Source organism: Pyrus communis, chromosome 8 (assembly GCF_041283825.1).
Source record: "Pyrus communis isolate YQ-2024b chromosome 8, ASM4128382v1, whole genome shotgun sequence".
Taxonomy (NCBI): domain Eukaryota; kingdom Viridiplantae; phylum Streptophyta; class Magnoliopsida; order Rosales; family Rosaceae; genus Pyrus; species Pyrus communis.
The window spans coordinates 7006808-7078896 of record NC_142572.1 but is presented as its reverse complement, the minus strand read 5'-3'; the positions used below and the strand labels follow the sequence as shown (position 1 = coordinate 7078896).

At 36.5% G+C, this 72089-nt stretch overlaps 2 protein-coding genes and 2 pseudogenes across 4 annotated transcripts; 2 read left to right on the top strand and 2 right to left on the bottom strand.

The window, feature by feature from the left end:
- Nucleotides 1-20368: 20368 nt before the first annotated feature.
- LOC148694686 (uncharacterized) lies at nucleotides 20369-21821 on the top strand. Its single transcript, XM_088698289.1, has 4 exons — nucleotides 20369-20608; nucleotides 20798-21102; nucleotides 21418-21477; nucleotides 21768-21821. Exons 1-4 carry the CDS (start codon nucleotides 20440-20442, stop codon nucleotides 21819-21821), a joined length of 588 nt encoding a protein of 195 aa, XP_088554415.1. The 5' UTR covers nucleotides 20369-20439.
- A 5236-nt stretch (nucleotides 21822-27057) lies between these two features.
- Nucleotides 27058-27846, bottom strand: LOC137717113 (uncharacterized; annotated as a pseudogene).
- Nucleotides 27847-33469: 5623 nt separating this feature from the next.
- LOC137717114 (uncharacterized) lies at nucleotides 33470-36304 on the top strand (annotated as a pseudogene). The gene is made up of 4 exons (XR_015965095.1): nucleotides 33470-33509; nucleotides 33614-33947; nucleotides 34273-34801; nucleotides 35751-36304. The product of XR_015965095.1 is annotated as an uncharacterized LOC137717114 (transcript).
- A 5957-nt stretch (nucleotides 36305-42261) lies between these two features.
- LOC137716714 (uncharacterized) lies at nucleotides 42262-46292 on the bottom strand. Of its 2 annotated transcripts, none has more exons than XM_068456093.2 (2): nucleotides 44592-46211; nucleotides 42262-42808 (listed from the first exon to the last, which is right to left on the bottom strand). In XM_068456093.2, the coding sequence occupies exon 1, from the start codon at nucleotides 45992-45994 to the stop codon at nucleotides 44606-44608; it is 1389 nt and encodes a 462-aa protein (XP_068312194.2). In that variant the 5' UTR covers nucleotides 45995-46211; the 3' UTR covers nucleotides 42262-42808; nucleotides 44592-44605. The 2 variants fall into 2 exon arrangements, with proteins under 2 accessions (XP_068312194.2, XP_068312195.2); XM_068456094.2 differs by having other exon boundaries at nucleotides 42465-42808; nucleotides 44610-46292.
- Nucleotides 46293-72089: the final 25797 nt, after the last annotated feature.

Genomic DNA, 72089 nt, shown 5'->3' with positions numbered 1-72089 from the left:
GATGTAACTTATGAAGTGCATTAATATTGCACTTGTTGATTATTTTTGGTGTAGTTCGATTGTGAAATCTAATGTTGATTATTGCCGTTATTAGAGTATTTTTGGAAATGGATAAAAGGATGAATGGTGAACAACGAAAGGCTTGATCATGCTCAAGGGTACGTAGACAGTCTAACAAGGGTTAGATGCAGCCTTAAATAATCAAGAATTATATTTTGTTGGGAAGTTGATTTAAGAAAAGAAATTCGATGAATAAGATGAAATTAAGTCTTATGTTTTTGGTAAGTAAATTTTGGTTTTAGATTTTGTGAGTAATTAGGAAATTTAAATAAAGAATAGTGTTTAATGGTAGTAAAACAAACAAGAGCATTGAATTGGGCCTATTTCGGAATTATTTCTTGAAAATAAATATTGCGGGGCGGTACGTTACAAATGGTATCAGAGCAAATGATCCTACCTTACAATATGCGATATTATTAAGTTGTGGATGTAACTTATGAAGTGCATTAATATTGCATTATTCTATAAGTTCTATGAGTACGACGGAATTTATGTGGAATGCATATATTGTTAATCATCATGAATTGAATTAAATTGAATGGGAGTAGCAAAATTTTAAATTGTCATATTTCATGTTATAGCTTTGAAGATGAGCACTTGATTAAAGTCTCGGATTAATCTTGAATTGGGTTGATATTATGTTATTCATTATGAAAATTTTGAATGTTAAGATGATTGTGAAATTGTGACAAGTAGATGGAAAAGTTGTATTATCCCCGTGCAATTGAGAAATAATTGAATTGGGCAAAAAAAGAGGCCCGTGGATGTTGGTTTGGGCGAAAAGGCCCGTGGATGTTGATTTGGGTGTGATGTCCTATGGAATGGGAGGAATGTTTGATGGGGAAAAATGGCCCCGTGGATGTTGATTTGGGTGTAATGTCCTATGGAATGGGAGGAATGTTTGATTGGGCAAAGTGGCCCTGTGGATGTTGAATTGGGTGAAATGACCTGTGAAATGTGGAGAGATAATTGAATGGGCACAAAGACCCAATGTTTCCAGGGAGAAGCTCCATGTGTGGGTTGCGAGAATGAATTACTGAAGCGAGAAAAATGTGTGATGTGTATTGGCCAGGTATATTACAATATTTTCCAGTCTACTAGTCACTGATTTGGGTAAAAGAAAAAGGTGGTGAAATTGTTGTTTTGCCCATGATGGTGAGTAATTGTGATTTGAAATTCCAAGAATTTTGGCAGGAATTTTCGATATTTGATTTGCCATTTTTGATGGTTTGGCTTGAAATTATGATATTTATCTAGCCAATGAGGATTGTGGCTTGATGTTTGATATTTATTGTAACATCCCACGTTGCCCAGGGGAGTCGATCCTGTAAGCCTTATATGTATATTCTCATCTCTACCTAGCACGAGGCCTTTTAGGAGCTCACTGGCTTCAAGTTCCATCGGAACTTCGAAGTTAAGCGAGTTCGGGTGAGAGCATTCCCAGGATGGGTGACCTACTGGGAAGTTCTCGTGTGAGTTCCTAGAAACAAAATTGTGAGGGTGTGGTAGAGGCCCAAAACGGACAATATCGTGCTACGGTGGAGTCGAGTCCAAGATGTGGTGGGGGCCTGGGCCGGGATGTGACAATTATTTTGCCAATGTGTATGGCTAAAATTTCCGATATTTGTTCTGCCAATAATTATGGTTGGGAATTTGAGATATATGGGTGAGAACCACGATGATTTAATTGTTGATTTCTTTATTTTGAGCTTGGACAAACTCGTAGACTGAGGCTATGATTTCATTCACTATAAATGGAATGGTGGGAGTAATTCTAATCCCTTTTCGTTAATCGATGGTAGAAATCATTGTTTTGCCAATGATGATTATGGCTTGAAATTTTAAAATCTTATGGCCAATGATAATTATGGTTGGAAATTTTAATATTTATCAAAGTCACGATGATTTTACAAACGGGAATGAAATCATAAACCGAGGCTATGATTGGTCTAATATATAGGGTTGAAAGAATGAAGGAAATAACTGTGACCTAGCTATTGTGTCACTCTGCTAAAGATTGGCTAGTTGTGCGACACATATAATGTATTTCTTGGATTTTTTTTCTGTTTGAGGAAAAGGATTGATGGGGGAAAGCTTGTAATTACAAATTTGGTTGATTTGGTTGCCAAAGTCAAGAGTCGTCCTTGTTTGGATTCGATATTGTGGACATAACTAATGGCGCACCTGTATCTTATGGCTATATGATTACTATCGTTAGTGTGGTTCACTTGTTGATATGAATGAAATCATAGAATAAGATTTTGATTTCATTCAATATTGATGGTACTACGGATTGGTTTTAAATACCTTGTCCTTACTCAGTGATTGAAATCTCGGGGTCAAGATTTATTTTAATGGGGGTCGAATGTAATACCCTGAAAAAAAATTTAAGTATATGAATTTGATATTCATAATTATGAATTTGTGGAGAAAATCGAAAATAAATTGATTTATGGTTATGAAAATTTAATTGAGAAATTTTATAATTTTGTTACAAGAAATTATTATAATTCACGTCGTAAAATTTATCGATAAGTGAAAAAAAAATGAAAATACCCCCAGTTGGTTTAACGTAATTATACGAGGACGTATTTTATCCTTATATATTTGATCATATTTGACATATTTGGAGCTCGATCTCACGAATGCATAGGCGCAAACAGTTTGTGAAACAGAGTTATAACGAATGAGTTATTAACGAACAAAGTTAGGGGCAAAAATGGTAATTTAATTATTGATTTGGAAGGCTCCAGATTTGTTGGAGTGTGGATATTGCGCCATGTGTGTGTTTGAGATTAGGATAAGGGGTAGAGAAAGGAGAGGGGGTTGGCAATTGGGAAAGGGGAGGAGAGAAGGAAAGGCTAATGAGAAGGAGAAAAGAAGGGAAATGAGGGAAGAGAGAAGGAAGGGAACCCAGACCCCCCATTCAGCCCGTTTCCATTTTTCGACCCGACTTGGTCCTCTTCACCTTCTCCAACGGTTTTTCATCAATTTTTCCAGCGAACCAAGTCAACTAATCACAGGGAAAACATTCCTTATCGTTCCCTCTACCTATGACACCCCAAAATTTAAGATATTTGGTTTTGATTTGGTGATACCCACATTGGAAGGGGCGACGACACCATGGCTTCAAATCCACCATTTTTGAAATAATTTCCTTCGATCACCACCACCTATAGCATCCTCTTGAGCCTAGGAACAAATCCTAAACAAGGTTGGTGGTGGCGGAGCTGTTTTGGAGTCGAATCAAGAGCACCCAATTCAAAGATTCTCCGACGGATCAAGGGCGATTTGGGGTGTTTCCCGGCCGAATTGGACTTCAGCCCAGGTATAAAAGTTGTTCCTCTCATTGAACTCTACTTGCTTGTAGAATTTGGTAATTTTTGGAGTTTCTCGGAAAATTAGGTTTCCGTTCACCAGAAACCGCCACCCACGGCGTCGCGTGGCCTGTGGACTGACTGTGTCTTTTCATGCAGATTTTGATATTTTAAATCCGTAATTGGTACCCATTTGGTGTGGTTCAATTGTGAAATCTAATGTTGATTATTGCCGTTATTAGAGTATTTTCGGAAATAGATAAAAGGATCAATGGTGAACTACGAAAGGCTTGATCCCGCTCAAGGGTATATAGATAGTCTAACAGGGGTTAGATGCAACCTTAGATAATCGAGAATTATATTTTGTTGGGAAGTTGATTTAAGAAAAGAAATTCTATGAATAAGATGAAATTAAGTCTTATGTTTTTGGTAAGTAAATTTTGGTTGTAGATTTTGTGAGTAATTAGGAAATTTAAATAAAGAATAGTGTTTAATGGTAGTAAAACAAACAAGAGTATTGAATTGGGCCTATTTCGGAATTATTTCCCGAAAATAAATATTTCAGGGCGGGACGTTACACATTTGGTTATATTGATACGTTTGATTATATATGTACGTTTGGTTACTTATAAGATGATTTGATTTATGGTATATTTGAATTTTTGGTACTTTTGGCTTCTTGGTACATTTGAATTTTCGGTACATTTGGTTTCTTGGTACATTTGAATTTTTGGTACATTTGGCTTCTTGGGACACTTGAATTTTTGGTACAATTGGTTTCTTGTTACATTTAAATTTTTGGGTACATTTAGTTTTTGGTACATTTGAATTTTTGGTACATTTAAATTTTGGTACGTTTGTTTTCAAACCATAAGTTTTAGTACTCTTTTTTTTACTAATAACTAGCATATGGTCACACACAAAGTGTGTGAGAATTTTTTTTTTTTTTTTTTTTTTGAAATAGAAGGATAGAGGAAGAGAGTGATAGAGAATGTGGGAGTGGGAAGTTTATTTTTTATTTTTTTTTAAATTAGAGATATGTTAGGATTACATATAGGTGAGGCTTTGAAAAAAAAAAGAGCAAAATTTGGTTGTGTGAAATTATATTTCTGCCCCATATTTCTTATTCATGTTGTATTTTAATTAGAGGGTTAAACTGGTAATTTCATAAGATTTTGGTTAACAATGAGTGTTTTATTAATTAGTAGAGATGAGGAACTACTTCAATAGTTTAATAAATTATTTTTTTTATAGAAATAGTCATTAAAATGTAGGAGTTTAAATTACTTTAATTAATTGTTTTTTAATAGAAAGAGTCATTAAATTGTAGGAGTTTAAAAGGGAAAATTAAATTTCCTAGATTGTAGGCAATTAGTTATAAGGTGAAGTGAATGTTCCTTTAAACTAATTATATGTAATTTAAAAAATAGAAAAATGTGATGTGGCAATTGGTCGAAGCCTCTTAATTAAATCTTAGAAAAAAACTAATGTTAAATCCAAAAAGTATTGAGAAAATGCAGGGGATTCTAATTGCATTCAACACATGCAACCATATATAATTTGTAGGTATGGACCATGAGTTTATAGGGTTAGAAATATACTTGAAGGTGAAGGAAGTTAATTGAAGCTCTATGTAAAATTATTGGGAATATGCATGGGATAATATCTGATAGGAGCATATTTATGCAACTTTGTTATCTTATTTCTTTGCATTTATTTAGTTAATTTCTATTTATTGTAGTAATTTAAGTTATTTTCGTATTATTGTAGGTCCAGTTGGTAAAGATGACAATAAATAGTCAATTGAGCAATTTGGAGCAGTTTTGGACTTGGATTGGATAGCATGCGTGGAAAGCATATGGGCTGGATGTTTTTGGTGTTTAAATGATGCTAGATATGTGCTAAAATCTGGAGAAATTAAAGTTGACGCTTGGAAGGCAAGGAATTAGACAAACAAGAGGAATCCTAGTTGGAGAGGAACATTATCTTATCTTATCCAACCTTATCTTATCTTATCCAATTTTGTCTTATCTTATCTCCAGATGCAAGGAAGAATCCTAATCACATTCCAAGACTCTCTACCTATTTTTAGAGTCCTAAAATAATTCAAAATGTCAAAACCTTTTCCTCCTTGGATTCAGCCATTCCCCCTATATATATGAAATTCCTGCAGAGATTTAAAGTGTGCCATGCCTACCATTCATCCGTTGAAGTTGCTGGAATTTTCAGAGTTCTTTCTATCTTTGTTTTAAGTTTCAATGTTTGTTTTAGATTGTTTTTCAGTTATGATGAACATGTGTAACTAAGTTTCTTTTTAGCTAGAGGTGAATTTGAAGCCATGATCATATGTTTTATATAAATTGATTACATCCAGTTATTCTTTCATAAAACATGAACGCGGTTTATTTATCTGCTTTATAGAGAACTTATTCTTGTATGTTTATTAAGGGTGCACACTTAGTTTGCATGCAGGGATTTGATGTTAGAATATAAGGGAATTTCACCTAATCGTTATGAACTTATATTTGTAAGTGGTAAAAGTCACTAGTCATGATTGAGTTAAGTAAATTCTTGGTAGAAGTATCATGCATTTCATAGTTATGAATGCTTTGTCAATGCTTATGATTTTCACAGAACTTAATGATCTTTGAGATGTATCTCTATCTTGCTTTTCATAGTTAGGGAACTCGAGAAGAATAATTTGGTTGCGTCGCTGAGTCCAATTCAATGAACTTAGGAAAATCTGAGAGTTAATTTGTGCTGTTCACAGTTAATTTGGGGCATTGTCATTCATGGTTTATAGGAAGAATAACTGGAAATCAATTTGTATGCATATGTTTCATGTGTGGAGAAGAATCCTTTAGCTATCATTTCATCCATATTTCATTCACAACTTAATTTACTTGCTGCCCTTTACTTTTGTTTTAATTAAATTCGTCCAAAATCTCCCCCTCATTGTTTTCATGTTAGTTTAACTTGGGTTTCAGTTTTATAAGTTTAATTTGTGTTGATTTGCATCCCTTCTAATCCCTAGAATAGAACGATCCCTACTTACTCATACTACGATTGCATAATTTATATGGTTTACATTGGGAAAAATGTCACTACATGGTAAAACAAGGCATAGTTTTAGGTCATATAGTTTCAGAAAAGGGAATCGAAGTTGATAAATCGAAAATAGATCTTGTACGCTACTTACCCTCTCCCACTTCGACGAGAGAGGTTCGTTCTTTTCTTGGACATGCAGGATTCTGTAGATGGTTTATCAAAGATTTCAACACCCTTGTGTCGACTTCTACAAAAGGATGTGCTGTTTGTTTTTTATGAGGATTATGAGAAGGCATTCAATCATCTCAAAGAGATGTTAACTTCAGCCCCTATCATTGTCCCACCAAATTGGAGTCTTCCATTTGAGCTTATGTGTGATGCTTCATATTATGCTTTAGGAGCTGTGATGGGACAAAGAAAGGACAAGAAGCCACATGTCATCTACTACGCTCATCGGACCTTAAATGATGCTCAATTGAATTATTCCACTACTGAAAAAGAACTCCTTGCTGTTGTGTTTGCTTTAGATAAGTTTTGTTCTTATTTACTTGGAATTAAAGTTATAATTTACTCTGACCATGCAGCTTTGAAGTACTTACTTACGAAGAAAGAAGCCAAGCCAAGGCTTATTCGTTGGATGCTTCTTTTCCAAGAGTTTGACGTGGAAATCCTGGACAAAAAAGGAAGCGAGAATGTCGTAGCTGACCATACCTATTCCAGAGGCATTCCCAGATGAACTGCTGCTAACCATTAAGGTAAGTGAGCCATGGTATGCTGATATTTTGAATTATATTGTGTCTAAACAAGTTCCAAACACCATAAACAGGCACCAACGTGATACACTTAAAAAAGAAGCACATTTTTATGTGCAGGATGACCTTATTTGTGGAAATATTGCCCTGATCAAATTATTCGTAGGTGTGTGCATGATTCTGAATTCAATTCAATTTTAACTTTCTGTCACACTTATGCTTATGGAGGTCATTTTTGTACTCAAAGAACAGCACTTAAAGTTCTAGAATGTGGATTTTATTGACCTACTATATTTAAGGATGCTAGAATTTTTTGCATGACTTATGCTCATTGTCAAAGAACAGGCAATATGGGCTCAAGAGATCAAATGCCGCAAACTCTTATATTTTATGTGGAGATTTTTGATGTTTGGGGCATTAACTTCATGGGTCCTTTTCCTTCCTCTGATGGTTTCAATTATATTTTACTTGCTCTAGATTATGTTTCGAAATGGGTGGAAGCAAAAGTCACTCGTACTAATGATTCCAAAGTGGTTGCAGATTTTATCAAAACTAACATATTTACAAAGTTTGGAATGCCGCGAGTACTTATAAGTGATGTGGGTTCTCACTTTTGTAATCGGACCATAGAGGCATTACTCAAGAAGTATAATGTCACACATAAGGTTTCGACACCTTATCATCCCCAGCCAAGTGAACAAGCCGAAGTTTCTAACCGGGAAGTCAAGCAAATCTTGGGGAAGACAGTTGGACCAACTCTAAAGGATTGGAGCTTGCATTTGAATGATGCATTATGGGCATATCATATTGCCTACAAAACACCAATTGGAATGTCTCATTTTCGACTCATTTATGGGAAACCATGTCATCTTCGAGTTGAATTGGGCACCGTGCACATTGGGCAGTCAAGACTTTCAACATGAACATTGATGATGTTGGCCTTCATAGGAAGTTACAATTGAATAAGCTTGAGGAAATTCGGAATGAGGCTTACGAGAACGCTCATATTTACAAGGACAAAACAAAGGCTTTCCATGATAAGATGATCCGTAGTAAAACATTTTATGTTGGGCAGAAAGTGTTGTTTTTCAACTCCCACCTTAATTGTTTCCAGGTAAGTTACGTTCTAAATGGATTGGTCCTTTTGTTATTACTAATGTTTTTCCCTATGGTGGAATCCAAATTCAAAGTTTAAAGACGGGAAATGAATTCAAAGTGAATGGACACCGTTTGAAGCCTTACTATGAGTGTTTTGAGAAGCATGTCATGGAGGATGTACCCCTCCATGCCGTTGGTCCTAGTGAAGCTTAAATGGAGATATTGTCCGACTGGAAGACATTAAACCAAGCGCTTCTTAGGAGGCAATCTATGTATTCAAACAAAGAGACATTAGAATTTCCAGCTCCTACAACCAGATTTGCTCTCTTTTACCCTTCTCTTTATTGTTCTTTGCCATGATTCTCTTGTTTGCTAGTTATCTTTTATTGCTTTCTTGTTTAAGTTTATTTTTGAAACATTGAGGACAATGTTTGGTTTAACTGTGGGAGGCGAGGAGGGGGTAAACAAATTGTTTTTCATGATTTCTCTTCAAATTTCACCACCTATCACTATTAATGTTGTTATTCACTATTTTAAAGTGTTTTATTGCGTGTCATAAAATATATATATATATATATATATATATATAATTGAAAAATTTTGAGAAAAATACCAAAAAGAGTCGTTTTTGTTGCTTGTTTGTGTCTTAGGTTACCTTCCAACACAATGATAAGGATTTTGTTTTTAATTGCATGACTGTTAAAAAAAAGTTACAAACATGGGTGGAAGTTTGATATGCTCTTTGGTTAATACTTTGTAGTTGTCATTTACGAATTCACATGTAATCACAAAGAAAAAAAAAACAGTTTTTGTAACATGTTTGAAGGAAGAAACTCAAACTAACGATACAACCCGGTGAGACTTAAGCCTATTCTTTGTTTGGAGAGTTACTAATCCGTGATATTTTTGTTTTCAAAAGTCGTTGCATGATCTCATTATTTCTTTGCTTGGTTGCTACTTAGAATGCTTTTTCATCATTTTAGTTCCAAATACTAGAACTCATGCCTATTTCATTCAAAGCATAAAATTGATTGCATAACAAATACCAAGATGAAGGTGTTTAGTTACCCTCAGAGCCAAAAAAGCCTTATCCCTTGCATATGTATTGTAGATTTAATCCCTTTGAACCTTATTTACCCTATTTTTTTGTTAGCCTACATTATCCCTATCTAACCTAGCATAGGAATATCCATACCCTTGTTCTTAAAGAATAGTGAAGCATGACTTGTTGGGAATTCCCTTTGATTTACAATTTGCAAAAAAATAAGTGTGGGGGGATGGATTTGGTCTTTTGAATCTAGTGAAGTAGTTCTTATGTTTTATGTTTCAAAGAAAACAGAAAAGAAAAAAAAAAAAAAAAAAAAGGAAGAAAAACGTTGAAAAAGAAAAGGAGAAAAGAAAAAGAAGTTGAAAAGAAGTGAGAATGAATTCATAATTATTGGTTGTTGAAGAAGGGTCCAAAAATGTGAATCTAACCCTAAAGTTGTACGAATCTTCCCTTTGTGTTTATAGTTGGGTGATGCAATCAAAAGTTGAATTCTAAGTGTTGATTTCATTACTGTACTTACTATCACTTTAAGAACCTTTGTTTATCCTTAACTTTTCTTTGTTAGCCAATATCTTAGCCCCATTACAACCCTTAGACTTTTATCTTGATTGTTATGTTATTCAATATGTGGAGTTTGAAATTGGTATGAGCATATGGAATCCCTGGTTCTCGCTTCTAAGTAGTGACATTCTGTTCATGAGATCATATACATGTTTGTATTAATAATTCCAGAAAGTGTCTTCTTTGTTATAGCATATGTGAGTGCTAGTCTACATGTTTACATCAATCTTCTCTCATATACTTAGTTTAGAGAGTGTAGTCAGAAAATCTGTGTGAAAATAGAGAGTATATCCAATGAGGAATTGAGTGAATTCTCTAAGGCATGTTACTACTTTCAAATGTTGTTTTAATTGATTAAATACGAGCTAGTGAGTGGTTACTGTGGTGAAGTATAAGCTCAAGAGTAAGGATTGCTAAAATCTATGTAAGTAGTGATTTTTAACATGTCATGTTTCATTGGAAATCCCTGAGGCAATTGTTGGAAGGTTTATGTTTTGTTTTGCTCGGGGACTAGCAAAAGCTAAGTGTGGGGGAATTTGATAGGAGCATATTTATGCGACTTTGTTATCTTATTTCTTTGCATTTATTTAGTTAATTTCTATTTATTGTAGTAATTTAAGTTATTTTCGTATTATTGTAGGTCCAGTTGGTAAAGATGACAATAAATAGTCAAATTGAGCAATTTGGAGTAGTTTTGGACTTGGATTGGATAACATGCGTGAAGAGCATATGGGCTGGACGTTTTTGGTGTTTAAATGGTGCTAGATATGTGCTAAAATCTAGAGGCTTGGAAGGCAAGGAATTAGACAAGAAAGAGGAATCCTAGTTGAAGAGGAACATTATCTTATCGTATCCAACCTTATCTTATCTTATCTAATCTTATCTCCAGCTGCAAGAAGGAATCCTAATCACATTCCAAGACTCTACCTGATTTTTAGAGTCCTAAAATAATTCAAAATGCCAAAACCTTTTCCTCCTTGGATTCAGCCATTCCCCCTATATATATGAAAGTTCTGCAGAGATTTAGAGTGTGCCATGCCTACCATTCATCCATTGAAGTTGGTGGAATTTTTAGAGTTCTTTCTATCTTTGTTTTGAAGTTTCAATGTTTATTTTAGATTGTTTTTTAGTTATGATGAACATGTGTAACTAAGTTTCTTTTTAGCTAGAGGTGAATTTGAAGCCATGATCATATGTTTTATATAAATTGATTACATCCAGTTATTGTTTCATAAAACATGAACGCGATTTATTTATCTGCTTTATAGAGAACTTATTCTTGTATGTTTATTAAGGGTGCACACTTAGTTTGCATGCAGGGATTTGATGCTAGAATATAAGGGAATTTGACCTAATCATTATGAACTTATATTTGTAAGTGGTAAAAGTCACTAGTCATGATTGAGTTAAGTAAATTCTTGGCAGGAGTATCATGCTTTTCATAGTTACGAATGCTTTGTCAATACTTATGATTTTCATAGAACTTAATGATCTTTGAGATGTATCTATATCATGCTTTTCATAGTTAGGGAACTCGAGAAGAATGATTTGGTTGCGTCGCTGAGTCCAATTCAATGAACTTAGGAAAGTCTAAGAGTTAATTAGTGTTGTTCATAGTTAATTTAGGGCATTGTCATTCATGGTTTATAGGAAGAATAACTGGAAGTCGATTTGTATGCATATGTTTCATGTGTGGAGAAGAATCCTTTAGCTATCCTTTCATCCATATTTCATTCACAACTTAATTTACTTGTTACCCTTTACTTTTGTTTTAATTAAATTCGTCCAAAATCTCCCCCCTCACTGTTTTCATGTTAGTTTAACTTGGTTTTCAGTTTTATAAGTTTAATTTGTGTTGATTTGCATCCCTTCTAATCCCCAGAATAGAACGATCCCTACTTACTCATACTAAGATTGCATAATTTATAGGGTTTAATTTGTGTGTTAGTTTCTACCGCATCAATATCTCAACTTATGAGCACATATAAGGTTTTTTTAATGTTCTGATGTGAAATTTGCACTCTCTACACGTTCTTTTACATGCGACGTTATTAATTCAGAGACAATACATATTAGGTGATATGGAACACATGAGCCATCTGTCTCAACACGTGGGCAACGTACTTTGTTATCATGAAATAATTCAAGATTCTATCATAAAATAAATTGACAATAAATAATACTAGTCTAACTCTTTATAAGCTTATACAAAGTATCGTAAATGAAGGCTTGATTTATATTAGTAATTTTCATGTGGCCACTAATTTCCTGTCACGGTGAAGTCTTGTGTAGTCTTTTATTTGCTTTACTATAGAAAGTTAGAGGCACCAACTTTGGTGCAAAAAATTATACTTGAGAATGGTACTAATTTCCTATTTGGGAAAAGAAAGGATGTAATTAAGGTTGATTTGTGTAGCTTGCTACATTTTACCTAACGTTAGGAAGCAGTTCTAAATCCCACCTTTATTAAAGTAATTTCTTATCTTAAGAACAATTTAAAGAGTGATGAGGTACTAATTAACTTCTATTTTCAGAAAGACTTTGTGAGAGTGAGATCTTTGTTTACATATAGTTTCCACATAAAGTTGCTAGTTATTGTACAAAGGTTGGTTGGTTTGGCTCTCAAACTTCTTTCTTTGGTAACAACTTTTTTTTTTTTAACAAACGATATTATCTACACTAAGGGGTGAGGGGAGTAGGCTAAGCCTTACAATGGGCTAGCAATAATATGGTTCAAATTCGCCTTTGTTAAGAATCGGACCTAAGACCACTTACTTACAAGTGAAGAGGAATATTACTAGACCGTAGTACTATGTGGTTCTTTGGTTCAACAACTTATTCACTTTAATTTCATTCTAGGTAGTTGATACGTTATTCTTTTAACAAAGATAATTTACATTAAGGCGGTGGGAGATTAATTGCTCTAAGTTACACAATGAGTCAGCTATGATAATTGGTATTGAACTCGTCATTCACGAGAATTGAATCTAAAACCTCTTACTTACAGGTGGAAAAGAATACCACTAGATATTATTACTAAATGACAGTTGATCAGTTACTTAAGTACTTAACTATTTTCCTTTTTGGACGTTTAAGTATAAACCTAGCTAGAAATGGTAGTGTTCTTTCACTAAATTTCAAACCATTATCAAGATAATTTTTAACTTATTAAGCCATCAAATAATAATAATTTACACTTTGTGAACCAATGCCATTTTTCTTAAAGTTGCGCTTCTGGCTGAATAAACGAAAATTTTCCCATATAAAGCCGCATCACATAAGTCATTAATTTATCCCTTCATTGTCCTGTACAAAAATTACCCTATATTATTCCTCTCAAAAAATAATAATTAATCTGTACATAATTAGTGGTAAGAACATTTACTAAAACCCTAGCAATTCTGATGATGATGATTTACGATTTGCATGGATGCCAAACCCTAGCTAGTCTAGAACATTCTCTACGTATTCACGCAATCGTGTTGCACCAAGTTGTATGAAATCCAAAAGTTAGATAAGTTGTTTCCCCATCAGTCTGTCATCGGCCAGCAAAACTTGCCTTTAAATTTCATCACGCACGCACTTGCTTGAACCATGAGAAGTGCTTGCACACATTGCCATTTGCCAGCCAGCCTGGATATGGCAATCAAAGTCTTCGTTTCAATCAAAGCACCACAAGAATTTGTCATATGGTATGAGAGGTTTCTCAAGCTGAATACAAAAGGAACCCCACAACACCGACCCACCGCCCATTTCATTTTTGAAAAAGTTGGCTTCAAAATCCAATAATTCTAATTTTGGTGAGTTGTGTTGATCTGTTGATATGGCATGCTAACAATAATATTCAATGGATCCATCCATCCATCCATCTATCCATTTTTGTATGGGATTATTGGTGGTCGGTAGAGATGGCAAATCAATCAATTGGATTGTTAATGGATACCAATTAAGATTTATTTAGTTTGATTTCATCTTACACTATCATAACCATTGCCAATCTCACTTCTGTATTCTGGTGATACCAAAGTAAATAGATCTTAATGGCTACCTATTAATAACACAATGAGTTGATTTGCCACCTATAATGGTTGGTCTAATAATCCTGATCGGGTAGTCTATGTGTATAAAAATCAACTGCTCAATATCTATATATATATATATATATATATATGCACCTTCTACAAGTGGTTTTTTGGGGACATGAAAGGCATGTAACATTGATTTAGAGGAGGCAGCACCATATGGTTTTGTTGCTAGATTTATAAAATTGCCTCATCACCTCCTAGTGTGTATTGTGGCCCCTTGAAGATTTTTGGGAAAATGATGCTACATGGAATATGTTCTGGAAGTTTCAACGGCTACATACACACACATATATATATATATATATATATATATATATATATATATATAGTCGAAATATTCTTGATCGATCTCTATTCTCAGAAAATGATGCTACATGGAATACGTTCTGGAAGTTTCAATGGCTACACACACACACACACACACACACACACACATATATATATATATATATATGTATGTATATATATAGTCGAAATATTCTTGATCGATCTCTATTCTCATGGGTATATCAATTAGGTACAAAGAGGTCAACAAATAAAAAAAAAAACAAAACAAAACAAAACAATAATAGCAGTTGGCTTGAGGATAATATTGGAGCATGGTGGATTGATTATTATGGTTATGGATACACTATTTTAGCATATATGTATCTTCATACTTTTGAATTACGACTAAAAAAGCTAAGTCGTAGAAATTGCCTTGGAGTAGGGCATTTTTTGGATTTAAAGTCTTATCCACATTTACTGCAACTACCTTTTCTCTGGAGTTGAATTTCGTTGTTGATGTGTTTTACCATTTGCACTCACAAAAATACTTTTTTTTTTTTTTTTTTTGACAAGAAATGATAAAGTGGTATTGCATTGATCAGGACAAACAAATATGTAGGTGCCAATTGGGTACATAGTTTCATTGACCAATAAATTTATCTGGAGTGAATTTGCACAAATAAACAACAAGAGTAAACTCCTAAACGGCTACCACATGCACAAAATATAAATAACAACAATCCAAGTTTAACACACAACACAATAGATGCAACAAATTCAAATTGTTACCCACACTAGTCATTGCTGAATAGCAAAATTACATACATTCATCGCAGTGAGCGAGACTAATACAATCATAGTTGAAAGACAAGACCACATAACTCACCGGTCAAGGGCAAAAATCATATCTCTCATCTGTCAAAGGCGAAAACCACGTGTTAGGGAGATTGGAGTCTCAAACACAACACACTAGTTTACGCTTGAAGAGTTTACCAAATTTGTCTATCAAAATTTTGTATTAGTTATCTTGTTTCGGGTATTAATAATGTCTTTGAAGATCGTGATGTCCCCGTCACATTAAGATGATTGGGATTAATGAGAAATCAAAATATGGACCAGAAGATGGATATATATATATATATATAGTTTGGTTCACGTAGCACCAATCCATGCTAACCAAATATAAGTTAGAACGTGGACCACTTTATACGAGGCATATAATATAGTAGCTAAGCACCACACCTCAACCCTAAATCTTTGAGTAGTGATGGAAATCAGAGAGAAAGCGAGGGGAAGGGAACATGATCTTATCCAGATTCTTTTTGTGAGGATCCTAAGGATCAGTTTATAATATTCATTCATCAGTTATTCTGCAGTCAAAAATTATTTTAAATTTTTTATTTAAATTGAAAACAAATAATACTTAACGAAAATTGATTATATCATGTACGATGAACGAATAAGATAAATTGATCTCTAAAATTCTCACAAGAAGAATTCAGAAATGATCCTCATCCGGAGAGGACCATTAAGGCCTGCCAGCATGCCAGAGAATGCCAAATCTGACATTGGTTTATTTTAATTTTTTTAATAAAACAAATGTATTGGAGCAGAGCAGGACTCCATGGACCATCGCATGGGCAACCCAACACTCGCATTCCCACTTCAGAAGAATTCAGAAAAAGGCCCTCGGCCTGCCATTGTCTTGCCCTCAGACTGTGGGCCTGCCCACACTTCTGCTATAACCAATCAAACACCACCCTCTCTCTTTAGGACAAACGCGACATACTCGAGGAGGAAAAAATTGAACTGGAATCTCGGTCGCAAGACTAAAGCACTGGTAGTGTCTTTGTCTTGTTTGCTTGGTTAAAATTCTGATCCATTTGTGCAATTTTCCGTTTTGTTTCATACAATACTGATTTGGTACCACAATCAATATTTTACCACGATTCCAGCTCAACTTTTGGAATTATAATATAGGAAAACTAATGAAAATAACTTCAAATATTTGCATTTTAATAAAAAACCATCTACTAACTGTATCAAATTTATGTCAAATCGACCGCTACATCTCCCACAAAAACCCTAAATCTTTTCTTTCTTCCTCTTCTTAGAATAAAAGAAAGACTTCAAATTTAATACATTTTCCAGTTTTATTTTTGTAATGTTGTTTCCCACCACCCACCCCCCCCCCCCCTCTTTCTCATTTTCCACTATTTTTTCTCCCCATTGTCTTAAGGGTTTGTTTATTTTACTTAATAACTAGACACTATTTATGAAATCGGATCTAGAAAGAGACACTATTTATTAAACTATATCAATTACTATACACTATTTATGAAACATGACCAATAATTAGGCACTATTTATGAAACTGGACCAATAAATAGTGTAGTACCGTTCAATTTCATAAATAGCGTTCAATTTCATAAATAGTGCCTAGTTCTTGGTCATGTTTCATAAATAGTGTTCAGTTTCATAAACAGTGTTTGTGATGAAGGCACGAGCATCTGGTCATTCTTTTTAAAAAATTATTATTATTAAAATTGTGTCATTTTCATTAAAATTTAGGGGCTTTTAGATCTAGGTCCAAAAATATAGATGATTTTTAGAAGTAAGTCCAGTTATCTAATTACATGTTTTTATTTCTTTTATACTAATTGTGACATCCCACATCGTCCAGGGGAGTGATCCTTATATGTATATTCCCATCTCTACCTAGCACGAGGCCTTTTGGGAGCTCACTGGCTTCGGGTTCCATGGGAACTCCAAAGTTAAGCGAGTAGCGCGCGAGAGCAATCCCATGATGGGTGACCCACTAGGAAGTTGCTCGTGAGTTCCCAAAAACAAAACCGTAAGGGAATGGTAAGCCCAAAGAAGACAATATCGTGCTACGGTGGTGGAGCGGGCCCAGGATGTGGTGGGGGCCCGGGCTGGGATTTGACAATTGGTATCAGAGCTTAACCTTGGCCGCGTGTGTGCCGACGAAGACGTCGGGCCCCTAAGGGGGGTGGATTGTGACATCCCACATCGCCCAGAGGGTGATCCTTAAATGTATATTCCCATCCCTACCTAGCACGAGGCCTTTTGGGAGCTCACTGGCTTCGGGTTCCGTAGGAACTTCGAAGTTAAGCGAGAAGGGGGCTAGAGCAATCCCATGATGGGTGACCCACTGGGAAGCTGCTCGTGAGCTCCCAAAAACAAAACCGTGAGGGAATGGTAAGCCCAAAACGGACAATATCGTGCTACGGTGGTGGAGCGGGCTCGGGAAGTGATCCGTCCCGGGCCGGGATGTGACAATTTGGTATCAGAGCCTAACCCTGGCCGTGGTGCGCCGACGAGGACGTCGGGCCCCTAAGAGGGGTGGATTGTGACATCTCACATCGCCCAGGGGAGTGATCCTTATATGTATATTCCCATCTTTACCTAGCACGGGGCCTTTTGGGAGCTCACTAGCTTCGGGTTCCATGGGAACTCCGAAGTTAAGCGAGAAGGGGGCTAGAGCAATCCCATGATGGGTGACCCACTGGGAAGTTGCTCGTGAGTTCCCAAAAACAAAACCGTGAGGGAATGGTAAGCCCAAAGCGGACAATATCGTGCTACGGTGGTGGAGTGGGCCCGGGAAGTGACACTAATTTTATATTTTTTAAAAATATTAAAAATCAATTAAAATCTTCTAATATTATGCATTTTTCAACTCCAAAAAATCTAATTAATATCTTATAACAAAAATGTCACATCCCGGCCCGGGGGGGACCACTTCCCGGGCCCGCTCCACTACAGTAGCACGATATTGTCCGCTTTGGGCTTACCATTCCCTCACGGTTTTGTTTTTGGGAACTCACGAGCAACTTCCCAGTGGGTCACCCATCCTGGGAATGTTCTAGCCCCCTTCTCGCTTAACTTCGGAGTTCCTATGGAATCCGAAGCCAATGAGCTCCCAAAAAGCCTCGTGCTAGGTAGGGATGGGAATATACATATAAGGATCACTCCCCTGGGCGATGTGGGATGTCACAATCCACCCTCCTTAGGGGCCCGACGTCCTCGTCGGCACACACGCGACCAGGGTTAGGCTCTGATACCAAATTGTCACATCTCGCCCTGGGGGGGACCACTTCCCGGGCCCGCTCCACTACCGTAGCACGATATTGTCCGCTTTGGGCTTACCATTCCCTCACGGTTTTGTTTTTGGGAACTCACGAGCAACTTCCCAGTGGGTCACCCATCCTTGGAATGCTCTAGCCCCCTTCTCGCTTAACTTCGGAGTTCCTACGGAACCCGAAGCCAATGAGCTCCCAAAAGGCCTCGTGCTAGGTAGGGATGAGAATATACATATAAGGATCACTCCCCTGGGCGATGTGGGATTTCACAAAAAAAACTAATATACTAACATAAATTATCTACAAAACATTATACCTTAACTCAAGTAACAAATATATGAATGTATATTATACCTGTAAGCTAGATATGAAACCTAATTAAAAGGTAGGAAAAAAAACATAATATACCTACAAGCAAGACACATTAATCTGTGATACGTTGATTATAAAAAAGATTCTGTCATATAGATACATAAAAATAATTAACCTGTGATATAGGTTGATTGTAAAAATTAAAAATAAAATCTATATATGGGGTTTAAAGCAGGAGGAAGAACAAGAAATAACAAAATAGATAAATAAAAAGAAATAATCAAGAGATAATTAGGAAGAAATTTGATTTTTATAATAAATCTTATCATTGGATAGATAATTATTGATAATTAAATAATTAAATTTAATAATTTGACTGATTTTAATAAATTGGACTGTTTCTACTATTGGCTAAAAAAATTAGACTTATATCAAGTTTTCCCTAAAATTTTAAGCTCTTTTGTCATTTTTATTAAAATTTAAGGGTTTTTTTTTATTCATATTTAAATCATTTTCATTAAATAAGGTTATAGCATGATTTTTGATTAAAATAAACTTAATCCAAACCATTTTCATTAAAGTTCCCTAATTATTATAATTATTTTTTTGTGGAAATCTGTAAAAAAAACAGAAATCATGAACGCAAGATAAAACCTCGGAGACCAATTTCGTGAATAATTTGCGAAATAAAGTGCAGAGAACAAAGCCGAGACCAAAACGGATGGAAGCACAGAACGGCAAGAAGGAAAAGCCACACAAAAAGGTAAAGTGAACAAAACCAAGTCGAAGGTTAAAAATCAACGATGACAGATGCGTTGTCAGCATGGGCAAAACTGGAAATTCGCTACACAAACAAAGGAGAAACCAAGGGTATATCCGTCATGTCACTGTTCATTATGGACTATTCCTACTATTGGCTAAAAAAATTAGACTTATATCTAGTTTTCTCTAAAATTTTAAGCTCTTTTGTCATTTTTATTAAAATTTAAGGGTTTTTTTTTATTAATATTTAAATCATTTTCATTAATATAAAGTTATAGCATGATTTTTGGTTAAAATAAATTTAGTCCAAACCCTTTTTATTAAAGTTCCCTAATTATTATTATTATTATTTTGTGGAAATCTGTCTAGATGAAGATGCTTATAGTGATCAAATTGTATCCTCTCTCTTTATATTGTGAAACACTTGAAAACAACAAAATATTTGTTCATGAATATCTTTGGTCATGCCCTGGCAGGTTTGGATTTCTGTTTGTCTTTTTGGCAAAACTGAATGTCATTGTAACACATCTTGTTAGATATATCTTTCATCAGGAAACGTACTTGTCGAGTAGATTATTTGACGGGCAGCATTGTGTAGATCTTAACGAGTTATCTGCTGCAAAAGTTGTTTGGCCCTGGAGTTGCAGGTGTAACAAGCAACCAAACGATTCTCTACCTTGATCTTCGGTCTCTCTCTCTCTCTCTCTCAGACAATCACTCATTCACACACATGCACAAATGTATTAGTCACCATTATTTGGCAGTGTGTTATTAATAAACAAGTTTCTGTAAAGTTGTTAATCAAGAATGTCAGGAGGGACTTGTAACTACACATGGTATCATGATTACTGAAGTTTAATCAAGTTCCTTAGTACCTTTGTTTTCATACTAACCTCTGTTTTCATAGTATTTTCTCTACATCTTTTCATTTCTAAAGTCATATTTCTTCGCAGTAATATGGAAAATGGTGGATGATGTTCCAATGCAGACTTAGTTCCTAATGCATTTTTGTAGGTTGGTTCTTTCTTGATGCGGTGGTTGGGTGTTGTTTTCAAAAGAGATAATATCCTATACGTCCGACAATTTGGCCATTCGAGTTACTTAGGAAGCCTTACAACTTTCAACGGTTGGAACCAGAAAATGCTTGAACTCAATGTTGAAGGCCATTGGGCGTTTGCTCTGCTCGGTTTTCTAATAGGTAAGATGTCATGTTCTAAAGAATTGCTGCAGTAGACATGTAGCTGGCTATGGCAAGAATGGTGTTTGAATTTCATTTGAACCTAGATGGTTTCAGCTTTGATGCTTATTATCCATGAATTAATCACAAACCAAACGTAGCTCAAATTGCTGGACTAATCCTTCTCTTTTATGCGACGGATTATATCAGGTTTGTTTCTTGCGGCCTACTCCATCATTTTTAGGCTAGAGACAGCAAGGGGTTTTAGGCATCTTCTTGATAGGAGCTTAGTATGTGGTGTCACTAGCTCTAGAAGGAGCTCGAGGGTTGATAGCTACAAGCGTCACCAGGTAGCTTTAGCAGTATTCTTGCTGATGCTAGGTTCTCTATGGGGTGTGAGTGGAATATTGTTGAGAGAGGAATTTAACAGCGACAGCAGCGAGGTGCAACTGTGGTTGGGTTGCATAGTTGGACCTCTTGGTGTGTGGATCCGGTGGTTCTTAGCCTGGCTTAATGTATAGAAAGATAAGAACGATAAAACTTCCTTCACAAGATTGTATTCACTCAATGAATTACAATTACACCGAAAAGAATATATATAGCCTTTTGGCTCTTTACAAATCTACCCTTGACTATTATAAACAAACTTATAACCATTCTAACTAATTACAGTTAATAACAAACTAACTACATTTAGCTTTCCTTAACTATCTAACATCAACAGAACTGGAAGATTTGTTATCTTCCTTAATATAATGGACGCGTATTAGGGATGGCGGGGTTGTTTAAATGGGTTCTATTTGGTACTCTAATTGCCAATGTTTCTGCAGCGTGTGTTGGCTGCCCTGTCTACTGTGAAGAAAGCGGGAAGCTCTTGTGATATGATCTCTGTCCGTATCCACATGATTACTTGATCCTCACCATTACTTTTCGTGTGTTATGGTCTCGTGTTTGGGAAGCTTACAGTTCACATATATTTGTCACATTATAAACAGCCAAGCATGTTAGTTTGGGTTTTTTTTTATCTCGTCGAGGTTTTAAAAGCGTCTTGAAGTGTACTCGTTTCTATTGCAATACTTTGTGTGTTACCTTTGTCCTGCATTTTCTTGATCCATGCTCATGGTTGTTTTATAGAAAATCTAACAAAATCTAATGTGCAGAAGTTTTTCTGTTTGCGCAGGTGAACACTAAGCTTGCGACATTGTTGCAACAGGCATACAATTTGGATTTCTGAGTTGCCTGAGTACTGTTTCTACCTTCATTGCTGAGTTCAATGCGATGAGAGAAAGCAAATACCCTTGGAGAGCATATGCATATGCCATGGCTACAATATGCACCTCGTTTGGTTTGGGGATCCTGACATATTGTGTACCTGTTTGGACAAAGGGATACAAGTAGTTGCATGCTCAGGCCATTGTTTTGATGTCTAATCTGTGGTTATACCTCGAGATTTTCTTCACCCTCGCCGGCTTCAATCTGACCGAAGCACAGGGCACCCTTGTGCTTCTTGAGTGTGTCACAGAATCTTCTAGGAGATACTTACAAGAAATATTTTTGAGGTAACCGTCTCTGCCTTCAGGCGATGTGACAGATACATGGGGGTATGCACAGGGCCGGTTCAAAGATTTTTGAGACCCGGGGCGACGTCAAAAATGTGCCCTCATTTCATATAAAAAAAATATTTGTTTTCACACGTAAGATATCAATAAAATTATATTTAGGAAAACACTTAAAACTCAATAATTTAGAAACACGGAATAATTAATTTATCTTGTATCAAAAGAAGGAATCTAAAAAACTTCAGGCTTCCAAGTGGATAGATTATGAGTTTTGTTTTCCATCTGAACTTTTAAAGTGTTTTTGTATAAATCGTGAGTTATTTTTTCTTATTTACTAATTTCGTCAATATAAGACTAAAAAAATATTAATGCTTTTGAGTCTTTAAGGATATGTATAAGTAATGAATGAACACTACATGTAATATTATTTGCAAATTTGGTCTAAAAATTTAGTCTATGCATTACTCTTTGCTGAAGATTAGACTTGAATTGGAACGGATATTTAAAAATAGCAACTCACATAACTACTAGCTAGTAAATAAATTAACAACCAAACAAAAATTTGTAAAAATTGAAAAAAAATAAACATGTACATGGCATTTCAAACTTAGGACCTCTCGCTAATTTTAAACAACAAAAATCATTGCTTCTAATTAAAATTCTTGATCATTTAGCCAAATTTTATAAATTTATATTGTTGTGAAAAGAAATTTGTAAAAATTGGAATGTAAATAAGCACACATGATTTTTTGAACCTAAGACCTTCTCATTCATTTTAAACAACAAAACCACCGGTTCTAGTTAAATTTATTTGTCATTAAACCAAATTTTGTAAATTTATACTCTTATAAAAACATATATAAATATACCACCCTAATAATTTTGGTGCCCCCAATTTTTTTGGGCCTTAGACGGTCGCCCTGCCCCCACTGGGCTTGGGCCAGGCTTGGGTATGCACCCGGTTTCATGTTAGTTTTAGTCATCTCGCAGAACTATCTCCAGACCGGGTTGCGACCAATGCTAGCTTGAACACCGGCCTGTTAACTTTAACTAAAAGGATCCAATCAACCAAGTTCTAAACTACATCAACGTCAAGTTTATAATGCATACATGTGTTGATAAGTTTCTGCACTAAATGCAGAAACTAGCATGAACCCTAGCGACATGCAAATGTACGTATGCACTGACCAGCTTCTTGTTATGGTGGTGTCTTCTCTTCTCTTGTACACAGTGCTTATATGTTCAGGATTCACAATGAGACTGATCCTTCTTAATGAACACCAAGGTTATATACCGAGAAGAGGGACCAATCCACACCGTCGATTTTGGTAACTGCCTCATCCCATTGCCATGGCAGTTACCATCAGTTTTCGATTTGCAAACCAACTGCCTTATAGTTTGATTAATGACATGTGTTTTATATCATTTTCCCTCCATTATATATTAAGTTTGTTCGGATACAAACTATTACAAGTTCAAATGTGTTATAACTCATTCCTAAGTTTACTTGGTCTAAGTTTTGATGAACTCACTAGAATTCAAATGTGATGAAATCACATGAATTCCAACATTCTCCCACATGAGTGATGTCAAAACTTTTAACTTTATTACAGCAACTTACTAAATATGATCACTGAGCTAATCTTGATGTAAGAACTTTCTCAGCTAACTAAAATATTGCATCTACAGAACGTAGGAGAAACATTGTACTAATTTATGTACTGGTACTCCAAGATCACTAAACAAATACAATATAATGTGAATGTTGTCATTGAGGAATATCATTATTAAGGATCATAATAGTATACTAACACACTCCCACATTTTTGGTCCCAAGATGTCATGAATATCTCCTCTTTATTAACTTTGCAAAGATTCATTATAGATGAAATTAATCAACTCTATACAACATAAAGTAGCAAGATTCATATCCATAATACCTTGCTCCCACATTACTCAAGTTCCATTGAAGGTTGTAGTCCCATCTTCATCACATGCTTGTTAAATGCAATGACATTGATCGCTTTTGTCAATGGATCTGCCACCATCTCATAAGTATTGATATGCTCAATGTCTATAACTCCATCTTTAACTTGATCTTGTACTTTCAAGTACTTGATATCCATAAGCCTCAAAGCTTCTGATCTTTTGTTGTTCTTGGCAAAGAATACTGCAGAAGTGTTGTCACAATGTATCTTCAATGGTCTTTCAATGCTCCATACTATCTTCATGTGATGAAACAGATTTTTTAACCAGTTTGATTGTCTCATTGCCTCAAAGCAACCAATGTATTTAGACTCCATTGTTGACACAGTTCTTGTCTGCTGTTTCTTGCTTCTCTATGACACTGCACCTCTAGCAAACATGAAAATATATCCACTGGTTGACATTCTATCATCCACACACCCTCCAAGATCTGCATTCGTGTAGCATACCAACTCCAAATTATCAACATAATTGTAGCACAATACATGATCTTGTGTTCTTTTCAGATACCAAAAAACCTTCTTTCCAGCATTCCAATGAGCCACACCAAGATTCGATTGAAACCTTTCTAAAACACTCAATGCAAATGCCAAATCAAGTTTGTGCACACTTGTGCATACATTACACTGCCAATTAGAGATGCACAAGGCTTATCCTTCATTACTTGTATGTCATGATCAATGATGGGACATTGTTTCAAAGAGAGTTTGTCACCTTTACCAATAAGCAACTCACCACCACTGCAGTGCTCCATGTTGAACCTTTTTAACACTTTCTTAATGTAAGCCTTTTGTGCCAATCCCAAAGTTCGTTGAGACCTGTTTCTAACAATTTCAATACCCAAGACATAATGAGCTGGTCCCATATCCTTCATATCAAAATGACTGAACAAAAACTCTTTGGTTTCATTTAATAAGTCAACATTGGTACTTGCAAGTAAAATGTCATCAACATATAAGACTAGAAAGATGAAATTGGACTTCACCATTCTCATGTAGATGCAATTGTCGATTTTGTTTTCTGCAAAGCTAGAAGCTATCACAACTTGATCAAACTTTTTGTACCATTGTCTTGATGCTTGTTTCAAGCCATAAATAGACTTGTTCAATTTGCAGACCCATTGCTCCTTACCCCTTTCAATGAATCCAAGTGGCTGCTTTATACAAATAAGTTCATCTAAATCACCATTGAAAAATGCTATTTTTACATCCATCTAATGTAATTCAAGGTTAAAATGGGCAGTGAGTGCCATTATGACTCTAAAAGAGTCTTTGGTTGACACAGGTGAGAAAGTTTCATTGTAGTCGACTTATTCTCTTTGAGTGTACCCCTTGGCCACCAATCTTGCTTTGAATCTTTTCATATTTCCTTGTGAATCATGTTTGGTCTTAAAAACCCACTTGTCAGATTATACAATGACATGGGTTAGCATCCGTGTCATTCAGATTGACCAAACATGATTCACATTTCCTTGTGAAAAGACCAAACATGATTCACATTTCCTTGTGAATCATGTTTGGTCTTTTCACAACTTGTTGTTTTCAAATCCAATTTCTTTTCATTCAGATTGTATAATCTGACCTTACATTGACACCCCCATGTGTGAAAGTGGGATAAGCTTGGCTTTCTTCCTGTCCAAGCTTCAAATGGAGTCACCTCAACAGCTTTTGAAGGCACTCTATTGAGTATGTAATTGGCAGTTTTGATTGCTTCCCCCCACAAGAACTTAGGCAAATTTGATTGAGAAAAAAATACTCCTCACCATGTCTTTGAGAGTCTTATTCCTTCTTTATGCAACACCATTATAAGATGGTGTCCCTGGGGTAGTGTGTTGTGCTACAATACCATTTTGTTGCAGATACAAGGCGAAGGGACCCATGTGCTGTCCACTTTCAGTGTACTTACCATAAAACTCTCCTCCACAATCAGATCTTACAACCTTTATAAGTTTTCCCAATTGTCTTTCCACTTCTATTTTGAAAACTTTAAAACAATTTAAAACTTGAGACTTTTCTAAAATCAAATACAAAAAAGTGTATCTTGAGAAATCATCAATAAAGAGGACAAAATAGGAATTTCCACAGATTATTTTTGTTGGGAATGGACCACACACATCGGTATGAATGATCTCGAAGAGATCATTGCTTTTTGTGGCTTTCTTTTTGTTTTCGGTATTAGTAGTCTTGCCCTTATATCATTCTATGCATTCCTCAAAGTCATCGAAATTGCTATTTGACAATATGCCATTCTTAATTAGTCTCAACATTCTTTCTTTTGACATATGCCCTAGCCTTCTATACCACAGCATTGAAGATTTCTCATTAACAAGCATACGTTTCGAGATTGAATGTTCAAGATTGAGACATTCTTCATAATATGTGCATTGGATTTGCCAAATATCTCAATTTGGGAATGCATAACCAATTGGATTGTCATGCTGGTTTTGAACAAAAAACTTAATTCGATTAACATCACCAACATATGAAAAACCATCCTTGACAAACTGAGTAACTGAAAACAAGTTCCTTCTTATTTATGGAACATATAGTACATTGTTCAAAATTAAAATAAATCCAGATGACAATCTTAACATAATTCTGCCAATAGCTTCAACTACCACTTTATTTCCATTTCCAACAAGCACATTGTAGACCTCCTTATTTGTCCCCTTCTGGTTTTGAAATCCCTGCAATGAGTTGGTTATATGGATTGAACAACCAGTGTCAAACTACAATGAATTTTCAGGAATAAAAACCATGTTAGACTCTACTGTGACAAAAACATTAATTTCAATATTACATTTATTAACCAACTAGATTTTGAATGCAGGACAGTTTTTCCTTTAATGCTCAGTGGATTGACAATGTAAACATTTTTTAAGTTGAACTTTATTAACTCGCAAACCTGTGGGAAAGAGAGGCACCATCATTTTTGGCAGCAACTGGTGTGAAATTTCTTGGCACCAAAGTCTGCACCAGCTTGGGGTTTGAATCCTGATTGCTTTTTGCCCTTGGCTTTCTCATTCTTGAACGTAGCAGCCCCCATCTTTCCTTTTCCTTTCCCAGAATTGACAAGGTTTGCCAACTCCATCATTTTAATCTTGGACTTCTTCATTATCTCCTCTTCTTGACAGCAAATGGAAATGAGTTCATTGATTGTCCAAGTCTCTTTTTGTGTATTGTAATTCACCTTAATTTGGTCATAATCACAAGATAAGGAGTATAAGGCCATGTGCACTAGAAACTGATATGTTATCTCAATCTCTAATGCATTCAACTTGTTGGAGATGTTCACCAATTTCAGCAAATGTTCACGAACATTACTCACCCCATCATGCTTGGTGTTGATCAGTGCAGTGAGATATGCACCTATCTCAGCTTTATCAAACCTTTTGAATTTCTCTTCAATCCTAGCCATATAATCCTTGGCTAAGTCACATCTAGGTATACCACCACAAACATGCTCTTCCATAGCATTTTTCATAATGAGGAGAGACATTTGATTAGCTCTCTCCCATTTTGCATAAGTCTCCCTATGTTGTGTAGTGCTTGAATTAGTTAATGCAGCAGGTTAAGGGGTCTTGAAAGCCATAGTGAACTCTAACATTCCCAAATTCAAGTTCATCTCTATTTGATTCTTCCAGGTGTTGAAGTTGTTACCATTCAACTTCTCAATATTCACTAAATTCAACATGTTAAAACCTGCAGATAACATGATTCTTTCATTTGTGAGTTCATAATTATTTGTGATCAAGAAATTAACTTGATATTCTTGTCACACTTCATTATAGAATAAATGTCACCTTTAGGCAAGACACTATCCATGTACATAACATGAACTCCAAGAAGTTTTGCATAGCCAAGGATAAAAAATGCATAGATACATGTAAAGTAACACCTTTCGGCAAGTTAACTTTACACACTTAATATGATCATCATCACTCACTATACAAAAGTGTATAAGCAATCCCAATAATCAATATCTTTGGAAACATTCTTACTTGTTAACCTTATAAACTGGTTTAAGTGTTCATTTCGATGTTTAATAACTTGACATCAGTACATACACTTTGGCGTACACCAACTATGACACATCAACACTTAATGCTTTATGTGACTCAATCTGCATAAATTTATCAGTTCATATGTTCAAAGTCAAGTATTAATATTTTAGTAGATCAATGTTTAGTAGAACTCATGGAGTCATAATTGCAGTAACGGAATCCAACAAACCATTACAACAAAATAGTCTTTAACTTGTAAAACTGATTATTGCAGAATTTTAAACAACACAGATTGAGTTCACAAATCTGTCCATAATCATGAGTGTAGAACTTGAATTAACCTAGCTCTGATACCACATGTTAACTTTAACTAAAAGGATCCAATCAACCAAGTTCTAAACTACATCAACGTCAAGTTTATAATGCATGCATGTGTGTTGATAAGTTTCTGCACTAAATGCATAAACTAGCATGAACCCTAGCGACATGCAATTGTACGTATGCACTGACCAAAATTCGCTGCCATGCTTCTTTTTATGGTGGTGTCTTCTCTTCTCTCGTACACAATGCTTGTATGTTCAGGAGTCACAATGAGACTGATCCTTCTTAATGAACACCAAAGTTATATACCGAGAAGAGGGACCAATCCACACCGTCAATTTTGGTAACTGCCTCGTCCCATTACCATGGCAGTTACCATCAGTTTTCGAATTGCAAACCAACTGCCTTATAGTTTGATTAATGACATGTGGTTTATATCATTTTCCCTCCATTATATATTAAGTTTGTCTGGATACAAACTATTACAAGTTCGAATGTGTTATAGCTCATTCCTAAGTTTATTTGCTGTCTGAGTTTTGATGAACTCACTAGAATTCAAATATGATGAAATCACATGAATTCCAACACGGCCAAGTTCTTATTGTACTAAAGGTGCATTGGCATAACATCCGGAAACAAGAATAATTCATAAATCTACTCTACTATATTTTACATTCCACTGATAGCTTCATAATTTATTGTAAATCTTTCAACAGAATAGAGATAAGTATTTATGACACTATTTGCACTAACTGCCATATCATTATATTCAAACTGTGATTTGTAAATAAAGAAGAAAGACTTTGTTTTAAAAAAAAAAAAAAATTACAAAGATATACTTACACTAAAGAGGATGAAAATATGGCTAAGCCTCACATTAAGTCAGTCATAATAATTCAGTTCAGGCTATTCATTCACGAGACCAAAACGTAAAACTTATTTGATAAGTGGAAGGATACAACTAGGAATACAACCCTAATAAATTAGTTTGGATTATTCATTCACGAGATTCAAACCCTCAATGATAAATATAGAGAAATAAACTAGATTGTAATATTGAGTAGTTTGCTAGTCAATTCCAATTAGAAACTTATAATTACATTATTCCTTAAAAGTAGTTTGCTTGTCGAAATATTTAGTCTTTCCCCCAACCAACCAACACGTGATTTTACACAGCTAACATCACCTTGCTTCGGAGGCTACATTGTTGTACTAACTACTTGGACATTATTGAAATCGTTTCAGAGGGTAAAAGGTTTTTACTTACAAACAATCAAAAAGGGCGGAGCCAAGTACAAGGCTCCCCTAGGCTATAGCATAGGGAGAGTTTGGTTCTTCAAGCTTAAAAATATTAATTTTTGGGTTAGTGTATGATTTTTAATTGCCATATTCCACTTAACAAATGAATTTTTTTATTAGTAAGGCTGTTTTTAAGAATAATAAGAGCTAATAGATGTTAAATAAACTCATCACTTTAACCAATATTATATTTAATAGTAATAAATTTAAACTTTCATACCACAAATGATTTCTTATTTTATTTACTTGAAAGCTTTGAAGGCCAGAAACCTAGAGCATGATCAATAGATAGTTTAAAGCACAGTGATTAACAATCCAAAACTTGCATGAATCAATTCATAAGAAAATTAAAAAAAGACTACATATTCTTGCTAACGATCATGGCCTCACCCTAGCAAAAATGATTAGTTACGCATATTCATAATTAAAATCAACATAATTGTATTAAACTAGAAAAAGAATGAAAACACCTGAAAGTATAATCTTGAAATCTCTAAGCTTTAGCCAAATTCTTCTTCTCAAATCTCGCGTACGCTCTGAAGAGACCCTAGGTCTGCCAAAAGGCTTATTTATACTACTCTAATTAAAATCCTCCTAGTAAAAGGTCTTAGAATCAGACTAGGAAACTAAATAAATTGAAATAAAATAGGAAACATAATCCTAAATTGACTTGGTAAATTCACCTAGAAATCTGCACAACCACGTTCTGGACCCATATAAGCTCCAAAACTGGCCCAAAATGCTGGATTTAAAGTTTGGACTATTTTGAACACTTCTCCAGAAGGCCACGAACCCATCTGAGGTTATCTTGGGCTCCAAAAATGCAATTTAAGCCCAAAAACTTCACTTTCTAGCAACGCGCACTACTTCTTTAATAAATTATCAGAAAATAACCGCTTGATAGAAAAATCCCAAATTTTGATATAAACAAGCTAAGGAACACACGAACATCTTTCAATTTGAATCACTCCAAAATTCATCCGTTTGATCACATTTTGCTCCAGAGGAAATCAAATGTTCTATATTGAAAATATAAAGGAAAGTATCAAAATTTTACCAAAATAAATACCAAATTATACTAAGAATAGGGTACAATATATAATATAATATTGACTCATCAAATATCACCTTTACATGTCTTCATATGCATTGTTCTAACTTACAAGATTGCATACATAGAGAAGTAACCTGTATTTATTTAACGTAATGTTAGGGAGACAAAATTTAAACCAAATTTTGTAAACTATATGACATAATGTATTTATTTTCTGTTGGGAACACATCATATGGTTTGCAACGGGGTTTAAAATTTTGGTTTACCTAGCATTACTCATTTATAAAAGGTGTTGCGAGAAATATTTTCATCCTGCACTCTTCTGTATATGGATTTATTAGGGATGTAGGTTGTATTATTCTTGAATTTTGTGGATATCTTGAAGTATTAGTTTTGCTCTTTCTCATTCCTTATGTCATGGCTGTTGGAGCTTATATGCGAAGTGCGGTCACTAAATTTCCTATGCATTTTTTTTGTTTTGTTTTTAAGATCTGACTTTTTCTTGTTAGGGCTCAAGGAGTTGTCATATTTTGTTCGTATACAAATGTTTGGATTGTTTAACTCATGGATTGGTTAGGATACAAATAGCATTTCAATGTTTGTAGCAGCAGTAATTGCATTATTTTCACTAGTGCATTTGTTCCTCTCGTTTTTAGCATTATGGATCAACATTTGGATTTTGTTATTTTTATTTATGAAGTCGCTTCAAGAGGAATCAAGCGCTGTGGTTATGAAGAGTACCGTGGGACTAATGGCGCTGAACTGATACGAATTAAATGATCGAACAAGCAGTGCCACTCCTCCATTAAGGAGGCGGTCTTTAAGTTTTTCACGTGTTCAACCTTCTCAAATAGATGACGGCAATGAAAGTGAATGTTTGTCGGAGGCAGGAGATATTGGGGATAGGGCTCATCACAGCAACAGGCACAGTGAGAGTGGCAGCGTCTGCTTATTTCCTCCAGAGGACATTCAACTGCAATCCTATGGGTTCTGGGGTCGTGGGCCTGTTACATCCAAAGCAATTCCCCTGTCTCTCCCTTGCTAGAGGAAATCATATCTCCTCTTTCCACTGATGCGATCATACAAGAGGACAAAAAGCAAGAGAGCTTTTGGTTTATACTTTTGTCATCGCATATAATCTTTGCTAGATATCCTTGATCATGTACGAGATTTGGTTTGTTTTTTCATTCATCTCGAAAGTAACAAAGTTAAACATGTTTGAATTTTCCCCCTCTTTGGTTGAATCATGCTACTAACATAAAGTTGTGTTTTTATATGCAGGGAAATACGATAAGGTTCCCAAAATTCTTGGAGTACGGTTTATGCATGGTTCATTTAGCTGTTTTTGGCATTCTCAAGGTAACACACTTTAACTTTGTTTCTCATTGTATACCAAAGTGCATTTTACTTGAATCCCATATATTGAGTTTATAGCTGTTGTTGCATTCGTTTGTCAAAATTTGGATCTTTGGATACTTGTGGAAGAATACATTAGCCATGTTCTGGTCTTTACAATTAAGATAACTAGATATTATCATGCGTTGCAAAAAATTTCCTTGCTAAAAGTACTTTTTTTGTGGAAATCTGTCCAGATGAAGATGCTTATAATGATCAAATTGTATCAGTTCTATCTTTATATTGTGAAACACTAGAGAACAACGAAAGTAATTGTTAACGAAAATCTTTGATCATGCTCTGGCAGGTGGGGATTTCTTTTTGTCTTCTTGACAAACTGAATGTCATTGTAACACATCTTGGTAGATATTTCTTTCATATCATGAAACCTACTTGTCAAGTAGATTATTTGACAGGCAGCATTATGGAGGTCTTAACGATATATCTGCTGCAAAAGTTGTTTGGCAATTCCAGTTGGTGTAACAAGCAACCAAACCATTCTCTACCTTGAGTTTCCTTCGAATATGGCCTCTCTCTCTGACGCTCACTCACACACATGCACAAATGTACTAGTGCCCTTTATTTGGCAGTGTTTTTATTAATAAACATGTTAACGTAAAGTTGTTAAACAGGATTGTTAGGAGGGACTTGTATTGGATTTGGCTCCTCACCGGATCCCCTCCCTGGGGATCCTAGGGATCAACACATGGGGACCGTTGATCAAAAATTGTGCGGCCGCAATTTTTTTTCTTTTTTATATTTTTCATGCAAAACGAGACTGTTTTACTTTTAAAAATTTTAAAAACATTTAATTGAGACCGCATGATTTTTTGTGCGTTGATCCCTAGGATCCCCAGGGAGGAGATCCAGCGAGGATCCAAATCCACTTGTATTACACATGCTATCGTAATTACTGAAGTTTAATCAAGTTCCTTAGTACCTCTGTTTTCCTGGTTTTTTCTCTTCATCTTTTCATTTCTAATGTCATATTTCTTGGGAGTAGTAATATGGAAAATGTTGGATGATGTGCCAATGCAGTCTTTGTTCCTAATGCATTTTTGTAGGTTTGCTTTTTCTTGATGGGGGGGTTGGGTGTTGTTTTCAAAGGAGATATATCGTATACGTCCGATTATTTGGCCATTGGATTGTCAACCGGTTACTTGGGAAGCCTTACATCTTTCAGCGGTGGGAACCAGAAAGTGCTTGAACTTAAGTGTTGAAGGCCATTGGGTTTTTGCTGATGTCATATTTACATGTAGCTGGCTATGGCAAGCATAATGTTTGAATTTCATTTGAATCTAGCTGGTCTCAGCTTTGATGCCTATTATCCAGGGATTAATCACAAACCCAATGTTGCTCAAATTGCTGGACTGATCTGAGCTTCTCTTTCATGTGACGGATTATATCAGGTTTGTTTCTTGCCACCTACTCCATCATTTTCGGGGTAGAGACAGCAAAGTGTTTTAGGCAGCTTCTTGAGAGAAACTCAGTATGTGGTATCACTAGCTCTATAAGGAGCTTGAGGGTTGATGGCTACAAGCGTCACTTGGTAGCTTTAGCAGTGTTGTTGTGGTTGGGTTGCATAGTTGGACCTCTTGGTGTGCGGATCCGGTGGTTTTTAGCCCTGCTTAATGGCCGTGGGTTAGGAAGGCGGGGTTGTTGAAATGGGTTCCATTTGGTACTCTAATTGCCAATGTTTCTGCAGCTTGTGTCATGGCTGCCCTGCCTTCTGTGAAGAAAGCGGTAAGTTCTTGTGATATGACCTTCGTCCACATCCACCCCATGACTTCATCCTCACCGTTACTTTTTGTGTTTTATGGTCTTGTGTTCGGAAAGCTTACAGTTCACATATATTTGTCACATTATAAACTGCCAAGTTTGTTACTTTGGGCTCTTTTTCTCTCGTCGAGGTTTTAGAAGCTTCTTGGGGGAATTTTTGAAGTGTACTCGTTTCTTTTACAGTATTCTGCGTGTTACCTTTGTCCTGCGTTTTCTTGGTCCATGCTCATGGTTTTTTAATAGAAAATCTAACGAAATATATGCTTCAGAACTTTTTCTGTTTGCTCAGATGAACACTAAGACTTGTGACATTGTTGCAACAGGCATACAATTTGGATTTCTGGGTTGCACGAGTACTGTTTCTACCTTCATTGCTGAGTTCAATGAGATGAGAGAGAGCAAATATTCTCGGAGAGCATACGCATACGCCATGGCTACGATATGCACCTCGTTTGGTTTGGGGTTCATGATATATTGTGTACCTGTTTGAACAAAGGGATACAAGTAGTTGCATGCTCAGGCCATTGTTTTGAAGTCTAATCTGTGGCTATACCTTGAGATTTTATTCACCCTCACTGGCTTCAATCTGACCGAAGGATAGGGCACCCTTCTGCCTCTTGAGTGTGTCACAGAATCTTGCGGGAGATACTTACACGAAATATTTTTCTTGCATCCGTCTCTGCCCTCAGGCGTTGTGACAGATACATGGGGGTATGCACCTGGTTTCATGTTAGTTTCTGTCATCTCGCAGAAGTATCTCCAGATCGGGCTGCAACCAATGCTAGCTTGGACACCGCCAAGTTCTTATTGTACAACTGGTGCGTTGGCATAACATTCGGAAACAAGAATAATTCATAAATCTTTTCTACTGTATTTTACATTTCATTCAACAGCTTCATAATTTATTGTATATATTTCAACAGAATAGAGATAATGCACTAACACCATATCATTATATTCAAACTGTGATTTGTAAATCAAGAAAAATTACAACGATATACTTACACTAAAGAGGATGAAGGTATGGCTAAGCCCCACATTAAGTCAATCATAACAAGTTAGTTCAGACTATTCATTCACAATATCAAAATAGAAAACTTCTTTGACAAGTGGAAAGGAATACAACTAAAAATACCACCCTAATAAACTAGTTTAGACTATTCATTCATGAGATTCAAACCCTCAATGATAAATGTAAAGAAATACGACTAAATTGTAATATTAAGTAGTTTGCTTGTCAATTCCAATTAAAAACTTATAATTACATCATTCCTTAAAAGTAGTTTGCTTGTTGAAATATTTAGTCTTTCCCCGAACCAACCACCACGTGATTTTCCACAGCTAACATCAACTTGTTTCGGAGGCTACATTATTGTACTAACTACTAGGACGTCCTTGAACTCGATCTCTCCCTTGATCTTCTTTCGAACATGGCCTCTCTCTCTCTCTCTCTCTCTCTCTCACACACACACACACACACACACACACACACACACACACACACACACACACTCATACACTCACTCACTCACACACGTGCACATATGTACAAGTGATCTTTATTGGCACTGTTTTATTAATAAACACGTTAACGTAAAGTTGTTAAACATGAGCGTGAGGAGGGACTTGTATTACTCATGGTATCATGATTACTGAAAGTTTTTTCTCTTCATCTTTTTATTTCTAAAGTCATATTTCTTGGGTATTTATATGGAAAATGTTGGATGATGTGCCAATGCAATCTTTGTTCCTAATGCATTTTTGTAGGTTAGTTCTTTCTTGATGGGGTGGTTGGGAACCGGTTACTTAGGAAGCCTTACAACTGTCAACGGTTCGAACCAGAAATGCTTGAACCAGAAAATGCTTGAACTCAGTGTTGAAGGCCTTTGGGTGTTTGATCTGCTCTGTTTTTTAATAGGTAAGATGTCATAATCTAAATAATTGCTGCAGTATACATGTGGCTGGCCATGGCAAGCATAACGTTTGAATTTCATTTGAATCTAGTTGGTTTCGGCTTTGATGCCTATTATCCAGGGACTTCCAAAGAGGTCACCCATTCTAGTACTACTCTTGCCCAAACTCGCTTAACTTCGGAGTTCTGATGGCATTTGGTGCATATGAGTTGGTATGATTGCATCCATTAATTTATGACTTGTAATTTTATATAACCATTTCTTTGGCCATGACTAACCTTTATGCATAAGCAAATCACACTGGCCCAAAACGATCACACAAAATTCAAAAATATTAATTAAGACAATCCCACGAAATTCAAAAACTTGAATTAATAATCTTTCCTACTCTTTTCTTTCATCCTAGTACTACTCTCGCCCAAACTCGCTTAACTTCAAAGTTCTAATGAGATGCGGTGCATGTGAGTTGGTATGATCGCATCCATTAGTCTATACTTGTAATTTTATATAACCATTTCTTTTGCCATGATCGCTTCACCTTTATCCAATGCACGAGACTCGGTTGTAAACGACAAGCGCCATAAATAAGCCGCTAGAAATACGCAAAAAGGAATCATGAAAAATAAAAAAAGTTTGGGGGATGCAACATGAGGACTTCCCAGGAAGTCACTCATCCTAGTACTACTCTCGCCTAAACTCGTTTAACTTCGAGGTTCTGATGAGAATCGGTGCATGTAAGTTGGTATGATCTCATTCATTAGTCTATGACTTGTAATTTATATATCTATTTCTTCAGTCATGACCCTGTAACCTTTATGCATGTGCAAATCACACCTACTCAAAACAATTGCACGAAATTCAAAAATATTAATCAAGACAATCCCTCCAAATTCAAAAACTTGAATTAATAGTCTTTCCCACTCTTTTCTTTCATCTTCCAATCATGAGACTCGGTTGTAAAAGACTCGTGCTACAAATAAGCATCAGAAATACGCAAAAAAAAAAAAAAAAAAAAAAAAAAAAAAAAAAAAAAAAAAAAAAAAAGAGAGGTGAGAGGATGCAACACAAAGACTTACCAAAAGGCCACCCATCCTAGTACTACCCCTTGCCCATACTCTCTTAACTTTGTAGTTCTAAAGGGATCCAATGCATGTGAGTTACTACGATCGCATCTGTTCCTCTATGACTTGTAATTTTATATAACCATTTCTTTGGCCATGACCCTGTAACCTTTTTGCATGTGCAAATCACATCGGCTCAAAACGATCACAAGAAATTCAAAAATATTAATCAAGACAATCCCACGAAATTCAAAAACTTGAATGAATAGTCTTTTCCACTCTTTTCTTTCATCTCACAATCACGAGACTCGATTGTAAACAACGCGCGCCACAAATAATCTGCCAGATATACACAAAAAAAGAATAATGAAAAATAAAAGAGGCAGGAGGATGCAACACGATGACTTCCCCGGAGGTCACCCATGAAATCCAGTTCTTGGATTTCACTATTATAATGTACATGTTTGTATTATTGAGATTTTATACTATTTTACGGAAATTTAAATTAATTTTAGATTTTAATTACTTAAGTACAAAGTTGAATTTTTGAAAAATAATTATTTATAATCCTGAGACCTTCGGAGGTCACAAGTAAATATTTCGAATAGATCTCGAAACCATGAACGCATAGACGGAAGCCATTTGTGAGTCCAGAGTATAACGATATAGTTACAGGCATTTGAAGTCGTTTTACTAAACTATAATTTTTAAATTAGTTAAACCCCCACCAAGTGGGAATTGGGCCTATCAGATGTGAGTAAATTTCGGGCCAATCTGATTTAAGAAAAAGGGACCAATTAGTTAAAGGGGGGAGGAACCAATCAAGAAGAGAGGGGGATAAAAAAATAAAAAAGGACCCTTCCGCAGCAACCCGACCAAATTCCGGCAGATTCTGCCATTTCTTTTCGTGGATTCACCACCATCCAACACCTGCACCCTCTTCCGCAACTTCCCATCTACCATCTTCACCCAAATTCGAAAGGTTTTAGGTCTAAAATCGTGTAGAACCTCACCGAAGAACTCGATGGTTCTTGACGGCGATTCCGCCGTTCCGGCGAGTTTCACCACCCACCACCACCCTTAATCAACCCCCCTTGGACCTAGGAACAAGATCCAACCAGTTGTAGGAGCGTTGGAACACCGAGGAAGTCGAATCAAAGAACACCCATTAGGGTTTCCGACGGGTTTGAGTGGAATTGGAGTTCTTCCCGGCCAAATTGGACTTGGCCACAAGTATGAACATTGCTCCTCTCATTGAGATCTTCATTTCTGTGAAATTTGGTAATTTTTTAAAATAATTGAATTTTTCGGCATGTCGGAACGGCCCACCGTCACCTACAGTGGGGCATTATAGCTCTGCAGTTTACTAACAAGTTTATTTTTTCTTTCTTTCTTTTAGTTGAATTAAATATTACGTAATGGATTAATCTTGCTCAAAGTTTTGTCTGGCTTGGTAATTACAAATTTTAATTGTTCATGCAGGTACTACTTGTGCTACAATCTTGACCAAGACTGTTTATACCGACTGTCTTATTTTTTTCACCTATATTTTAATTTCATTCACCATAAAAAGTTATGGTTAAAAAATTGAAATGTTATTTCTCCACTCGTTATTTTTTTTAAGTGGTTATGTCTGAAATTGGACACGGTTACTATTTATGAAACTAAACATGGATGTTACATTATTTCTTAAACATAATTGAACACTGACTATTTATGAAACTCACATAAGTACTACACTATTTATTAAACTCACTATTTATGAAACTGACACAACTACTACATTATTTATTAAACTGACTGACTATTTATGAAACTGACACATATACTACACTATTTATTAATCTGACTAACTATTTATGAAACTGACACATGTACTACACTATTTATGAAACTGACACGGGTAGGTACTACAATATTTATTAAACTGACTAACTATTAATGAAACTGACACAGGTACTACACTATTTATTAAACTGACTGACTATTTATGACTACACAATTTATTAAACTGACTGACTATTTATGAAACTGACATGGGTAGGTACTACAATATTTATTAAACTGACTGACTATTAATGAAACTGACACATGTACTACACTATTTATTAAACTGACTGACTATTTATGACTACACAATTTATTAAACTGACTGACTATTTATGAAACTGACACAAGTACTACACTACTATTAAATTGACTCACTATTTATGATAATAAATACTGACTTTTTATAAATTGAAGTTCATGCATGCATGCGTGCCCTTCTAATGAATAGAGGATAATGCTAAAAAAATCAAATTTTAAACCAAATGATAAACACATTAATTAACATTTAAGTAATAATTCAATCATCAACATTCATATCATTTAAGTTACAAAATTTAGTAAAAATTTGGTCTCGATAGTATTAACAACTAAAGAGTGAGTATGTGTTAATAATTGATTGGCACATATATAATTACGCATGTATGGTAAGGAAAGAAGAAGATCGACTCGGGGCTCGGAGTACCAATCATTGACAACCAACAGTACTTAAGTCAAAGATAAATATTAGTTATTACTTCCAAAATTCAACTTCAACTTCAAATTCAAGTAGTACATCCAAAGAAGCTTTCATGAAAAGGGCTTGGACTAAGTTTATTTTAATAAAAAAAAAACCATGCTATAACTTTATTTAATTAAAAAGACTTAAATTATAATGAAAAACCCTTAAATTTTAATAAAATGACAAAGGAACTTAAATTTTAATGAAAATGATATAATTTTAACATTAAAAAAATCTGACGCGCGAACCTATGCGTCCTCACATTGTTTATGAAACTTACGATACTATTTATGAAACTTACTGCATTGTTTATGAAAACTTATGACAATGTTTATGAAACCTACTACACTGTTTATGAAACTTAACGGTACTGTTCATAAAACTTAACGGTACTACATTCTTCTTTCTCCTCTTCTTGAATATTCTTGCCACATTCTCACCTTCCAAACACATTTTTTTCTTCTAATTTTCTTCAATACTCATTAAAATACAAAGATTTAAAAATCATTTTCAGTAGTTTTCCTATGAAAATATATACATATATTTATCTTTTTGTTGCAAAACATTAGTGTGATGACGTATTTAAAATTCTCTCTGTCCAATGCAAAAAATCATAGCAAAAAATTGAAGCACCGAAACGAAAATCAAACAAAAATTTGTCTGCCATGTAAGAAAAAACAGAGGCAATTAACTTTTAAACCGGTCATAGTTCAGTAAAGATTTTAAGTGGGTTCGCTTGGACTATGCTATGTATGAATGATCTTTTATTTTTTATAGGAGATCCTGATCCTTTATTTATAGTTCTTGCATTAACCGGTCCAAACCTCGTTTTATTGATCTATTATCATAGGAAACAATGATAACATACTATATCCTGAATAGGAGTGTAATCATACTAGACTCTCTCAAAGAAAGGCATGGGGCATTACTTGTTCTGTTAGGTTCTTAGTAGGAGTCGTCTACCTTTTCTTCTTTTACTTCACGGTTTTACATAAGTAAGAACAAGTAAAAACATATGATCCATTGTTCAAATTGGTGATATGATAATATACTCTAGACCGTTTCACTATTGACCTTCTAAATTTGAGATCCGAACTCGATTAGATCATGTAAATTTTAGATCAAATCGGTTTATTTTAAATTAATTCTATGATGGAAGATTCCCTTTTTTTTTTAATTTTCTTTCTGAACATGGTAACAAAATATCTTTCTCTGTAATTTAGTACCATTATTGTATTCATGAACAGTACATGTACTACCTTCACGCTAATCGGATGGAGATTTGAAACTTTGAATGAACAGAACATGACAAAAAAGAAATATAAAATACAAGTCAAATGGTAAACTCACAGTAATTATGTGTGAGTGGTGAAACTCACAGTAAATTCAAGCCTATAAATTTCAGACTACAGGCTATCATGGAACTCATGCACAGAGACAAATTCTTATTTTGAACTTCCAAATTTTACAAAAACAAGATGAGTGGTGATCCCCCCTCAATATGGCCAATCTCCGCGTCCTAGTGGTAGTCATAGACTACCGTATGAGAGTAATTATTATATACAGTCAGGTGAACAATATCAACATGTGCCTTATGGGTTCCCCATTATGGTGATTCTTCATCACATGTGGGTGGTTATCTGCCGTCAAATGCACCACCTAAGCATCCCTATTCTTACTATGGTGGTAGCCAAGACGGCGCTTCATCATCGTATGGTGGTGGTCTTGTATCACATCACCACCATACGATGATGAAGCGCCGTCTTGGCTACCACCATAGTAAGAATAGGGATGCCTAGGTGGTGCACTTGACGGCGGATAACCACCTGTGATGAAGAATCACCATAATGGGGAACCCCATAAGGCACATGTTGATATTGAAAGGCAATCCGTTCTACTGCCCAAGCACTTTGCTCCGAAGACAACATCCTTTCCAACTCAGCTTTCAGACCCACTAAGGCTTCCTTTGCTTCAATTTTAGCTCAACGCTCCAGCCTCAGTTCCTCCCTTGCCTTCACAAGATCCTCTTGCTAATCCTTCGCCTTCATCTCCTCGAATGTGCCTCGACAGGTTTGGCTGACGAAAGCAAAGCGATGGAAGAAGACACAGAAGGAAAAGTTAAAATTTCGCTTGGCTGTGACAGCAGGGTTGGTTGAGATGTCAAAGACAAAGGTTGAGGTTTGGATTTGAGTGGTTGTTGTGGCGCTGGCTCCATGAATAGTGGTGATGAAGTCTGTGATCCACTAATCGAGGATAGTGGGGTAGGCAGTAAGCCATCTCCTTTTCAGTGGGATTTCTTCCTCCTCTTCAAGGCCTCCAGACGTTATGTCAGCAATCAACAATTGCGGTTGAGAAGGAGCAACTAATGATGTCGAAGAAAAGCTGCCAAATAGCTTTCACTTTCTCGGTTCTGAAGTGGTTGGGGGGAGGGCTTTGGATTTAAAGAAGTGAGTCCTTTTGTGGAAATGCTTTTTGGGATCAGTGAATCTGACAGTTAAAGTCACTGAAAGATATCGAAGGCAATTTCTTATTTTTCGTGCATCATTACAAATTTTATGGCACAGTACTCAAGTCTGCTCCGCAACGACTCGCCTACTTCACAAAAAATTTACCCCACACATGAGTAGCTCCGTGCCAGCTCCTCCGTCAGTTGAAGTATATCTCATCGGCCTTCAGCCTTCAAGGGTGATGAAAATTGGACCCTCCGTAATTCAAAGGAAAGGAGCAACGACATCTCCACCTTTTACAAAGGAGCAAAGAACAAGAACACCTCCACATTTTTATTCACGAGTGAACGGTCGAGATTAACTCGTTTAGTTCTTGTTGTAAACTAATGTGCGGGAAAGAATGATGGCGATCAAACTATTAATAAAATGCACACTGGCGCACGTTCTTCCATTTAAACAAAAAACCAAAAAAAAATAAAAAAATAAAAAAAAAACCCCAACAGAAAACGATATGAAAATACTAAATGATTTGGCAACTATTTTATCAACTCCTCTGGCATCAATGACTTCTCAGAAAAATTGATTTCGCGTTGTGGTTGTGGCGCTAGATACAATATCAAGCGTGTACATACTGGAAACAGAGAGAGACAATTAAGATGACGATTACTTCTGAATCTCGGATTGAGTTTAGAAAACTACACGAGGAACCAGACACAGAAGCTAGCTCGGTAGGTCTCCAATTTCCGATTTCCAAGCAATGTTGCATATACAAATCAAAGGGTCACTTCACAATGCTGCTGCACACCATATTTTCAACGTGCTTGATCGAGAATGATGTTCCCCTTGAGAGCCTCACCTGTTTCCAAAGGCAAAGAGCAAACATTGGCCCAACGAAACGAAAAGCAAAACGACGCAAGATTAAACACGGGAAACGCTCACAACTCCATAAACATTTCGTTACTATCTTGTGTCGCTAACAAACAAGAATCGAAAAACTGAATCTCAAATTGTGTTTGGCAAACAAGAAGCTACTACCTATTACTAAATCAATCAATACGCAGGGGGTTTTGCATCTCTAAGTAGTTCCAGTTTGACCCAATACACGTTTCAATGCAGGATCTAGATTGACTTAAATCGCAAACAATGCAGTCAGTTGATTTTTGATCCGTCCAAAACGAACTTCTTCCTCAAGTGAAAGTGTGTGCACAGGAAATACATTGAATAATGCTCTAGCTCTTATCACTGGTATTGCAGCAAATTAACTATGAAAGAGAATAAAGACTACCAACAAAGATTACTATTATATAAAATAAATGAAGGCCAACTCGTTGCAACCTGAAGTAGATGATTACAGGTATATTTCATGAGAAAGTCAGTGGGATTCTCTACAACATCTCCCCGTAGTACAACATTTTGAAGAAAAAACCACTGCAGCAAGCATAAAACTGAGGCAACGGACCATGTTTTGCTCTCAAACTTAACCTCTAATAGTAAGGACAAGTAATCATCGGAAGCATCACGTAACCCAGCCCTTAATATTACATACTGTAAAGGGGCGAGGCCTAGACCCTCCTTTTCCCTTAACTAGCTGCCGAACTCTAGTTACAATTCTCGAATGCCTAAGAACAGAGCTTTGATTTTCTTGATATATAGCACAACGGCGTTAGCCCTTATCCTCTACATATCCATACACTGACTCTATTAATCATGGACATCAAACACGAATGGAAGTTTTGAAATGATTAGTTCATAAGAATAAAAATGCATACAATGCCCTAGGAACCAACTCGTATAAAAAACAATAATGGCAAGAATAGCAAATCCAACTCAGTTTAACTTAAAGGTGTGCAGTCTGAAGACATATATCATTCATTTGTTGTTCAATGATGATGATGTTTCAATTAGATTGCAGTTGCTGCAGATGAGGTGATTAAGTTGTGGTCTTTTAACTTAGACACAATAGACTTCAATCCAAACAAGGACTGCAAATGAAATGAAGGCCAATTCATAGAAACTTGAAGTAGATGATTACGAGTATATAACATGAGAATGTCGGTGGGATTCTGTACAAGATCTCCCTGTAGTGCAACCGTTTGACGAAAAACCACTGCAACAAGCACAAATTTGAGGCAACAGAACAGACCATGTTTTTCTTTCAAACTTAACATCATCGTAAGCACAACTAATCATCCAAAGCATTACGGAACCCATCCCTTAATATTACATACCCGCCCTTCCCTTAACTAGCTTCCGAACTCTAATTACAATTCTCAAATGCCTAATGACAAAGCTTTGTGTTCTTGATATACAGCACGACGGCGTTAGCCCTTGTCGTCAACATATCCATACACTGAACCTAGTAATCACAGACATCAAACACAGATGAAAGTTTCGAAATGACTAGTTTGTAAGTGTAAAAATGCATACAATGCCATAGGGAGCGGACAGGCTGCCCTTTCATTTGTTGTTCAAAGATGATGATGCTTCAATTGGATTGCAGGTGACGTGTATACTTGAATGACAACAAAAGTTTGACAATGCTTGCTTGTTGGGTTTCTATGCATGTAGTACAGTTAGAAGTTAAGGCCGCACGCAGGAGAAAGCAAATACAGTTAATGGGATAGAATTGGAAAGTTTACCTTACCGACAAAACTTACAGGGCAAAGCAACCAAGCACGGCTGCGTGAGCAGTCCCAAAAGATTCTCCGCACCAATCGTATTCAAAGATGCGAGTGGAGAGGGTGTCGGCCTTGAAGGAGGAGAAATCGAATGATCTTTTTGAATCGCAGCCACCATCATTATAATTATAATCATCATCAGCAGGACTGGTGATGGTGGTACTTGGTTTGGAGAAGGAAAACTCAAAAGTTTGAACAAGAAGACGCATCTTCCAAAGACCTATTATTTTTGGGTGCTTGATGGGATTGGAAAGAACAAAGCAGACTTTTGAACCTCCTAGATGAGCAAAGCTATAATGGCATCGCCCCCAAAATTCACTCGGCAACCTTGGCTCCAGAATTTGGATGGGCTTAATCCAAGTTCCGGAGTCATTGGAATCGGTACTGGACAGTTGACAGGCTACTATGCCCCAATTAGAACCAGAAGCCTTATAAAGGCCGTGGTGGTCGGCGTAATAATCTTCATAATAATGATAGTTACGTTCCAGGCAGCTAGTGAAGACTTGTACACTAGGTGCGAAAGCGTAGGTGAACATTAGCTGACCACCAAGGAGGACCAAAGCCGTGCCATGGGAAGGAAGACGAGGAGGAGGGAGCCGTCTCCATTCTAGAGCGGGTTCAGCAACGTCGAAGAAGAAGAGCGGAGTTTCTGGGGAGGAGACCATGATCTTGGTGCCAACAACTGCATAAGAAAAGACAGGAACAAGCCATCTGCCTCCGACGAGGGGATGATCCGGAAGAGGATTCCAACACTTGTTTCGAGAGTCGAATACCTCGCAAGCCGGAGAAGCCATGAGGAGTGCAGGAGAGCCGGCAACAGCATAGAGGTCGCCGTTGATGTCAACCAGAAAGGGGCGTGTTTTCCCTTGCTTGAATTCCCCGAGGGGGCTTATTTCGCGCTTAATGCTAGGATTAGAGTCCTTAGTGTCAAACACATACACTTGTTTACTCGGATCTTCTGCGAATGGTCCGAATCCACTCCGTGGATTGTCTGGGGTTGGGGGCGGCAAGCCGCCGGCGAAGAGAATTTTGGAGCCAAAGACTCCGCAGCCCATCATGAAGGTCCCGTTGTGCATGGAAGCCACTTTGCGTAAGTCGGACGACTCACCATTGGAACCGTCGGCCGCCGCACCATTGGAACCGTCGGCCGCCGCCTTTCTTCGGGTCCTTTTGGCTGCCTTGGCTTTGGCTTTGCAAGTGGGGCATCTGGGAGATTGACAGCTTGCATCAGGTTTAATCTTGCAGGAGCAATTTAAGAGATCGCTCAGTTCGATGGCGTAGATTATGTAACGGCACCTGTCACAATCCGTATACTTGCGCTCCTCGATGCATATATACAGACGACGAGGACGAGTCTGCTCCATCTGTCCTCCTCCTGATCTCAACTGCAGCTCTTGGGTTTTTCCTCTTTCTGGGTTTGTGAGAAAATTCAAATAAGGATGTCCCCTTGAACAAATAACACACACTGATCATACATCTCTTACTCTCTTTCACAAATAACACACACTGATCCAAAACAAGGAATATGTAACTCTCTTTTTCAAAATCCAAAATAGGGTATTATAATTCCGTTTTTCATTCATTTCTCACAAACCAATCATACATTTAAAATAGGCTTTGAATAAAAATAGGGCATATAATTATATACCTCAATGTGCCTAGGAACCAACTTTCCTCCTCCAACGATTCAAATTCCTTAAATTCCCAAACATAGTAAATCCATTAGTACTATATAAATGAAAACGCCTTTAACTATTCATTTGAGAGGCAACCTGGTCTGGCTCGTTATTAAAGCTGGGTAGTCTTCAAATTCTTTGCAATCAGGTCTGGCTCATTATTAAAGCTAGGTAGTCGAGTCACCTCAATTTTCATAGCCTAATCTTTAGAATCACGAAAAAATATCAACTCCCATGTTGACGAACACCTTCGTTTTACACGATTGCCTTTTTCCACGCGTTTTGTTAATTAACCTCAACATTTGTGTACGTCAATCTCGAGATGTGCGACCCTTCACTTTCAACGGTGAGATCTTCTAGTGATCTTCCTTTAAATAGCCTTACCAAGTCATAGTTTTCTTCAAAACCTTCTCATTTTCTGCCATGACACATGTGTCTTCCTTGCTTAACTCTAATTATTTTTTGAGTCTTTTGCTGAGAAATGATTCAATCCCAGAAAATAGCATTGCCTGTCGTAAATCTCCAAAAATGTTTTCCTTCTTCTTGCAACTCATTCTGTAATTTTCCACTCTTCGGAAGGCTTATGTGTGGGTCTTATGGAAAGGTTGGATCTATATGAAGCATGGAAATCTAGGGCTCCTCCATCCCCGTTTTCTTCCCCCATCTAATGCTTGTTGACAGTTACGGCGGTGGTCATTCGTTCAAACACTCGCCCATATGGCACTCATGTGGCTTGAGTGTTTAGAATCGCATTGGAATGCCCAATCACCCATTATCTTCTCGCCATACACCTTGTGCAAAACGTGTATTGGTGCCTGGTCCTTTTAAGATGATAACGTGTTCTTGTGAATTCTTCATCTCTAGGTTTCTCCATCTCCTCCACGTATAGACGATGATGGTAATGTACCTTCATCAAAATACTCACCTTCAATGTAGTGTCATGCGCAGTATGCAGCCAGGCAGGCGTAGCATATCCAACAACAATATCTAATGACGTTATTTATGTGTTTTGAATCTTTTTTGGTTTGTTATGTGCATAAGAATGTGAAATAAACCATCTAAGGTGATCAATTTAAATATAGCATATAGAACCTTTCGAATTCAGGTTGTCATTTTTTTGTCCTTTTTTCTTTATGTTTATTGATATTGAGAATGACTACTCAATTTTTTTTCCCAATTAGAGATTTTAATCTTCCGCACTTCAATTTTGAAGCACGCTGTATTACAGAGTATAAAACTCATTGCTACCTATGAGGTTCGTTATTTGTTTTTTTTTTTTTTTCCTCTTCTTTAGTTAAGGCTTCTTTTTTGTTTGACTTAACTTAGATTTTTGAAAAGGTCCTTGCTGCTGCGAATGAAGATTTTTCAAGTGGAAAGAGGCTACTGCATTTTCAGTTAGATAACAAAAGCTTTTCGAAATAATTTGAAAGTGCAATGATCATATTTTCTTTTGCAAGTCTAATCAATCATATTACATGTTAGTTAAATGTCCAAAAGTCAAACAATTTTTTTAATTTTTGGGGAACCTAAACTTAATCGTTTAATTGACTTGTTTGTTATCCCATAAAATAGATATGCATGAATTTGCAGTTCCATAGAAAACATGCTGCTAACGGGCCTTCTCTCTTTAACCTTGTTCTGGCTTTCTAGTTTCAAATATATACTTAAGTTGGCTTCTAGAAATAGTTGGGGAGAGAAGAGAGAGGAAAAAAAAATTTGAGAACTAGTGATTGGGTTTTCTTCTTGTGGAATACGAGCACTTTAGCTAAGCTGGACAATTGTATAGGCTCGTACTTTTTTTTTCTCAAATTGTTACAAATAAAATATTTAATACCATCTTTTACCAATATATTCTACAAACCAAACAGAGTTTGTCATTCGAGGATTGCAATTCAGTCACTAAACCCACCAAATGCCAGTGAGGAGCACTGTCTGCTCTCTAACTGATGGTTTATTGTCGTGTTTTTGGAATAGGGAGTACAAGAGTATCAGTTATGGGAAGTTTGTTTGAGTTTCACATTTACTCTGTCCTTGTTCCTTGATGGAGGATCTAATGAACCCATTATGAAATTTCTAACTGTACTAAGACTTGCCAACTGTTGTGGAGATTTAGATGGCAAACCATGCATTATGCAACCCCAACCCTCATGTATCCCAGGGAATTCCATTAACTCACATGGCACTTCCACATCAAGTATTATACCCTTTTTGGTCATTTTACACAGTCACAGTTGTTTTACGTAAAAGTTTACCAAACACTATCATACTGTTTTTTTTTTTCCAAAAGCACTTTTACAAAAAAAGTTTACCAAACACTCTGCTGCTTTATTTCACAGCCGTTTTTTTTCACAGCACAGCAGAATCAGTTTTTTTTCAAAGCACAACAATACCAAACCAGCCCTAAGTCACTCCAGCTTTAATATCTATTGCTTGTTTGAGTTCCAAAAGGATTCTAATAGGAGAATGTTTGGAATAGTTCTACATAAAATCTTAGCCACTAGTCTGCAAAGGTCTGCTCGTTTTAGTTCCAAATATATACTTATTGTTTGGAGAGTGCTTAGATTGGTATAAAAACATAAAACTGGACGAATTTTTATTCTCATTTAGTCCTATTCTGATGAATGTGGTTGAAACCATGGCTAAAAACCAAGCTCCAATACATTCTCTTCAAAGAGAACTTCTCAACCAATACAAGGAACTCAGTAGGTGGTGATGAATAAAATAACTCATAATTTTTATTTTTATTTTTTTTTACATTTTTATTATTTTCCAAGTTTTTCACGAAGCCAAATTAAACCACCATGCTTAAAAAAATAATAATTCATACCTGTAAGGCAAGAGACTTACAAAAAATTATACTTGTATGAAATTCATAGATAGGATAATAAAAGAATGATAAAATGCAAAAAGAGTATCGAACAAGTCGAAAATTTAAAAAAAAATTAAGCATATATGCCATATAACCATAGTGAGGAGTATTGTAGGATGACACATGTACATCAAGTTCACAATTTTAAACCACTTAGACTTAGATAAGATTTTTTATTTTATATTTTAATTTCATTAAAAAAAAAAACCGCCTAGCCCCGCCTAGCCGGCCGCCTAGAGCCCATCCGATTTTTCCCACCGATTTGCAAGAAAACGCCTCGGCTCACCACCGCCCAGTGCCTAGGCGCCGCCTAGGCCGTTTTTTAGAACATTGTTCCCAATACTTATCTTTATGGTAATTTTAATATTTTATATTTTGAAACTCTAATGAGCATTTTTATAAGCCAGATAAGGCTCCCATGATTTAGATGCCTAACTAATGTATTTATTTTGGACATATTACTTGGACATAGAAAATGAGGTGACTTAATACTCCTATATTTTTGGCATCAATGAAACAAATAATTAATGGTTATTCGTATTGTACATTTAATGACACACCTTGACCCGGAATGTCCACTAGGACTCCAAATCGAGCTGTGTTGGCTGACACTAGGAAGGTGACGAAGCTATAAGTATAGTGATGTGGAAAAAGTGAATAAATTTAAACCTAAAAGGACCTAAAGACAAGAGTGCGCTGTGAGCGGGGATGAACTCATTTCACAGGAGACATTAGAGCATAAGTAAAGTACAGTCGTGTGGGTGAAGATCATACCCTCGGAGGTAGCCACCTATATTGAGATTTGCCAAGAATCCTCGTCGATACGAACTTTCAGCAGCTAAAACTTGGAGGGGTGCAAAAACAAGGGTGAGTGGGTCTGAAAATAAAGTTTTTAATAAAAACCTTTTGAAAACGTTATAACCTCGTTGTAAAATCCGTATAATTTCCCAGAAAATAATAATACATACATATATAGAAATCATGCTCAAGAGTAGTGAAAATCGAGTATATGTCATGTCAAGTATCTTAGCAATGAAATAAGTAAGCCAGGTGAAATAAATCAATGTAAAATGATATGACAACCGGAGTCACCTAACGTGACTTGTACGACTGAACCTATAGCTCATTAACCAATTCCTGCACACGAGTCGAAACCACCTAATGTGGTCTGTACGACAGGGCTGGGTGTAAATAAGTACACTCAAGTGCTACAATTGCGTGAAGGCTGTGCGAATAATCGCGAGTCACTTACGAGTCGGAACCACCTAATGTGGTTTGTACGACAAAGTTGTACACCAAACTTGGATCCAAGGTGAGCATGCAGTGCGGGAGGGTCTGAATTTTCCCCTCTTTCTCTCTTCCCTCCTTTCCCTCCTTTCTTCTCTCCCCCATTTGTCACTCTCTTCTCTCTCCTCTCCCCACTGGTCTGGTTCCCCCTCCTTTCTCTCCTTTATTTTCCATCTGCACCGCCCCCTTCTTCTTTCTTTAAATCTGGGCCACACACATGGCTTTCCAAATTAAGCTAAAAAAATCTGGAACTTTCTAGAAATTAATTAATTTACTAAAATGCCGCCAACTTTAAACGTTAATATCTCCTTCGTTATAACTCCAAATGGCATTCCATTTGTGCTCACGCGTCCGTAGCGACGAGTACTACGAGGATACTTCAAGAAAATGAATCGTACATAACTCGGCACGGCGGTCAACAAAAGTCAATACATTTGCCTCGAAGGCATTTTCAAAATTTCAAATTTAAAAATTATAAAGACTGTAACTTTTGGGGACGGATCGTTACATTTAACGGCAATGTTTTTGTCTGCTAATTTTGAAATTACGCTTGCAGTTAACTGAATTGGTAAGAATGGGTCTGTTAGAGCAAGGGATGTAAGCAAGGTCTTATGTCAAGATCTGAGTAAACACTACAGCAGGGCAAGGTACATTTTGTCTGCAATTGATCGTTCTATAAAAAATATGAGTATCAAAATTAGATAATTTATACTCCTCCCAAGCCTTCATTTATATGATGAAATGATATTAATAATAGATGCTAACAATTTTCTGAGAAAGTTGATATTTTTAGTTATATTTTCTATGGAATCGCAGCTGAAAGACTGGAAAATGATTGAAATGATAACTTTTTATTTTTTTATTTATTTCTCTTAATTTTTGTTTTTCTTCTGGAGGTTGTTTGGATTCATACTTGTATTTTTTTATGAAAAATGTCTAGAAATCATAAAGATGGTCTTGAAGAGTGACATGCAATGACTTCCAAAATGTTATTCTAATGTTTTTTCAATGAGAAGTTATTTTCTTTTAGCAGACCTTTTGTCTTGAATAGGAAGCTTTTTTTTTTTTTTGTCTTTGTTTTTTGATTTGTTAGTTGATCAGTTCATGCATTTTTATGACAGCTGTTTTGCAAGATGCAAAGAAAATTTTTTGTTTCCGAGTTTTTACTGTAAATTGTTTTTTTTTTATTTAGTTCGTATTGATATCATGCTTGACTACTTCCTCAATTTCATCATCACCCCTTCTCATAACTTCATCTAAAACGTCATTTGACAAGTTCTTTACGGCAATTGACCAAAACAAAAAATTATTTGCTGCAAACTTAGCAGCTTTTGCATCTCCGTGCCCATCAAATATACCAAAAATACCTGCAGAGTTTTTTATTTTGTGCATTTTTAGGTTAAAAACTACTGGTTTTTTTTATTGGTTTGAGGATGAATGGTTTTGAAAACTTGGATTCATACAGGATTTAAGGTTTACGGTTGCTTTGACAACACAATACTATTTAACTTATTTCATTGTTTCATCCGTAGTTCGAATCGCACACATTTTGATCTTTCATTTTCATTAAAATTGTCATTTATTTACATTAACAACTTCCATTTCCTAATTTGTAATAGTGAAATAAAAACACTACATATGAGGAAAAAAAGGGAAATTCTAAAGTGCCGATGATTGAAATTAAAACACGCATCATCGCGCGGGCAATTATTGCTAGTAGTAGCTAAATTTTATTCCCCACAACTATATCCAATAGGGACCTTCAGTTAACCAAAATGATAATTCTATCTTAAACTTTTTAACATTTCAAATAGGTCCCTAAACTTTTGGTAATTGCACCTTGGCCCCTGAACTTTTAGTAATTCACACAATTGCCCCAAAACTGAAATTGTTTTTCGCAGTTTAGTTCCTGGTATAAAACCAGCAGGTTTTAGGTCTGTTTTCCCAGAATTTTAACATATATTTTCATGCCAAAACACAATCCGCCAATAGTACAACTCATTTCTTCCATACAAACGTCATTTAAAGTCCAAATTCGATGTATTTCGAATCAAACATCATATTCTCTACATCTCATTCATATGAAACTAGTACAAAATCCCAGAAATCTGATCATATGTAAATCTTTACCTTAATATTTCAAAAATCGTTCTCCAATCATCAAATAGGCTTCAAAGCACAAGCTTGAAATTGAAAATTTGAGTCTAATTAGCCATAAACCCCAATATGAACGAATTATTCAAACTTAAGTAATAATCCTCAAAATTTACCTTCAAACGTTGGGTTTGATTAGACCTAGCATTTGTGTCGTGTTTCTCGTGTTCGTGTCGTTTTCGTATCATATCCGATAGCTTAACAGGTCGTGTCGTGTAATACCCGTTAAAGTAAACGGGTAATATGACCGGACCTGAAATCAACCCGTTAATATTATCAGGTAATATGATCCGACCCGTTACCCGTTAAGAAATATATATTTTAAATCATTAAAAATGAAAATGAAAAACATAATTTGACCCAAAAATATGTAAAACATAATACTAAATTAGTACTAAATTTTGGAGTTGACCCCTTCATGAAAGTTGTAAAGCTTTTCATTACGAGAGATTGCATTTTTCACACTTCTATAATAATTATTATTAATTTTGCACTCAAATAAAAAACATTGTTCATGAGATTTGGAGGGTTTTAAAAATCTAAACGACCATGCAACCATCGTCTAAGCGTTGAGGATGCAATTATGAACGTTTATTATGCTTTCACATCTTTCAGACTTATACATTAATGATTATGAATTTTGTTTATTTTGAACTCCCTTAAAAATACTATTCATGAGAGTTTGTATGCTTTTAAAAACTCAAACGATCATATACCCATTCTCAAAGCGTAGAGGATGCGATTACGAGCATTTGCATATTTTTTTCATATTTTTAGCACATGTAAATTAATTATTATAATTTTTTTTATGTGTTTGGTATTTTTAAATTACTTGATATTTTTATTTTTAATGTGTTTTATGATTTTTAATCTCAATCTTTGCCTGTAATATACTATAAAAATAAATAAATAAATAAAACTTAAAATTTAAAATTTATATAGAATAATAATAGAATAATAGTTAATAAACAATATATACATATTCATTGTATCTATTGCATTTTATAGTAAGTGTTTTTTAGTAGTTTAAAAAATTAAAATCATCAAAATAAATTTTTTCTTATCGTGTCGAAACAGGTTATCCGTGTGTCATTCTCGTGTAAACTTGTTAAGGACCCGTTATTAATGGGTTATTATCGTGTGACCCGATAATGACCCGATTAGTTATCATGTTGACCCGAAACCCGTTATTTTCGTGTCGTTTACGTGAGGTGTTAACTGGTCGTGTAAGAAATTGACAGGTCTAGGTTCGATTCACTAAGCATGTCAACGAAAACAGTTCGTCAATCGGATTCCTAGTACGAAAAATGCTACGAACTCGCGGTCTCGCCTACTTTCAACTTGTCACCTCAAAATAATCCTTGCTCTCATGTAAAATTATCACCCATTTAAAATGAATCATAAATTGCAAAAATCGAAGACACTTCAAATTCATAACAACACTTTATAAGTACTTTAAAATTTTATGGTCTCACACAAAGAACATTTGCTTAAGATTCACTGGGAGCGGATGTGCAATCTAGTCTAAGAAAATCACTCCCGGAGTACATTGCGCATATTGAAGATTTTAACAGGGCAAATCATGTAACAAGTCTTTTTTTTTTCTTGTCATATTTTTTGCAAGTTGTCTCAAGAGCCAGGCCACCGTTTCAAATCCGATAAATGTAGGGGTAAGCTTGGAGCAAAGGATTCCTCATGGGTTTAAATGTTTGCATTCCTGGTACTGGAGTAAGGTGGTACTCTGGCTACCGTGATGAGAATCTTTTAGGGATGATAATTTTGGGAAGTAATATTTCTCTGAATCAATATTACCAAGGGGGTTTTTCACTAAAAACTTTGTCCCTTGCCTACAAACTTACTTGCATTCCGCTGCATTACTTATTCCATTCTTTAAAGTTCGTTTACTTCAAAACCATTTACCAAATTAAGAATTTTTCATTAAGAAAATGTGCAAGATAGGCAAATCTTTACACAAGCATATGTCTATTATCCAAATTCTCAAAAGCGATCAACACAGTATAGTAATTTGATGAAAACAGGCTGACACGCCCGACCCTGATTTTCTCAGTACGCCAGGGTAGGCATGTGTTGGCCGACACCTGAAGGTGACGAAGCCATACTAACATGCATGAGGACAATGAAAATAAATTAAATACTTAAAAATTGAAATATAATGAATATGCAATTGAGGAACGTGTTTAGAGCACACAACTGTTTAGAGTCACTATAAAGGAAATAAAAAATTGAATAAACAAAGAGATGGATCCTACACCAAGAGGACTCGAAGATGCAGATGCAGTAGTGCCTTGACGCTGGGATTGCACGCCTCAAGTCTAAAACCTGAGGGGCGCAAAACAAACATGAGTGGACCAAGTTGATATATATATATATATATATATATATATATATATAACTGAAACAATTATCAACATACTAACCCCCAAAGTTTTATGAAAACATAAATAACAATATATTATAGGTTTTCCGAAAACCCTAGCATACCATAAAACCTTTCATAAAACATAACTCGTATATAATGTGCTAAGTAGTGGTATCTTAGTCACCCGTGGTGTTCAATAATCATATCTCTCGCCCTGCAACCAACTCCTATGTCTCTCCGCCCGTAGCCAGAGATTATTTATCCCGGTCCAATGCCAGCAACCATGTCGGGTTGGGTCGTAAGGTTGGATCCGGTCAACTGGGCTGAGTCTGGGTTGGAACCAGGTTTAGGTCCAAAGGGTTTTAGGGTTCTTGGGCTTAGGGGTTTTGGGCCTCACGGGCCTAGGTTCAACGGGCCTAAAGCCTGAGTTCTAAATGGCCCAATGCCTCAACTCAAAAGGGCTTTGGGTTAAAGGCTAAACGGGTTGGGCTTAAGGTTTAACGGGCCAAAGGCCCGAGTTGGCAGAGCCCCACGGGCCTGGGTTATAAGAGGCTTTGGGATGGGCTTCAATGGGCCTAAAGGCCCAGGTTCACTCTGCCCTAATGGCATGTTTCTCTTTGGGTCCAAAGGTTTAAGGCTAAGCAACTGGGCCGATACAGAGGCCCGACGACCCGATTCTTGTTAGATTTTTAGACCCATTTAAGGGTTATGGGTCGAGTCTAACCAGTTGCAGCGAAGAGGAATACCGAAGTTTCCCTAATGCACGATTTAGCTATGAAATTGAAGGTGGAGATGAGAGGGAGAAAGAGATACCTGAAAACGATCACACCAAATTAAAAAATATTAATCAAGACGATCCCACTAAATTCAAAAACTTGAATTAATAGTCTTTTCCACTCTTTTCTTTCATATCATAAGCACGAGACTCGGTTGTAAATGACGCGCACCACAAATAAGCTGCTAGGAATATGCAAAAAAGAATTTTGAAAAAAAAAAAAAAAAAGGTGGAGGGATGCAACATGAGGACTTCCCAGGAGGTCACCCATCCTAGCACTACTCTCACCTAAACTCGATTAATTTCGGAGTTCTGATGGGATCCGATGTCAGCAATATCAACTTCCTACTCTTCATCAACAGCTGCCATATCGTGGGCAGCACTGCCATCAACTTCCCTGACCTGGGTAGCACCACCTTCGGCTGCACATCCTTTGGCAGCCTGATCTTCAGTTGCTCCACCAATGACGTTCTCGAAGGAAAACTTAAGGAGATCATTGGAAGAAATAGTAAAATGCTCGAGGTCCTTATCAGAAAAGATGTAGTCATACGGCATGCCAAAGAAATGATCTATATAGCCAAGCTTGTAGAAGTCGGCTTGACCTTGGGCAAGGACAACCTTAAGATTGAACTTCTCGCTCCTCAACTGCTTATTTTCCTCAACCAGGTTAGTACGAGTATTCTTCAACTCATCTAGTTCCTTTTTCAGGAGGGGTCGCCCTGCACCTCCTCGGCAGTGGAATCACCATCATTGCTCTTCACCGCTGCACGTACCTCTGGAATCGGATCGAACTTGGGCACATAAGGCTATCTCGGAACAAAACAAGGCACTGCAGAACTATTTTGCTGCACAATCATGTCAGCAACCGTTCTTGTAACCTTCGAAACAATAGGCTTTGCAGGCTCAGATCTAGCAGCCTCTTTTCTCCCCTTGGAAAAAGTCAAGTCAATCACAAGCCTCCCAGCAGTGAACGAACCTTCGTGAGCAGTAGAGGAAGTCTTCGACTTTTTCTCTATTGAAAGCTCTTAAGCAGGCGATGAAGATTTCTTTCTCCCGCCTTCACTTGCAATAGGTTTCGCAATGGCAATCGAACAAGCAAACCTTCACCCTTGATCCTCCGAATCTCCTCCTACGAGGGTAGCCCATCTTTCTCCCTACGAAGAGGACTGAGCAGCCAATGCCATTCACGGTATTCAGCAGGGATCCCCAAAGCAATGTGCATCTTCTTCATGTCCGAAGAAGACTTGGGAGTTAAACCAAATTCCGAATCTACAAAAACATAAGAGGAAAAATCAGAAGGCAGCTCAACAAAAGTATAAAGCAACTTAGAGACTATGTAGCCTACTTACCATCAATGAAGGCAGTCGGAACACGCAGCCCATGCAAGGAGTCAGATTCCCTTGTTTAAATTGTACAAACAGTTTCAAAACCATTAGGTCAAGAAATGGATAAAACATGGGCTACACAGTGACATTGGTTGTTATGAACCGTCCTAAAATTAGAGTATTTTAATCTCCAAAGGTCGGGAATAACCAAAATGTCTATGAAGGGGGGAGTGGTGGCTTTCGGTGACTATCGTGTTGTGACACGTATGAATGATCTATTAGTATGTGAACATTTTAAATGTTTTTGGCTAATTTTCATCTATGGAGTCAAAGAAAATCACCTAGGTTTGGGGATATTTGAATGGGAATTTGTTTTGGCATCTGGGAAGGCGTTATTGGATAGAAGATGGGAAGCGGTTATAGGACCTGTTTCCGAGGGGAGTGATGGCTGGGGAAGCTTCTGGCTGTGGCTGGTTGGTTTCTCGGTTTCTTGGGCCTTTTCTTTGGTTTTCTTTGTTTTGGGCCTTTTTTTTTATTGTAATTAATGTTTGTGTTGGGCCTATGTTGTAAGTTGTGTTTTGTTTTAATAAAACTTTCATTTGACCAAAAAAAAAAAAAAACAAGTAATAGAGGGGGAAGTAAAAGGGAAAATCACTGTATCATCTTTATTAATATTGTTTATTGTAAGAAGTAGAGGTAATTTGGGAAAATAAAGAGACATGATTGCGTACTTTGAGAAGGAAAAGGATCCCATCCGGATCCATTATGTAGGGATCCTAGGATCCTCACATTTCAACCGTTCATCGTGTATCATGCGGCCAGTTTTTGTCAAATACTATTTGTGTTTAATTTAAAATAATAAAAAAATGATTTCTGACCGCACGATACACGGTGAATGGCTAAGATGTGAGGATCCCCACATAATAGATCCGGAGGATATCCTTTTTCCTTTGAGATAAGGGTTGCCCCTATTCTATTATTTAATAACAAGAATCCATTCGTGTTACCAATTTTCTAACCGATCATAATTTGTAAACTCAGATGGCACTAAAACCAAAATTCAAGTAAAACCCAATTGCCAATAAAGTAAGAGATGTGGTCTAATTACTAACGTATAGGTCACACAAAGTTGCAATCCTCAAAGTCAAATTCAAACACGTGCACAAAATCGAAAAATGAAAAATCCCAGAGAGAAAGAGGGACGCACTTGGAGCTCGAGCCAAGTGCTTGGCCTTGTTGAGTTCGGAGGAGTGGGCGCGTAGACAACTTCGATTGTGTCGTGAATTGGGATCGGGAGTTTTTTGTGTGTTTACCATTTGTGCCATAAAAAACCAAGGTCGTGGCTCAGCCAAAAATTTCCCTTAAATTTTAAATTATTTTTCAAAATTTTGTAGAATTTGAAAAAAAAAACCTTAATTGCTTCTAATTTCTTTTGATTATTTGACTCACAAATTCCATATAGTGATTTATAATTGCATAATAACGTGTGTGTGTATATATATATATATATATATTGACAAATATATGAACATGTACAACATATATATATATATATATATATCGGAAGGAAAATATAAATGTAGGGGTTCATGCATCATGGGGAATGTTTTCATGCTTCATGATCGTTTCAAATATCTTAATTTATTTTAAAAGAACCTGATTGGTATAAAACAATTAAGGTTTTGAATTTGTAGATGATCCTTCTTGGAAAGCCAGAATTGCATCTCCAATGCGTTGTATCACGTTCAACAAGGAAAAATTAAATTGAATCAATAGTATGGAAATCAATTCAATAAAATAATAAATTAATCATAAAAAGAATGATTAAAACGTAATACTTCTCTTATTGGAGATTAAACTCTCTTTAGCGAAGCGTCAAGAGCGTGCTGATGCGGCAACAGTAGAGAGAAAGAGATAGATGTGTAATTGTGAGGTGTGTACTATCTCACCCCCATTGTGCCTTTATTTATAGTAGTAGGGAAGGTAAATTCCTTACCCCAATTGTGGAGCCAAAAATAATCACAAGGCGACACATGGATTTTTGGGTTAAAGGGACAAAATTACCTTCGAGGCATACCGGGATTCCTACGCGCGAGCAGTGGGCGATCAATCCTCAATCAATCCTAAACTAATCGCTCTCTAGTACGAGAGGGTAAACTAAGTCCCCGATACCCATATGGGTATGCTCTCCAATGCGAGAGGATAAACTAATTGGTCTCTAGTGCGAAAGGGTAAACCAATTCCCCGACACCCATATGGGTACGCTATCCAGTGCGAGAGGATAAACTAATTGCTCTCTAGTGCGAGAGGGTAAACTAATTGCTCTCCAGTGCGAGAAGGTAAACTAATTCCCCGACACCCATATGGGTTTAATCTTTAGTGCGAGAGGATAAACTAATTGCTCTCCAGTGCAAGAGGGTAAACTAATTGCTCTCCAGTGCAAGAGGGTAAACTAACTTCCCGACACCCATCTGGGTAAGCTCTTCAGTGCGAGAAGGCCACATAGCTCAAAAGATTGATTAGGCAGCAAATGGTCAGGGGACAATAGCCACTTTTGCACTTAACAGTTCGCTCATCCGACATTTCATCTTCAGCAGCTTCGATCTTGGCAGCTTCATTCTTGACTGCTCTATCTATGGCAGCTGAGAAATCAAACTGAAGTAGTTTCCTCATTTTTGGTAAGCAGTCAGGACATGGCATTCTAAACCGTTGCCCATGCCACGCCACTTCCTCGGCCCATGTCGAGCCAATCCTTAGCTTCAATCTAGCCGAGCAGCACAAACAATGACCTTACCACACCATCTCCTTGGCTCATGTCAAGTCGACTCCTGGTTCTGCCAGCCGACACGCCACACCACCCCAATGACTGCCCCGTGGCAGCACCTCTCAAGAAGAAGACAAAGAGAATTAAGTTTTTCTTACATCGGTGTGGTGCGAAGAAGACAAAGAAATCAACGGAAGACGATTCTTTGCCCGAGCAAGAAAATAAAAATGCTAGGGGAGGGGGAGCAAATATCCTCTAGCATTCTCTCTTTCTTGTAGGGATAAATAATTGCCCTCCAAAGTTGATTTAATCCCTACTTAAGGTAGGCTTAAATAGGCTTTGGAGACGATTTATTTTCCTTTCCTAGAAGACTCTAATTCCAAGTCCAAGACAGAATCTGCATCAAAGTTGGAGGTCTCTACACTTGCTGCCCTTTTCTGCGAGCAACCCAGCAGGTGTGGGGGCATTTGTGGAGCCAAAAATAATCACAAGGTGACACGTGGATTTTTGGGTTAAGGGGAAAAAATTACCCTCGAGGCATACCGGGATTCCTACGCGCGAGCAGTGGGCAATCAATCCTCAACCAAGTCAAAAGTGCCCAAAATAGGTAATAATTCAAAACCTATCTCATCCATCCTCATCAAATCCTCTCCACAAGGTAACCCCCAAAATATTCATTTTAAATTATGTTAATTAGCTAATTAATAGTTTATTACCTAATTAATCTATTAATGGCTAATTAAACTACCAATTAACTACAAAATACACTCAAAAACACCACAAAGGGCCGGCCACCTTCTCTCCAAAGGGCACCGGCCATGCCCTATATGTATTACCCCATTTTCTCTAAAAACCTAAGTTCAACACTCTTGCAAAATTCTCCAAATTCTCCAAACACTTTTCTCTCAAAATTCTAACTTTGGCATCGGAGGTTCTTCGGCCAAAGCCTCCCCATTCATCATGGGCGCCTGAGGCTCTTGGCCTTGACCTAAGGTGTTAGTTGTTTTGTAGGTGCAATTTTGTCCAAGAACAAGGAGGAAGAAATTTGCATCCACACCAATAGCATTACAACTCTAATAGAATAATATCTAATCTAAAAGATATGGTTGAATCCCATAAGAATATCTCAGATATAATAGGATTTACACAATCACATTTTTAATCTAGTAGACTGCAACATTATCATTATTTTAAAGTTGTGGAGTTTGTTTGTTTGATGGGCGTTTTAGTCCAATTATTTATTGTGGAGTATTCGGACACCAAAGCGGGTGCTTGCATTTAAATATTAGAGATTAAAGATAATTGTAAATTTAGTGGCGCCATAATTTTGTAAGTGACGTGTAACCAGCGAGAGGTTCAGACGGTCAAATCGTTTCGTTCTCTCGCCATTGCAGTACGGTAAACTTAGCTTCGCTAATAATTTGGAGGGGGATGCTTGTTGTTCTATGATCGGGGATTCCTCCTTTTTGAGGAAGCATTTATGTTTCTCATCTCTTTGGTTAGTTGATTTTACTCGGTTTTTTCTTCTTATCCCTTAGCATTTCCTCAATTTCGAAGGTCCCTTCGCATCTCTCTCTCTCAACGTTTTGCCAGGATTTTCCCCTTTTTTTTTCTTTTTTTTTTTTACACAGGAGACATCATCATCTCCCCGGAACCTACGAGCTTGGTTTGGGTTCCGACGTCAATCCACCAGTTCCGGCGACGTCCAGTTGGTCTCAAACCATTCTCCCCAACCTAAGGTACCTTCTAGATCTATTGCATGTTAAAATTTGCTTTAATTTTGCGATCTAATATAATTGGGTTTTACTAAATTTATCATGAATTTGTAGAGTTTTACGTTTAAGGTTCTGGTTTTGGAGAATTATTCATTAAATTTTTGGCTTCTTTAGTTTTGCTGATCAAAGAAAAATGATATAGGCACTAGTAAAAAAAACACTTTGCACGATGTAGGTACTTTCGTCGCGTAAAGTCAAAAATCGTTACCACTTGCACTATATCCTGGTGGAAAGACCATATACACATCCTCTTCTAAGTTCCCATGAAGGAACGCATTCTTCATATCAAACTGTTTAAGAGGCCAATCCATATTTGCAGCTAAGGAAATCAAGACATGCACCGTATTCATCTTTGCTACTGGAGAAAAGGTTTCTTGGTAATCTACACCATACGTTTGAGTATACCCCTTAGCCACTAACCTTGCTTTGTACCTATCCACTGATCCATCAGCTTTATACTTGATCGTAAACACCCAACAACAACCAACAGGTTTCTTCCCTTTTGGTAACTGCTCTATCTCCCAGGTTTTATTCTTCTGCCGTGCTGACATTTCTACATTCATCGCTTGTGTCTACTTAGGGTCTCGAAGGGCTTCTTCTACCTGAGTTGGAATTTGATTGATTCCATATGATTTACCAATGCCATACGTTCTGGTGAACAATGCTCACATGACACATAATTAGCAATCGGATACTTGGCCTTCCCTTCCGGAGAGAACCTGTTATGTCTTGCTAGCAATTTATAAGTACTTACACCAATATTAGGATTAGTTTTACTATCATTTAAAATACTTACCTCTTGGATATTCAGAGGAGATGGAACATGCATTGTAGGATCAGAGAGAGAGGGGGTAATACAGACATACTGGGCACTTCTATAGACTCTTGTTGAACTGGGTGGTACTGTTCGGTAGGAGCCTGCATAACTGGATTGTTTTCTTCAATTGCAGTTATTCGAACTGGGCTACTGGGTTTGGTGGGAGCTTGCAGAACTGGACTGTTTTCTTTAATTGCAGTCTTCTAAACTGGGCTACTAGGTTCGGAAAACTCCTGTAGAACAATTGGACGGATTTCCACAACTTATCTTTCTCCCCCTGAAGTATATTCTAACCAACTTAGATCACCAATATCACTAATCCCCCCTGGTGATCTGAATTGGATACAAATGAAGTATAAAAATATTCAGACTCCGAGAAAGTCACATCCATGGTTACAAATGTACGTTGACTAGCAGGATGATAACACTTAAATCCCTTCTAATGCGGAAAAAATCCAAGAAAGACACAACGGTATGCACATGGATCAAGCTTACTGCGATGAGCTTTTTGAATGTGAACATAGACCACACAACCAAAGATCCTAGGTGACAAAGTATTTGTAGAAACCACTGGAACAAGTTAAGTAAGCTCTTGAAGTGGTGTTCGATAATTCAAGACCCGAGACGGCATACGATTCATAACATAAACTACATGTACAACTGCTTCAGGCCATAAACGTTTGGGAACAGATACACCAATAAGTAAAGCACGAGCTGTCTCCAAGATATGACGATTTTTCCTTTTCACCACCCCATTTTGTTGTGGGGTATTTGGACAGGTAGTTTCATGAACAATTCCACGATCTTGTAGAAACTGGGATAATTCAGAATTTATGTACTCTCCACCATTGTCAAAACGCAAAATTTTCATATCAGATGAATATTGAGTTTTAACCATCTGAAGAAACAGACGAAACACATTACATACCTCACTTTTATTTTTCAGCACATACAACCACATCATATGGGTGCAGTCACCCCCGAAAGTAACGAACCACTTAATTCCCAAAGTAGTACTAATAGGGGAAGGCCTCATCACATCAGAGTGTACCAGCGCAAACGGATAAAACTTTCTATTCATACTTGAAGGGAATGAAGTACGATGATTTTTGGCTAAAATACATACTTCACACTTCAATCTGAGTCTTCGATTCCACTGAACAAATTAGGTAACATATGCCTCAAATAACCAAATGATGCATGCCCCAAACAACGATGCAACAACAATACCTTCTGTATATTACTATTACGCGACACACGAACCAAATTAGCTCTTCCAGGAACCACGTCATCCACATAATATAGCCGCTATCTCTTAGTGCCAAGCCCAATGATCTCCTTTGTCTGAATATCCTGAAGTAAGCAAAATAAAGGATACATTAATACAACACAATCCAATTGTTCAGTGACTTGTCGTACAGACAATAAGTGATGGGACAATGACGGAACCAATACGCGATAATTGAAGCAGGAAAGCACGATGACAAGTATACAATACTGTTGCGACAATTCTCTATATCGAAAACAGTGAGCAGGTATTACTTGCTCTCATGCAAATTTGAAATAGGTCCAATTTTTTAGCCCAACTTTTGAAATAGGTCCAATTTTTAGTGACTGTTGACTTTTGAAATAAGTCCAATTTTTAATGACTTTGGACCTATATCAAAATACCCTTTTTTTTTTTTTTACCAACACAACTTTACACGCTGCAATAAGGCAGCAAGCAGCATCAGAAAACTCTTTATAATTGTTTTGGTCAACAGCAACGGCAAAAGACAGTGCAGTGTTGTTTCCCACAAAGCATGTCAGACGGCGCAGCAGAGCACACGTTAATCTCCAATCAGATCCAATTTCTTTGACAATTGCTACAATTACACAACAATTGTATACTAACTTGTACTCTGCAACACCCACAAGTACGGTCCGACAACTAGCAGCAAGTATGACGCGGACATGGAATACAGCCACAGACAGGACAAGGTTACGGTGCTGGGCTTAGTTGAACACGAGGACTTCTCAGTAGGTTGCCCATCCTAGTAATACTCTCGCCTAAACTTGCTTAAATTTAAAGTTCGGATGGGACTCAGTGGATATGAGTCGGTATGATCGCATGCGTTAATTTATGATTCCTAATTGTATATAACTATTTTCTTTGGCCATGCCCCATGACTCCATATCTTTATGCACGTGCAAATGACCCAGTCTTAACCTTTAGATATTATTATTCAATTAATCGACCGTCGTCGGTTTGCAATAGCACCCGCAACGATCTAAAATGATTAAATGAAATCCAAAAACAAAATAAACAGTCCTTTTCATTTTTTTTCTTTCAACTCCCAAACGCGTGGTTCGGTTGAATACAACGCGCGTCACAAGTAAATTGCTAAAAATACGCAAAAAGAATTATGAAAAAGAAAAATGAGGTGGGGGGATGCAACATGAGGACTTCACAAGAGTCACCCATCTTAGTACGGCTCTCACCCAAACTCAATTAACTTAGGGGTTCTGATGGATTCCCGTGAATGTGAATTGGTATGACCGCATAAGTTAACTAATGACTCATATGTGTATATAACAATTTCTTTGGCCATTCCCCATGACCCCATATAACCTTATGCATGTGCAAATTACCTTGGTCTTTCTTCTCACGAGAACTTTTAAATATTATTATTCATTTATTCATCCTTCGTCGGATAGGAATAGCACCCACACCGAGCTAAAATGATTAAATGGAATCCAAAAACAAAATAAATAGTCCTTTCCATTTTTCTCTTTCAATTTCCAAGCATTGGCCTCGGTTGAAAACGATGCGCATCATAAGCAAGTCGCTTAAAATATGCAAAAGGAAATATGAAAAATAAAAATGAGGACTTCCTAAGAGGCCACCAATCTTAGTAATACTCTCCCCCAAATGACTTAACGTCTTAGTTTTGATGTAATCCGGTGCATGTGAATTTGTAAGATCGCAACTGTTAATTTGTGACTCGTAATTTTATTTAACCATTTATTCAGCCATGCCCCATGACCCCATACCCTTATGCATGTGCAAATCACCCCGGTCTTTCTTCCCACAAGAACGTTTAGATATTATTATTCAATTAATTGTCCGTTGTCGGATCGCAATAGCACCCGCACCAAGCTAAAGTGATTAAATGAAATCCGAAAGCAAAATAAATAGTCCTTTCCATTTTTCTCTTCCAACTTCCAAGCACAAGACTCGGTTGAACATGACTCGCGTCACAAGTAAGCCGCAAAATTATGCAAAAATAATTATGAAATATATAAAGGAGGTGGGGGGATGCAACACAAGGGACTTCCAAGGCGGTCACCAACCCTAGTACAACTCACGGCAAAACTAGCTTAACTTCCAAGTTCTGATGGGATCCATTGCATGTGAGTTAGTTAGATCACATCCATTAGTTTATGACTCGGAATTGAACATAACGATTTTTTTGGCCAGGACCCATGACCCCATAACCTTATGCATGTGAAAATCGCCCTGGTTTTTCTTCCCACGAGAAACTTTAGATATTATTATTCAATTAATCATCCGTCATTGAATTGCAATAGCACCCGCACCGAGCCAGAACGATTAAATGAAATCCAAAAACAAAATAAGTAGTTCTTTCCATTTTTCTCTTTCAACTCCTAGGCACGAGGCTTGGTTGAAAACAATGCGCATCACAATTAAGCCGTTAAAAATACGCACAAAGAGTTATGAAAAATAAAAAGGAGGTGAAGGGATGCAACACAAGCACTTTTCAGGAGGTCACCCATCCTAGTACTACATCTTGTTAGCTTTGTAAAGTAATAAAACAAGGACAATTCTAGAGGAATGGGATAATATGTCTTTTTTCATTACAGGTTTATGAACCTTGAGTCATCAAAGCCTTTTTTACTCGGCCTGGCCCGGTCGCCCTATGCGACTAGCACTTCAAAAGGCGAAGCTCTCGTCGTAGTTTGGTGACCTAAGGGGCCTCCGGTCTTTTGATTAGAGTGGGGGTCGCGAGAGAGCAGAGCGTACTGCCCTGCCATAGTCACGAGTCTTTTTATAGTCGCGACTGTTGTCATAGTCAACAAGGTTGAACTTCCAGGAAAAAACTTGGAATTGGGAGGGTAATCCTACCGTCGAATTGACCGTACCCCAAACCGACTATTGTCATAGGATTTTGTTATGCTTATCATCCCTTCTCAAATCCTACAAAAAAAAAAAGCTATGAATTTTTTGATACCTATATATTTGCATGGACTCTATAAAAATCTTGAAATCCAAGTTGACTACACCAGGATTCTAAAGTATTTTGCAATCCTTTAATTAACTATCCTTGTATTTAAATGGATTCTTTTAAAATCTTTTAAAATCCTAATTGACTATACCATGATTAGTTTAAACAGAAAGGAGTGATCAAAGTGTCTGATTTTGCCTTCACTAAGAGCAACTCCAGCGTTGGAGCCCTCCCCCCTGGCAATACACTATTCAATCCACCTAATGAACAGTAAGTAGCCCTGGCAATAGAATTTGCATCTCCACCGTTACACTTCAATAGCCCTGGCAATAGGCAATAAAATATTAGTATTTTATTTATTTATAAAATAATACAAAATAATTTTAATTGTAATATCAGATAAGATTTTTAATCGTTCTCGTTGCGCCACGTGTCATTATCCGAAGTATTATTAAATAATATAAAATAATACAAAATAATACAATTATTGGTGATGGATTTCTGATAAGATTATTAACCAATCACGTCGCGCCACGTGTCATAATCGGTTCACAATCTTTCAGGATAGATTTCCATCAGATTTTTAACGAATGACGGCATGCCACGTGTCATAATCTGTTCACAATATTTGAGGATAGATTTCCATCAGATTTGTAACGAATGACGACATGCCACGTGGCATTATGCAGAACCTAATCCTTTCTGAATCCTCTATATAATCCACCATCCATCCTCACAAATCTCACACCAAAATTCTGAAGATCTCTATCATTATTCATAGTTTCTGCTTCCTTATTCACAAAAATTTGTATCATTATTCATAGTTTCTGTTTCTTTCTTTCAATGTCGTCTTCTTCTTCCTCAAGGATGATGTGGGAATACAATCAGGAAGAGGAAGAATTGTTTAACGAATCTGAAGCAATCTTCAATCACCAGAGGGTAAGAAATGAGAGGGAAGAGGATGAGGAGCGTCAAATGAGAAATGACGAAGTAAGAAGGGGCAGAGCCTCACATTCTCGTCGAGTCATCCAAGCTGCGGTTTTGGCAGCGTACCAAGCTTGTGCTTGAAGTTCCTACACAATAAAAATAAGTAACAAATAAATAATTATAATGAAAATAAGTAACTAGCAAATATATACATATATATATAAGTAACAAATATAATGAAAATAAGTAAGAAGGCTTCAAGTTTAGTAAATAATAAAAATAAGTAACAAATAAATAATTATAATGAAAATAAGTAACTAGCAAATATATACATACATATATATATATATATATATATATATATATATATATAAGTAACAAATATAATGAAAATAAGTAAGAAGGCTTCAAGTTTAGTAAATAATAAAAATAAGTAACAAATAAATAATTATAATGAAAATAAGTAACTAGCAAATATATACATATATATATATATATATAAGTAACAAATATAATGAAAATAAGTAAGAAGGCTTCAAGTTTAGTAAATAATGAAAATAAGTAACAAATAAATAATTATAATGAAAATAAGTAACTAGCAAATATATACATATATATAAGTAACAAATATAATGAAAATAAGTAAGAAGGCTTCAAGTTTAGTAAATAATGAAAATAAGTAACTAGCAAATATATATATATATATATATATATATATATATATATATATATATGTCATGTTAATCATAACATGGGGCTAGAGTTCCAAGTTTAGTAAATAAATAATACAAACAAACAAATAAATAAATAATACAAACAACATAATTATAATGTAACAAATAAGTAACAATAAATAATAAATTTTGTACGTAACAAATAAATAATACAAACAAATAATTATAATGTAAGTATGTAACAAATAAATAATACAAACAAATAATTATAATGTAAATTTGGGTATCAAATAAATAATATATTGTTACCTGATCCGAGTAATTTTCCCCACTTCGAATATTATTACTAGCTTGTGCCAAAGCGTCTCTCCACGTACTAAATGATTGGCTAAGTAATTTCCAACGACTGGACATCGATTCTTTGGTTCTTTTCCCACCAATTTTCTCAAGAAAATTGGTATGAATAAGACTCCACATTTCTCGCAACTGCATCTCATTACCCGTAAGCGAACTATGAGTAACTTCAACCCAGCTAGTACACAACGCAACATCTTCAATAAGCGACCAATTCGTACCTGCACCAGTGGTCATTTTGTTGAAAAAAAATGGATTCAAACTTTGAGACAAAGAAAGGAATGTGATTGAAAGTAGTTGAGAAAATATGAAATTGTCACATCCCAACCCTCAGCTCCAACTATATTGTCCGCTTTGGCATTCCCTGCCCGAAGACAGAGCTACCGCACGGTTTTGTTTTTGTGGACCGGTACTCAGCCGTAGCCAGCGCCTGCCCTCCCCTCAGGGAGTCCACAAAAGGCCTAGTTGAAACTTAAGGTTGGCAATGGATATATAAGGCCCAAAGACCACGCCCTCACGGGCGATGTGGGATACTACAATCCACCCCCCTTAGGGAGTCCGACGTCCTCGTCGGCACACCACGACCGTGAGTCTGGCTCTGATACCAAATTGTCACATCCCAACCCTCAGCTCCAACTATATTGTCCGCTTTGGCATTCCCTGCCCGAAGACAGAGCTACCGCACGGTTTTGTTTTTGTGGACCGGTACTCAGCCGTAGCCAGCGCCTGCCCTCCCCTCAGGGAGTCCACAAAAGGCCTAGTTGAAACTTAAGGTTGGCAATGGATATATAAGGCCCAAAGACCACGCCCTCACGGGCGATGTGGGATACTACAAAATTGTTGTGTAAGGTAGATGATAATGAGAAGGTATTTATAGAAAAGTAAAAACAATTTTTTTTACAATTTTTTTCAGATATTTTTTTGAATTTTTTTGAATTTTTTACAATTTTTTAAAAATTTTTATTCAATTAATTAATCTCTGCCGTTAGATATAAAAAAATTTGAATTCCAACGCTCCAGATTGTGCCACGTGTCACAACGGTAACTTTTCAGATTTTTAAAACTATTTTTTCATTTATTTTTTAATTTATAAAGCATTTTAATATCCACCGTTGATCTCAGATCAAACGGTGGATATTAAATCTGACTTTTTTTTTTTTTTTTCCGTTGAGATCTAACGGTCCACATTAAGTGACCGTTAGGATCTAACGCACCGTGGGAAGCCACGTGGCTTCCCAACGGTCACTGACAAAACCCTTTTTTTTCTGATTTTTCTGTCGGGACACGCCCCCACGCGCGGGTGGAGTGCACGCGCCTGACACAAAAAAAATTAAATAATGGGCTGACGCCACCCTGGCGTCAGCATTGCGTCAGCCCCACCTCGGGCTCAAGGCCTGGCAATCCCTCACGGGCCTGGCCCTCGGGCCTCCCCCTGCCTTCGGCCTCCCCCACGCTGGAGCATCACCACCGGCCCTCGGGCCATGGTTTTGGAGCCTTTCCCCCGAGCAAAACCCCACGCTAGGGATGCTCTGAATGATGCTCTAGAGGTATATTTATCTGGTCATAATTTATGTTTACTCATTTTTCCATGGGAGCTGTTTGAAGAATAATTACCGAAGAAAATGATCACTATGACTCATTTGCTATGTTTTTTTTTTTTTGAGAAAGGCGATCCTTTCAAATCTCCCCTCTTTTTCTTTTTTTTTTTTTTTGTGTTTGGAAAACAGCTCCCCTTTTTTCTATTTTTGAATCTTCCAAATTCTCTGATTTTTTGATGTTTTCTTCACGTTTCTACTTTAAGATCGCATGAATTTTACTTTAATATCTGTCTCATGCACTTTAAACTTGCGTTATTAGAATATGGGATTGTTTTATAATTCTGGGTTCTGAAAAGTTTCACTTTTTGAATAACTTGTGCATAATATAGTTCATAGCCAATAGAAATTAAGTCTTTTGCTTTTTGTGGTATTTTCTGTTTTGGGTTTTTAGGGGAGGACACATATCTTTTTGTGTTTAAAGAAATGAGAACCAACTTTTGTTGGGTCCCAACTTGTTCAAATTGTTACCCAGTAGTCATAAAGCAAAAAGATTTAGCCTTTTGGACCTTAGCTATAGCCAGGACATCACCATGTCAGTATTCTAAACCCATCAAACGATGTTATGTGGGATAGTTGAAACCCTCGACAGTGTTTGATTGGGTTGAAATATTGTGAGACTGCTGTCCTAGTTGTAGGTATGTGGTGTGAGGATTTGCCTTCTGTATATGAACTGCAATTCACGATGCTTGATGCTATAAGTTTGAACAAATATTATGTTAAAATGATAAAAATGAATGGAATTTGGTTTCAACACTAATTATTGGATCGAAACAATTATTGGGTGTGCTGGATTTAGGTCGATTTGAATGGGCATTTTTGTGATTTGCTTGGTACTGAGATTTACTTTGATTTCTTAAGTTGGTACTTGGTAGGCCCTTGCATTGGTTTTATGTTGGTGTTGTTAAACTGTGTGGCGCTACCGATAAAGTTAAGCAAATTTTCGTCCTGCGGTGTAACTATACTCTTCTGTTGAAGAAAAACTTAGCCCTTTTTGTATCATCTTACTTGATGACAAGTAGAAAAACAAAGTGTAAATTCTCCCAATTGTTTAGAAGAATCAATGACATCATTCATTGATTCTATAATCTTAATATGTAAAATAATAAATATGTTCTGAAGATTTATTAGGGGTGTAGGTTGTTGTATTATTGTTGAATTTTTTGGAAATCTTGAAGTATTTGTTTTCTCATTCTTTTTGCTCATGTCATGGCTGCTGGAGCTTATATGTAACGTGCTGTCATCAAATTTCATATGTATTTTTTTTTTTTTAAAGATTTGAATTTTTCTTATTAGAGCTCAAAGAGTTGTCATAATTTGTTCGTATACAAATGTTTTGATTTTGACACACGGATTGGTTAGGATTCACTTTCAGAGTACAAATAGATGTACGAGACTATCCAAAAATTCACACTTTAGGTATTGTTTTGGGACGAAAAAAATTTCATGTACTAAATGTTGAAAACCACAAAACTTGAGGGTACTAAACTGGGACTTACCCTATTATTATTATAGGGAGACTTCTCTGACAGTGTTATTTTGAATTTTTAGACTTGTGATAGTGCAAAGCTTTCATAGTCTATGCTTTGTTCAAATGAGTGAGGTATTCCCTCCATCACCGTAAAAGAAATTAAAAAAAGACAAACAACATTGAACAAAAAACAATTAAAATTCACGAAGGGCTGACAACTCCAACTTGTGCGCATCTGTGAGTTGTTGGAGATCCGCAACGCAAGCGTTTTCCTTCTGATTAGCCTCTTGGCGAAGGGTTTCTATTTCCAAATAGAAGGGCAATCCGTTCTACTGCCCAAGCACTTCGCTCCGAAGACAACATACCTTCCAACATAGCTTTCAGATCCAA

Bases quoted from the DNA above. Each gene is read 5' to 3' on its own strand.
- LOC148694686 (XM_088698289.1), top strand. From the start codon at position 20,440: ATGCGGTGGTTGGGTGTTGTTTTCAAAAGAGATAATATCCTATACGTC. The intron at 20,609-20,797 runs GTAAGATGTCAT...GGATTATATCAG, and splicing joins TCTGCTCGGTTTTCTAATAG to GTTTGTTTCTTGCGGCCTAC. The intron at 21,103-21,417 runs GTATAGAAAGAT...ATGTTTCTGCAG, and splicing joins GGTTCTTAGCCTGGCTTAAT to CGTGTGTTGGCTGCCCTGTC.
- LOC137716714 (XM_068456094.2), bottom strand. From the start codon at position 45,994: ATGGAGCAGACTCGTCCTCGTCGTCTGTATATATGCATCGAGGAGCGC.